Consider the following 72,089-nt stretch of genomic DNA (forward strand, 5'->3'; position numbering starts at 1 on the left):
CCGTGCAAAATCCCAGCATATCAACGATACGATTGATATACTATTTTTTCGGTATATTTACCTAGCCTTACCTATTGTTACACCCATGGAGTTTTAAAGATAATAATAGATAAATAAATTAGAAATTTCAAATTCACTAGAAAACTATTTAAATTTATAAACATGCTTTAAAAAATTTTGAAATACGTTTATGTTTTATTTTATTTATACAGATCTTAAATTTAGTCTTTGATCATGTTTGAGTTTAAACCTATATCTCAATTTTATCATAATTAAATGTTTTACATCCTATAAATATAACTAATTTTCATCATTATGTATTTGATCGATCATATGTTAATTTTATCGGCAATCACCCGATCTTTTAAGGGTTATAGTTGAACTTTTATAACATGATTAGCCCACACCCAATTGACCCGCAATCCGAGTGGGATTGGTCTAAAACCTGTTGGAGTAACCTGATTTACATCCCTATTATATATCTTCAAGCTCGTAACTAAAAGTGTGTATTATATTGTAATGGTACACCACTATTTTTTTACTCCCTTTATCTGTGAAATAACGTCTATCTGTGAAATAACGTCCTACAGTATTTTGCTATTTCGGGGTGTCTGTTTGTTTATGATTTAAAATCTCATTTACTTTTTTTCGTTCTACCGACCCCACCATTCACCTTATGCTATACACTTACATTCTATTATAATATCAAATATATAAAAGTGACATTCATATTTCACTAACTTATTTTCCTATGATTCTTCATAATTTCAATTAAATTCTTAAAATTTGTGTTGAGTCAAACTACTATAAATGTTTCTCACGGTGATTAGTACACACAAAATGTCAACTTGTATGCGTGCAAAGAGCAACTTTAAATTTTGATCCTCCCAACTAATTTAAAGATTACACCTATTATACAAAGTTAGAGAATGTGGAATATCTCAATTCCACGCAGCTAGCTTCCCTTATATAAGTGTTGGGGACGATCGGTTTTAGTAAATACATAAGTGAGAGAGAGAGAGAGAGATGGAGATAGAAAGTAGGGTAATATCAATAGAGACTATCACACCATCTTCTCCAACTCCAAAATCTCTTCAAAAACACCAACTTTCATTTTTTGATCAAATTATGCTTCCATCATTCAGTCACTTTGTCTACTTGTACTCATCGAATCCCAAATTTTCCAATTCCGAAAAATCAAAGCAACTAAAGAAATCCCTATCAGAGGTCCTCACCATATACTACCCCCTCGCCGGCCGCATCGTCGGAAATCTTTACGTGGACTGCAACGATGCTGGAATCCCCTTCTACGAGGCCGAAGCTGACTGTGACCTCTCCCAAATCATCACCACCCGAAACCCTACAAATTTGAAGAAGAAGTTTCTACCAGCTTTGACAACGGATGATCTTTGCCTGGGCATTCAAGCCACATATCTCCGCTGCGGCGGCCTCGCCGTGGGGATCAGCCTCACACACAAGGTCGCCGATGGGATATCTATTATCTTGTTCGTCAACACCTGGTCCGCCCTCGCGAGAGACAGAGACGGTGCGTCGCTGGTGAAGTTGGACACGGCCACCTATGCTCCGCCGCTGGACATTCTCCAGACCCCTTGTGCAAGACTATTGGACGAAGAGGTGACCGCCAGTAACTTGTTGTTCTCGGCGCCAGAGATCGCTGCTCTCCAGGAAAGGTACACCGCGGGTGGACTGGGCGGGCGTTGTCCGAGCCGGGTCGAGGCACTAACGGCTTTTATATGGACCTCCTACGTGTCGGCAGTCGGCATTAGGGGTCAAACCTGCATGGTGTATAATGCGGTAGACTTGAGGAGCCGGGCCGACCCGCCTCTCTCTGTACACCAGTTCGGTAACTTGGTTTCATCATCCAAGGTGGAGGCGGTGCCCGGGGACAGCGGCGTCCAGCTTATACGGAAGATGAGGGAAGCTTTGAAGGCGGTGGATGCCGGGTACGTGGCTGGGCTGAAGAAGAGGGAGATGCAGTTGGAAGTGCTGAGCACTGAAGCCAGTAGAGCCGCGGTGGATAGATTCTTCTTCTCAAGTCTATGCAGGTTTCCTTTTTACGAAGCGGACTTTAGGTGGGGAACACCCGACCGGGTCATCAGGTTTGGCATGCCCGTCAAAAAATCGGTCTATTTTATGGATACAAAGAGTGGGGGTGGAATTGAGGCACTCATAAAGATGACCAAACCAGATATGGACAAGCTTGAACCTCTTTTAATAATGTTAAAGACTGAGTTGTTGTAATCTTCAAATTTCATATACTCCTATATTGCATGTGGTGTGGGAAATCGCAATTGTATTGCACTTGTTTCTAATTTATTATATACTCATTTCATCTATATCAATAAATTTCTTATTTAGACTCGACGATTTTTATGAAAATATAAACGAAATTAGATACAAAAGTTAACTATTCAAATAGTAATGTAGATTTCTTAACTCATACACAAAATATCACATAGTTAAAATAAGAACCAAATTCAAATAAAAATAAAAATTTATGTATTCCTTTACCAAAAAATTATTTTAGTTAGTTACCAAAATTTTTGTACATTTCGTGAATTTGTAGGCAATCAAATTAATAGTACTACCTCCGTCCCTAAAAATTTGTCTCATTTTTCTATTTCCGTCCGTCCCCCGAAATTTGTTTCATTTCACTTTTACCATTTTTGGTAGTGGACCTTATATTCCCCTAACTCATTCCTACTCACATTTTATTATAAAACTAATATATAAAAGTAGGACCCACAATCCACTAGCTTTTTCAACTCACTTTCCATTACTTTTTTAAAACTCGTGCCGAATCAAAGTGGGACAAATTTTACTGGACGGAGGTAGTATTAAATAAAATAGATGGATCTCCTACAGTATAAGGTGATTTTTACCACATGAATCCTGTGGGTTGCATCGAGCTATATGAAACCCATGATTTTTACCAATTTAACCTTAGTTTTGAGTTTTGATATCTTCCATTCTATGTGTGCAAGTGTGTATATATAGGGGAGCATTAAACTACTTTCACCCCTTTAGATACTATTTCCTTTTAAATATCATTCATTGGATGAAAGCAGTGGAGGGTCCAGATTAAAAAATCGAATTTAATTCCGTCCTACATTATTGGTCTCTCTCTCTATATATATATATATAGGTTTGTGTTAAAATGACAACTTATCTTAAAATGACACCGTGACATCGCTTATACAGCAATATTATAAACGCTACACAGCAATATTACAAACACTACACAGCAATCTATAGATTGCTCTATAGTGTGTCGGATATTGCATGTTCAATAAAAATTGTTGTGTAAAGACCAGCACATTGCTGCCCGTCTTTTTCCTTAATTTTTTTTTTTGCCACGTGGCAGCTTATTATTCGTCCACATGTACAAATGATTGGCTAGAAATGGTGGTATGATGTTATTTTAAGGGGTGGTGGCACCCTAACATGCCCATATATATATATATATATATATATATATTATATATATATATATATATATGATCATATTCTAATGCTTATAGCACCCTAATCTAAAATCAAGACCAAATTTCCACCCTTAGATTTTAAAATGAGTGGATGGGATTAAATCTTACGAATCTCAATAAATAGTAAACAAAATATCAACAAAAGGGTAATATCGTCATTATGTTATCATATGATAATTTTCGTGAATGTTTTTTTATAACATATTGTATTACAAATATCAACAATATGATATAAGAATATCAACACTAGTACAAGAAAATATCAACACATATTTATTGAGATTTTTACATGGATTTATTGAGATTTTTTGATGTATTTGTTGATAAAAATCTGGTTATCAACATTTACGAAAACTAAAATAAAAAATATCAAATTTCATCATCCGAACGTCGTCGGAACATAATTGAGATCTCGTTGGAATCCTTATAAAATAATCTTTAATTTGATATATTTTTTGCAAAAAAATAATTTAAATCGAGAGAGTTACGTAAATTTAAAGTTTTAAGATGATTTTAATAAGATTGAATTTACATTAATACCCTCTAATTTTATTTATTAATTTTCTTAATTAAAAATATAATCCATGTGACATTATTTCAACCACTAGATCTTCTAATCTAATGACTAAGATTTAGTCATAGTTTGGGATTGCTAATTAGTTAGCAATTGATCACTCTCATATATATATATATATATATATATATATATATATATATATATATATATATATATAGGATTGTGATCAATTGAGATTTTTTATGCTAATTGAGAAATGAGATGAAAAACAACCACTCATTTTTATTAAATGAGTGGTCCAGATTTTTCCACATGGAAAATATCTTTAGATTAATTAATTATGAAAGGGCAGAATGGTAATATCATAGTAAATTTTATTCAATAAATATTTTTTTTTAATTTTTAATTTAAATTTTTTATTAATTTTTTTAAAAAAATTTAAATTAATTTTTATTTTTTTTAAATTTTTTTTTCGTTTTTTTTTTATTTTTTTTTATTTTTTAAAAATTTTATTTTTCAACTACATATACAATTCATGTCAACTACACACATATAATGTCAACTATGTGTACAATCCATGTCAACCACACACACAATTCATATCAACTACACACATATAATGTCAACTATGTGTACAATCCATGTCAACTACATATACAATTCATGTCAACTACATGTACAATTCATGTCAAATAGTATTTATTGCATAAAGTTGTTGACATTTGATGTGTAGTTGACATGAATTGTACATATAGTTGAAAAAAAAAATTTTAAAAATTTAAAAAAATTAAAAAATTAAAAAAAATTAAAAAAAATAAAAAAATTACAATTATCCCCTCTGTTGACATAAACTACATGCTGTTGACATTTCACAAATATTCTGGATGAGTGGCCCATATTGCATCTCATTTCTCAATTTAGTTAAATAATCTCAACCTAACAAGACCCTATATATATATATAGTCATATTAACCACAAATTCACCCTTAAATACCGAACTAGAGACCAAATTATGGCCACTCATTTTTCTTAATCTTATGGTTATGATTAATTTACAATTAATTTAATATTTTATTAAATAAAAATGTTTTTTTTATTATTTTATTAACTTAAATTTTTTAATTATTTTTAAAAAATATTTGATTTTTTTATTTTTTTTATTTATATATTTTATTTATTTTTTATTTTTTTTATTCGAAAAAATGTTGTTGGAGTAAATAATGAACTAAATGAATGTATGTTATGAACTTATTACTTCATTCAGTCGTGCTATTACTTCATTCCGTTAGTTTATTATTTCATTTATTCATGTTATTACTTCATCCTATTAGTTTATTATTTCATTCCGTTAGTTTATTTCTTCATTCAGTCATGCTATTACTTCATTCTATTAGTTTATTACTTCATAATGTGTTATGACATAATTATCTTTCAGTTGGGCTTAGGTCTATTACTTCATTCAGTCATGTTATAACTTCATTCCATTAGTTTATTACTTCATTCAGTCATGTTATTGTTATGAACTTATTACTTCATTCAGTCGTGCTATTACTTCATTCCGTTAGTTTATTACTTCATTTATTCATGCTATTACTTCATTCTGTTAGTTAATTACTCCATTCTCGTTAGTTTATTACTTCATCCAGTCATACTATTACTTCATTCCATTAGTTTATTACTTCATAATGTGTTATGACATAATTATCTTTCAGTTGGGTTTAGGGTTATTACTTCATTCCGTTAGTTTATCACTTCATTCAGTCATGTTATTATTTTATTCCGTTAGTTTATTACTTCATTCAGCCATGTTATTACTTCATTCTATTAGTTTAGTACTTCATTCCGTTAGTTTATTACTTCATTCAGTCATGCTATTACTTCATTCCGTTAGTACTTCATTTCATTAGTTTATTACTTCATAATGTGTTATGACATAATTATCTTTTAGTTGATGTAAATTCAATATATAATGAATGCGAAAAATTACTTCATAACATACATTCATTTAGTTCATTATGTAGTGAATATAGTTCATTATTTACTCCAGCAAGTTTTTATCGAATAAAAAAAGATTTTAAAAAAAAATTTAAGAAAAAATAAAAAACATTATAAAAAATTTAAAAAAATTAAAATCATTATTATTTAATAAAATATTAAATTAATTCTAAATTAATCATAACCATAAGATTAAGAAAAATGAGTGGCCTAAATTTGGTCTCTAGTTGTGTCTTTAAGAAGGGTTCGACATTGATCACAACTCTCTCTCTCTCTCTCTCTTTATATATATATATAAGGATGTGATCATATCATAACCAATATTTATGGTGATAACCTAATAACCCTCATTTTATGGACGAAAAATATCATTTTATGGAACAGAATATCATTTTATGGAATAAAAGTATCATTTTATGCATGCTGAAAAAATATCATTTTATCGTGTATAAATATCATTTTTAGTAAAAATGATACTTTTGACCCATAAAATGATAGGGTTATTAGGTTATCACATAAATATGAGTTATGATATGATCGCACCCCTATAGGGGTGCGTTAGGCTCCTTTGCACCCTAAGTGTCCTATTTCCTTCTTAATCTCAACCCTTGGATCTTTGAATTGGATGGTTGTGATCAATGCATTATTAGTCTATAATGTTGCATTATTAGCCGTTGTGCATTATTAGAATGAAAATGTGCATTATTAGTCTATAATGTTGCATTATTAGCCGTTGTGCATTATTAGAATGAAAATGTGCATTATTAAATGACACGTGACATTAATCTAACCGTCAGATGACAAAATCGTGGGGCTAGGATTAAGAAGGAAAAAGGACAAAAGATATGAAAAGGATTTGAATACATCCCTATATATATATATAAAACAAAGCATGACCTAAAATGATCTTAACATGACATTAAACCCAAATCTTATAATATGACCTAAAACGGTTTAATTATGACATTCCGTGTTTTTGGTTAATTATTGACCATTAGATCTTCTAATCCTAGGACTAAAATTTGGTCTGCATTTCTGGATTTAAATGCATACTTATTTTGATCATCTCCCTAGGGCATATATATATATATATATATATACAATGACGGATCCAGAAAATAAAACTCGTGGGATCGGATATAGTGAAGAGTATTGTTCTCGTGTTTCGACACCGATGAGGTTTTCTTTGTGGCTTCATTTTGTCGTTATATATCGCCCTCATTATCTCCACTGAATTAATCAAATTGTGCACCTCGGATTTCATCGTCGTCGTAAATTCTTTTTTTTTCAGATAAAATACATCATCCAAATATGTGGCCTATGCATTCAATACTCGCATCGAACACCATCTCTTTTTTTTGCTTCACTTGCAAAAGATTGAAATTGATGAAGTAAAATCATATAAATAAGAAGTCTTTTCCAAAAAAATTACTACTTCCGTCCCCTAAATTTTGATACAATTTACTTTTTCAGTCCGTCCCTGAAAATTTGATACACTTCACTTTTTACCATTTTTGGTAGTGGACCACATATTCCACTAACTCATTGCTACTCACATTTTATTATAAAACTAATACTTTAAAGTAGGACCCACATCCCACCAACTTTTTCTACTCACTTTCCATTTCTCAAAACCCGTGCCGGATCAAAGTGTGTCCAAATTTGGAGGACAGAGGTAGTACAAAACAAATAAATTTATTAACACTGAAAATTAAATTTAATTCTAAAATCATTTTATCCAGTCCTTCACATAACTAACTAAAGATTTATGAAATTATTACACTATTAATTTTTTAATATTTGAAATAATCTATTTTCCTATTTTCTATCAAAACAAGATATATCCATAGCTACGAATCCATTAGTATTTTTTTTTTAAATATGAATTACTACTACATTCGTAATGATTAATTTAATTTAATACTATTACTATTAAATGCCTTATTTTCTTCTTTTTCTTCTTCTCAACTCATCTTTTCACTTTCTGCAACTTATTTTTCGAATTTCTTCTCAGAAATGTTCAAGATGTTCCTCTCTCTCGATTTCTCGTCAAACTTATATAGACACCGAACACTGCATCTGCAATCATCTGGGGTTAACGGCAATTTCAAAGATCGGAACTAATGGAGTTTCTCGGCCCGCGTTGGCGGCGGTGGGGTCGGCCGACCCCCTCTAGATCCGTCATTGCCACCGAACATCCGAGGTCTGCGACGAGCCGACGACGAATGTGTTGGATTCACACAACACCTTTTGTAGATCAAGGCTCTCCATCACTGCCTCTTTTATTGCATCTTCCACAATAAGTGCCCCGTTTCTCTGTATATAGTTTTACAAACAAATTAATTAATTGAATCAAACTTATATAAAACACTTAGAAAATGGAATTGAAGTGAACCTGTCAATTATGCTATTGATTTCAGAAGCTCAACTTGTACGATTTGTATTCTTTTTATACAATTCAAATATTGATTAGTATTCAAAGTAGTTGTTGTTGACTAATTCCATTTTTTGACATTTTTTGGCGCATCTTGATTAACATAATTTATACAAGTTGACAATTCAACTAGATTTAATTCCACACCTACTCTGCTAACAAATTTGAAACTTACTATTAGTTTTATAATTTCATTTCACACCCTATAGTTTTGCTTACCGAACGGAAACTACTCCATATTTGAGTGGATAATATATGAAGATAGTAAGTACGTACTCCAGTTCATATGCTACTCCCATTTTAATTTCCTTCGTCTCGTAATATAAGAATATGAACATAGACGGATAGTAGTCTATTTTTGATTGAAAACATAGATATTAAAATGTGTATGAATGAATTTTTTTGCAAACAAATTATATATTACTGAATCAAAAAAGCAAAAACCATTGTTTGTTTCATCTTTCATTTCACAAAAAGCAAATGAAGGATGCAATAGGCCGCAAAAAACGTACACCTTAGGCCAGGGTGCATTGTTCGTGATCATATAATTTGTTATAGTATTAAATTACCAATTACATATTGTGAGTACAGTTTGTATCTTCTAGTATTGCGTCAGCATATGTAGCAATAAATTCAAAATGATGTTTGACCCGAACCTTGTGAGCATTGAGATGACGATCGAGATGAATTAAAAGATATATTCCCTCCATCCTACTTTAGAAGTTTCGGTTGAAATATTCCATTATTGGTAATACGCTTCATATTATACTAACTTTTTTCCACTCACATTTGATTATACGACTACTAATATATAAAAGTAGGAAACACATTCCACTATCTTTTTTTTTACCAACTTTCTTTTGCATTTCTTAAACCTTTGTTGTACTCAAATGAGACTCCTAAAGTGGGACAAATGGAGTAATAAATAATAATATAATGAATGAGAGATGATCAAAATAAGAATGCATTTAAATCTAGAAATGCAACCCAAATCTTGGTCCTATGATTAAATGATCTAATGGTCAGTAATTAACCAAAAACACAGAATGTCATAATTAAGCAGTTTTAGGTCATATTATAAGATTTGGGTATAATGTCATGTTTAGATCATTTTAGGTCATGCTTTGTTAGCATGACCTAAAAATAAACTAAGTATGACCTAAAAATGCCCTACGTATGATATTATTATGCGTTTCTGTATTTAAATCTAGTTTTCATATATCAAAACCCGACCTGAGAAACATTACTCCCAGTCCCACACTGCAGGCTGCAGGACTCGAATCTTGCTCATTGTGACCAATCTACCTCTCCAGAACCAATTGAGCTACACCCCTGCGGGCACTTTTACTAACATCTTAACTCTATAGTTAAGGGTGTTGGGCCTATTTTAGAAGCATAATTTGTGTATTTAATGTCCTAATCTTTTTGTGTATTTATTATGTTCTTATTATTTGTTAGTTTGGTGATTTTCGACTAGCTTGCTTAGTGTAGTTTTTGCATATTATTGTGGAGTTTGTTGTCTAATTCTTTTCTTGTTAGTTATCTCCATTTTATTGAATATTATTACACACCGCCCATCACACCCTGGGAATTTGTTTCGCCCGAATAATCTTACATACAAAGAGGAAATAAGAACCTTTGTTTGTATCGTTAGATATTGTCAATTGCAAAATCTCAACTCTGATCTCAATTAATATTAAATATATTCTCCAACATTATAATTTATCCAACTTCAAAAATTAATCACGCATTACACGTTCTCTTCACAATTCTTCTTAGTTAAAATTAATTCATGTTCAATACAATAGTCAATTTATACGTGCAACTTTAGACCAATAAATTCAATTGTTTTATTCACATAACCAGATTGTTAATCTACCCATATTGTCAAATATATCTCTCCAACTTCAAAAATTAATCACGCATCATCACATGTCTTGGTATATTACTATTCAATTCAATATAGTCAATTTATACGCGCGCAACTCTAACCTTAATGATTCCATTTTTTTAAAGTTAAAATAGGTAGATTGTTAATCTACTTACAGTGTTGGAATTATGGCTTTCATGTACGAATTGAGGAGAGGAAGAGAAAGAGTAATTAAGAAGAACAATAATGGAAACCGAAACTAAACAAATCTCCATAGAGACTATCACACCCTCTTCTCCCACTCCAAAATCTCTTCAAAAACACCAACTTTCATATCTTGATCAATGTATGGTTCCATCATCCATTCAGTTCGTCTACTTCTACTCATCAAATCCCCAAATTTCAAACTCCAATAACGCAAAGGAGCTAAAGAAATCCTTATCAGAGGTCCTCTCCATATACTACCCCTCGCCGGCCGCCTCGTCGGCAACCTCTACGTCTAATGCAACGACACCGGAATCCCCTTCTCCGAGGCGGAAGCAGACTGCAATCTCTCGCAAGCCACTACCAATCAAAACCCTAAATATTTCAAGAAATTTATATCTTTCAAAACGGATGACCTTTGCCTGGCCGTTCAAGCCACCCATCTCCGCTGCGGGGATCAACCTCGCACACAAGATCGCCGACGGTTTATCTTTTGTGTCAATCGTCAACACCTGGTCCGCCGTCGCCAGACACGGCAGCGTGGCGCTCCTGAAATTCGACACGGCCACCTACGCTCCGCCGCTGGACGTCCTCAACAACCTCCAGCCCCCAACAGGATTGAATGAGGAAAAGGTCGCCGCCAGAATCATCATGTTTTCGGTGTCAGAGATCACCGCTCTCCAGAAAAGGTACTTTGTAGTAGAAGCGTTTCATTTCGGCACGAGATTTAAGAAAAATTGTGTAAAGTGAGGTAAGTAAATGAATAATAAAGTAGAAAATGAAAAATGTAGAGAGATAAAAGAGAGAATAAAGTATAGAAAAGAAAAGTTTATTGCTTTTTGAAAAAAAAAAAGAAAATGACTTCAAAAGAGGAATATGTACTACTTTCTATCCTAAAATCCACCCAAATTTAAAGTCCAAATAAACTATTTTAAGTTTCATTAAATTTAGTATAGGGTTCTCGTCTAAAACCCAATTAATGATATAAGCAGTGGCCAATAAGATTTATATAGTGGTTTGGTTGTCTCTTTACTACCCTAAACCCTAAAACTTTCATATATGGGATATTGTTATATTTATTGTGTTTCATTTGCCAATAAGGTACACCGCAGGTGGGCTTCGTCCGAGTCGGTTCGAGGCACTAGCGGCTTCTGTATGGAGCATGTATACAGACATCAGATCCGACCCGGGTCAGAACTGCTTATGCTTTGTATGATGAAATGGAATGAGAGTGGAATCAAATGGAGGTTGGAATCAAATGTCAATTTCCTAGGATTTTCTTTGCATTTTCATCCATTCATTCATTCATTCCATCAAAACAAATTAATAGAATGGAAGTAGGAATCACATTCCATTCCATCATACCAAGAAGCCCCTTAGTGTATACTGCAGTAAATATGAGGAGCCGGGCCGACCCTCCTCTCTCCGAATATCAGTTTGGTAACTTTGTAGTAACTACGATGGTGAAGGCGGCGCTCGGGGACGGCGGAGACGAGCTTATGTGGAAGCTGCGGGACGCCTTGAAGGCTTTCGACAGCGCATATTTGGGGCGGCTGAAGAAGAGGGAGATGCAATTACTCTGGCTCAAGCCAGTCAAGCCGTGAAGGTTATATTCTCCTTCACGAATATGTGCAAGTTTCCTTTCTACGAAGCGGATTTTGGGTGGGGCACACCTGACCGGGTCATTAACATTGGGTCTCCTTTCAAAAACGTGGCTTATTTTATGGAAACAAAGAGTAGTGGTGGAATAGAGTTATTGATTCAGTTGTCCAAATCAGTCATGGACAAACTTGAAGCTAAGGAGGTAGTAGTAAATTGTAAAAGAATAAAATGATGAATGTTCTATCATGGGAATATCATAATTGTACTTGTTTGTACCAACTCTATGCAATTACTGGAAATAAATTGACAAAAAATATTTATCGAGCTTGGTTTACTATTTCAATCGCCTCTTAAATATATTTTTAAACATTAATTTAATTTGACATATTTATATTTTGTAATTGTTAGGATTTGTTTTGATTTATTCTATTTCTAGATACTCCCTCCGTTTCGCCATAGTTGAGGCGAAACTTTTCGGCACGGAGTTTTAGAAAGGTATATTGGATGTGTTAAATAAATAGATAAAAAGGTAAGAGGGAGAAAAAGGTAGAGAGAATAGAGTAAAAAGTGAATAAAGTAGAGAGAATAAAGTAAGTGGCAGGTGAGAAGTAAGACTGTCCCATAATAGTAGAACAGGCACGCCGCAACCTCTAAAAAGAAACTTATCCGCCTAGTCATCACAGTTATGTCTCAGCAACATAAAACTTGTCTAGCCACGCCTTACATTTTTTATAATTGTCGGTATATTTTAATTGTACAAGAACAAAATTAATTGTACAAAGAAAACATAATTCATAAAAAAAATTAAAGCCAAATATTCGTTGTATTATAAATTTTAGAAAATTACACAACCAGAATTACATAAAAACACCGGCAGCTCACTCGGTGTCATCTCCAGAATCCGCCGCATCAACTGCATCCCCAGCAGCCTCCGCCTCGTCGTCGGGGATGGCAACCCCAGCTGGACCTTCTACTGATTTATGAAAGCCTCGTACGTCCGCCTGATCCTCGGGTTGGTTTTGTTGGTCAAACGTCCACAGACCTCGATCAGCTGCTTCTGCCGCTGAAGCATCAAGTTTCCGGATAGCACCTCCGCCTTTGGCAAAGGCGCAGGGTCCAGAAGCAGAAGAACCACCGGCTATTGCATCTCGAATAGTGGATTGCTAGCCAGGTGGACTTCGACGGCGGGAAACTGTGGCAGGGGTTCCTCCTCAACTCTTTCGTTGAGGTCGATAGACTGTGAGCCACTACTGCTGTAGTTATGCTCCGAGTCTCGTCCGCTTCGGCGGAGCCTGACCTTCTTCCTCACAGACGGCTCTGAATTTCATTGAATCCCTAAGGATGAGATATTCCTCCCAGTAGGTTAATTTGGGATATTTCTCATTCTCTTTGTGCATCTCGTACGACAGAGCCTTTATGTCGGCCTCGCTGCGGCCGCTCTTGACCAGGCAAAAATTGTTCGCGTGGATACCCGAGAACCTGCTGCCGACAATTTAAATCCTCTTCCATTATTAGTGGAGCTGGTCCTCATTCCAGTCCACCGCACCTCGCCACTTGAACTCATCGTAGGCAGTGACGACACAGGCCTAGAAACCGCTCTCTGTCTTATCTGTTCCAACAGCTGGATCCACCGAGATTGAGTGTCACGCCTTTGCCACAACAATAAACTCCTCCACTGAGTAGTACGAAGACCCCAACCGGCTCCGGCCGCCTCTCCCACCGTCGCAGCCACCGCATCTCCTACCCGCTCTCTGGCTCGGCACTGACGTCTCTATGCGTCCATGTACCGGTGCCGATGACGGGGGCGGTACATAATTCTTCCACCGCATTGGACTGATACCCATCTGCTTGAATGACGACGGATCAAAAACAACAAGGGATTCGGGGGTGGGAAGAGGGAGTATTGGTATCGATCGACGGATTGTTCACCGCGCCCAATTTGGGCCAGTAGTCCCCAAATGCCGATTGGAGTCGACCCAAAGTCCTTTGGTTGGATGGAGGAACCCCACAATTGGGGTGGAGGGGGCACCCTGATGGAACCAGGGTGGGGTGGAGGGTGTTGGAGTTACCGCGGGGGAAGACACTGAAAACAAATACTCCCTACGTCCACAAAAAATAGGGCACTATGTGAATGGCACGGGTTTTAATGTAGAATTGGTAAAGTAAGAGAGAAAGAAAAAATGTAAGAGAGAAGTAGTGTTATTAGAATGTGAGGTCCATATTATTAGTAAGAGAGAAGGGAAAAAGTAAGAGAAAAGTTGTTGAAAACTTTCCTTTTTTGAATGTGTCCTATTTTTTTTATTGTGTATTCGATTCCAATTTCATGCAATTTAATCTAGATCACATCAAACATGTTATTTGATGTAGAGACACGATTGTTACCTTTTGATCCTTGAATGGATCGACGTTGCTAGTAGAATCCCTCGTCAATCTATGATTTCTCAGCCACGAATCTTCCATTCTATTCCCACCTTTTTTATTGTTCATCCGGGTGGGCGGATCTTGAAGAATCAATATAGAGAAATAAGACCTTGGGAGAACTACACAAAAATACGAGATTGATCTAATCTTATGTATCACGATATAACAAGAACAAAATCCAAAACAATAATCTCCCTATAACAAGGGCACAAAAACCGATGCAAGATGGAGATAGAGAAGGCCGGTGGTGGCTAGGGTTTGGTAAGGACTGTGTTGTGCAATTGTATTGAAGGGTTTCTCACCTCTCTCCACTATTTATAAGATGAATTTCTATCGAGCTAGAATGGGGATTCATGGAGTGGTTAGATGTTGAGCTAGCCCATTAGACAATAAACTTATTAAATCAGTTAACCCATGATTTAATAATTATCTAATGGAATATTATTTTATTCCACTGAAGAATAATATTGAGCTCTCATCTAAATCACCAAATTACGAAGAACTTGGGTTCCATTTTATTTTATAATATTTTCCGCGTTTAAGATTATTTTAATCCATTAATTTAATTCTTTGTTTGCTATGTGACTTGAATTAAATTAATTCTCCAAAGACTTTTTCTAGTTTGAAACTTTATTTATTATTAATGGAATAAAATTTCAACTGCGCAGATTTTTGAATAATAAATTCTTTTTTCAAACGCCTCTTGGGGATAAAATCATACTACCACAATGGACACACAAATTCTATGAAATAATATTATAATATTTTCATGTTATTCAATTACTACCACCCAAGATACCATGGTTGAGTTGCGAAAAACTCTCACATATTGATATTATTTGAAAAGACTAAGAAGTACTAAAATTTCTAAAGTATATTCTTTTTATAGATAGCAATAAATAATATATTTCGGGTTGCTCCTTTCAGTGTTCTACTACACTAGGGTTACTAATCTCTTCTTAGATAAGAGAGAATTATTACAAACACTACAACCATAACAATAGGTAGCCAAGGCCTATCTAGGCAGTGAACTTGTTTTTCTTCTTACTAGAACCGATAAAGTCCCCTACTGAGAACCCATCAGATTCCCTACTTTAACCTTCTTAGTAAAAGTTTTTAGACTTGTTTATTTACATTTCAATAAAAAAACCATTATATTATATTATCTACTCTCATAATTATGTAAACAAGTGGATGTTGCGTTATATCGTATACGTGCATGAGCTGACTGTACAAGGCCATGTATGCTTGATGCATTTTTTAGTATACAAACTCCAACAGAGGAAGGACGCCACATCTGGGGTGGATGGGCACTCTGATACCCCCAAGCCCCATATCCGGCGAATCCGCCCACATCGACGATAGTGTTGGTGGCGGTACTCGGGACTTGAGTCCCACTGCTTGGATACAGGCTCCTGTTGCTCGGGTAGTGCGATTCTCTGGTGCCGGGGGAATCAGTGAGGCCTTGCATTGTGCAAACTCTAGAGAGATGAAAATATTGTTGGGACTACCGCAGCGGAAGACACGGAAAACAAACAGGTCCTTAACGGATCTATTTAGGTGATTATGCATTCGACTCCAATTTAATGCAATAAACATAGATCTATAGATATAATACATCAAAAACACATAATCATGCATATTCGATGTAGATTCGATTGTTACCTCATAATCCATCATTGGATTGACGTTGCTAAAGAATACATTTCATATTAGATCCTTTCAGTGCTTTACCACACCGGTATTACTAATCTCGTTTTAGGTAAGAGAGAATTATCACAAACACCGCAACCGTACCAATAGGTAGTGAATACGTTTTTTTTCTTACTAGATCTGGCCAAGTCCCCTACTGGAAAACTCATGAGGAGATTCATCGAATTTCTCTACTTGACCTTCTTAGTAAAAAGCCTTAGACTTGTTTATCATATTTCAATAATAAACCATTATATTATATTATTTATTCTCATAAATAGGTAAACAAGTGGATGTGAGCGTTTCTCGTATACATGCATAAGCTGACTGTACAAAGGCATGTACGCTCGAAGCATCTTTTAATATACAAACCCCAACAAATATGGTTGTAAATTTAAAGCATCTTTTCAGGTCTGGACATAATGGGTTGCAAGTTAATCGGGTGCGGGCTAATCGGGTTTTAATTTTATTAGGCTAAAAATTTTCAACCCTAACCCTATAAATAGTAGAGTCATTTCATTTTCTATAGCCGTTTTGAAAAAAATATACTCTCTCTATCCCATTAAAAAGAAACGTTTTCCATTTTAGGTTGTCCTATTAAAAATGAAACGTTGCTTAAAATGGAAACAATATCATCTCTACTTTTTATTTCCCTTGCTTTATTTTCTTCTCATTAACTCACAAAACAACACCAAATAAATTCTGTGCCAAAAAGTAAATGTTTCATTTGTAATGGGACAGAGGGAGTAATAAATACTCCATTCGTCCCACAATATGAGTCACATTTGTTGTAGGCCCGGGTTTAGAGAATGTACAATATAGTGGGTTAGGAAAGTTACTGGAATATGAAGTCCATTTTTTTATATTAATTTTATAATAAAATGTGAGTGAAGTGAGCACGACCCATGCACATGTCTTAGGCGGGTTAGGCTGAGCCGGGTTTTATTAATTTTGCTACGCGCAGCCTAGCCCAAGCTCACTTGTCAAGTGGGTCTGGACCGGGCAGGGCTTTGTTTAAAATTTTTTATTTATGTATTTTAAAGAGATGCTAACAATATTATATTTAAATAATATATATAACTTGTATTATATCTCATTTACACTAAATTTAAACTTTGTGTTTAAGTTTATTTACTGACTTTGTATTAATATCATTTTTCATGCTCTTTATTCAATCTAAAAGTAAGTTCATAATTAAAGGCGAAACCAATATTGTTGCTTTTATTAGTAGATGAAGACATATAAGTTGATGTTGTATTTTTAAAACAAGAAGTATATGAAATAATTAATGAATTTAAAGAATTCTAGAATTTTTAATCAAATATTGAGGTTTGAATACATTATATTTTTAAAGATGAACTTCAAAATCATCTTTTTTACATTTTGGATATAAAAATATAAGAAAAATATTGGATGTAGTCAAGATTGATTGTTGCATATGAGTATAATTTAGTTTGAAACTTATGTAGTCAAGACTATTACTGTTTGATTCAATTCGGTGACATCCAACATATTGTAACGATATAAAAAAGATTAACATGTCATACATAAAATGACATACATAAATACATAAATATACAATTATTAGTGGTTATTTATATAATTATATTCTAAAAAATTAATTATATAAGGTGGGCCTGATGGGCCCGGGCCTGGACTGGTTTTTAGATGGTCCTAGTCCTAGGCGGGGCCTAGGTTTGCAAACCCAATTGGAGCCCATTTCAACCATTGAGCCGAGCCCAGACCCGCTTCGTTTCACTGGTGGACCGGGCCAGGGTCGATCTGAATTAAATTAATTCTCCGAAGAGTTGTCTAGTTTGAAACTTTATTTATTATTCGTGGAATAAATTTCAACTGCGCATATTTCTGAATAATAAATTCCTTTTTCAAACACCTCTTTGGGGATCACCCCTTAGGGATTAAATCATACCACACTGGGCACGCAAATTCTATGAAATAATATTTTAATACATTCATGTTATTCAATTACTACCACCCAAGATATCATGTTTGAGTTACGTATAAAGTCTCCCATATTGATAAGTCAAAGTGGCGTTTGATTAAATAAACAATATTGATATTAATTTCATAGACTAGAAAATACTAAACTTTCTGAAATATATTCTTAAAGTAGATAGCAATAAAGAATACATTTCGTATTAGATCCTTTCAATGCTTTACCACATCGTTGTTACTAATATCTTTTTAGGTAAAAGAGAATTATCACAAACACCGCAATCAAACCAATAGGTAGTCAAAACCTATTTAGGTTGTGAATACATTTTTCTTCTTACTACATCCGTTCAAGTCCCCTACTGGTGAACACATGGAAGCCATCGTATTCCCCTACTTTAACCTTCTTATTAAGAAGCCTTAGACTTGTTTATTAAATTTCAAAAATAAACCATTAAATTATATTATTTATTCTCATAATTAGGTAAACAAGTGAATGTGGCGTTTCTTGTATACGTGCATGAGCTGACTGTACAAAGGCATAACGCTCGAAGCATCTTTTAGTATACAAACCCCAACACGGCCAACACCGGGCCTAGGCCAAGCTGCCTGGCCTAGAATTAAGTAACCTTAACAACTTAAAACCTCGCCCAAGGCCCAAACTTAATTTAATTAACCCAAACTCAAATATATTAGGCAGCTCCAAAACCTTTAACTTAAATTTCTAGTCCGCACAATTATTCAATTTGGTCCAACACTTTGAATTTAATTTCCGCCCCAAACTTGATATTATTAGAGGCCCAAATCCTAAAAAAAATCCTAGAACCCTAGTCCAAAACAACAATCGGCGCTTCCCATTCTGTCTCGCATATCATTTTGTCGAATACGAAGATCATAACATCTTCAGGCTTGTAGGCTCCGTGATGTTGTGACACACACTACATGCACAAATATACACAAATTCACTTCATGCACACAAATCAAGTTTGATTTTTCCATATGACTTTTAATATATCAATATGATTTGACTTTAGATCCTAATTTATACATAGACAAAAGGCGAATTTTGACTGAAATATTTATAACTTATATGGGATGATTTTCAATATTTAAAAAATATGTCATAATATAAGAAATAACGTGTCTCTTATAATGTCTTGACCCCACCAATCAATGAAATTAATTATTCAGTTTTTTTTAACGTTTTATTCTTCATATTTATAGGTTTTGATTGTAGGAAGTTAATTCCTTTTATTTTAATTATAAGTGAAGGAAGTGAAAGGTTTTGAAAGAAATTAACTTCTAATTTCTACTATAAATATATAGCACTTGATAGTTTATAATCCACACGTTTCTATCTTTTTCTCATGCCATTCTTTGTTGAACTTTTTGCAGAGATTTGATCAAATTTTAGGTACTCTTGACTCTCAATCAACATTAGTTTAATATGAATTTCGTTTTTTACATCATAATTTATGAGTATATAATAATAATGTATGTTTATATTCTCAATTCTTCAAATTTAATTTTGTTACTTTAATATTATCTAAATCGTTTAGTTATTTTTTATTATTTATTTGCATGCCTATTTTTTAAATGTGTTGTTATTAAGTGTGTTGTGTATAACACAATAGTCATAAGTTTATCCGATTTGGTCTAATATTAATTTAAAACATATTTATTTACATTATACAACTAATTCTAATATGAGTATTATTTTTTATTATTATGTTATATTTATTCAAGCATTAAATTAATGTTGTAACCATTATAATTGGAATCTTTAAGTTGATTCATTTTTTCTTTTTAGAACTTAATCAAATGATGTTTCAAATTAATGACGGATCCAGGAATTGACACTCATGGAGTCGAATATATGACTACAAAATAATGAAATATAATATTTAATTAATTATTTAATAAAATATATTATAATTTAAATAGTTTATTTTCTATTTAGTACTATATTTATTTTTAAGTTGTATTAAAATATTCCTTTAAATAATCACTTTAATGTTTATTGATAAATTAGAAAAAAATAATAACGAGGTATTACGTTAAAATGATATTATCATCAATAAAAAATTATAAATATAATTGTATAGGTCATGTTCTAATGCTTATGGCACCCTAATCTAAAATCAAGACCAAATCTCCACCCTTAGATTTTAAAATGAGTGGATGAGATTAAATCTTACGAATCTCAATAAAGTAGACAAAATATCAACAAAAGGGTAATATCGTCATTATGTTATCATATGATAATTTTTGTGAATGTTTTTTTATATCAACATAGTGTATTACAAATATCAACAATATGACATAAGAATATCAACACTAGTACAAGAAAATATCAACACATATTTATTGAGATTTTTACATGGTTTTATTGAGATTTTTTGATGTATTTGTTGATAAAAATCTGGTTATCAACATTTACGAAAACTAAAAAAAAATATCAAATTTCATCATCCGAACGTCGTCGGAACATCTACAATTGAGATCTCGTTAGAATCCTTATAAAATTATCTTTAATTTGATATATTTTTTTGCAAAAAAATAATTTAAATCGAGAGAGTTACTTAAATTTAAAGTTTTAAGATGATTTTAATGAAAGGGAATTGACATTAATACCCTCTAATTTTATTTATTAATTTTCTTAATTAAAAATATAATACACGTGGCATTATTTCAACCACTAGATCTTCTAATCTAATGGCTAAGATTTAGTCTTAATTTGGGATTGCTAATTAGTTAGCAATTGATCACTCCACGTAATTGTATTATGTTAATCAATGAGTATTTCAATTGAATAAGTCTACCCATCACAATTTATGTAGTAAAAGATTCTATTTTTAATAGTAGGCCCAATATTTAGCCCATTTTATCAACTAATTACTCGTCTTTTTCCAGTAGATCTGAACACTGACTCTGCCCTCTCCAATCTCTCAACTATTCTTCCCACAACATTCTCTATCTTTCCTTTTATTTCCAGAAGGATGAAGGATTGTGGTTGAAATCCTTTGTTCGGAACTCCATGAATGGAGTTTCTGGCAGTGCTCGTCGGATGACGGTGAGGTCGGTCGACCCCACTCGACCCCACCTGGGTCCGTCATTGTTTCAAATGTCCCCATTCATGTATTGTTTACCATCTAAAATCAATGTTTTAAAATATTTTAATGTGTGCATCGCACATCGCACAGGTGTGATACTAGTAATATATAACATGAATGTCTCATTATGAGAGCATGACTTGAAGTTCAAATATATTCACTGACATATGACTCAAAATTTTTATGTTGCACGCACAATATATGACTTCTCCAATTAGCAGCAGAAGCGTACTTAGAAATCGCAAAGCACAGAGAATGGTTGTTGTGAAATGCAAAGCAAGGAGAATGAATTGTATTGCTTCATTAAAAGGAGATAACTAGTTCATCACTAATATTCATTGTATGCGAATTAATAAAAATCCATCAACACGTTTAACAACAAAAGGATTATTCATTTGAATTATTTCATCTTAATAACGAATATAGTTCATTATGTAAGAGAATTACTCCACACGGCAGATAACTTGTTAATATTTGTAAGGTGTATATCAGCCAAGATTACAAGTAATACAACAGAGAATACAAGATCTAGCTACTACACTACTAGATCTACAGCCATCATCTTCATGTGCTCTTCACCTAAAACACTTAACACACGAATCAAATGTGTTCACCTCTAAATGTACGAAGTAAACTATTAGAGAAACACCCAAGAAACAAACAGAAGATCAACTACAAGTTATAGGCTCAAGTTGCACTAGGTACAACTGCACAGGCCTATGAATTCGACTCTCAATTCCTTGGTCATCAATTAATTTGCCCCTCAATGGAGAAACCCTAGCAGATAACCAATCTACTCCACCGTATCCACATAAACCCTAGATCCAGCAACCACCTCGTTGCAGAGACAATCTAAGATTCAAGCCACGGCCAAACACTAGTTACCTAATCCTCCAGATCCACAAGAAACCTCTTCACACGGTCAAGTGCATCTGACCAGAAACCAGAGGTTTCTCCAACACTCCACTTCCTCACACACCAAGTGTATACACACGCAGAATAGAAGAGGAGAGACCAGACTCTCAAGCTCATAGCACAGAGTGAACACCGGAGAAGAAGGTAGCAAACCCTAGTTTTCAACACTCACAACCGAGAGAAAAAAAAAAAAAAAAAAAAAAAAAAAAGAGGTAGAGTCAAAAGTGAGGAGGAAGGGAGAAGGTTCTAGTATATAAAAGACTCAGCCCCAACTCACCACCACAATCTGCCACATGTAGGGCGTCACTGGAGTTTGGGCTCAAGCCCAAATGAAACATGGGTTGGTTACTGGTGGAGCAGATTGGGACTTATAAGGGCCATACTATTACAATATTGAACTAAATCATGTACTTCATTAAAAGGAGATAATTGGATCATCACTATCCTTCGTTTATTATTTTGTAAATATAGTGCATTACATAAGAGAATTACTCTCGACCGTCATGGCTTCGGTTCCATTTGTCTACATCTCAAAACGTGTAAATATGGATTAAAGCGTGCATATATTTAATTGCGCCTGAGCACAACAAAGATACCGGTGGAGCTTGTGTGAATTTGAGTGGATTGGAGCTTGTGGTGTTGTTGCATGGCCCTCTCAAAAACTTGTTCCACAATCTCATTTCCAAAGTGATTGGTCAGAGTCCCTTCCAATCCAGCTCTAAGGTGCATTACTGAAATCTTAGTTTCCCCCGCCACTGCACTTTCCACCTTTTCCATTTTCACAATTTCAAAACATTTATTTTTCTCAACCAATCTCCTTATTTCCTCCACTGAGTATCAATAGGAATGTTGAACGAATTCACTCCCTCTTGCTCTAATACTCCCTGCACACATCATATTCATACACTTACACTAATTAATGGACTATTACAAAATTGATACTCCCTCCATCTCCGATTAAGAGTCCATATTCTGCTAACATTTTCTAACCCTTCGTTTACATTTTTCTTAAAGCAAAAACAATATATACCTCTTTTACCATGTCGATGAGGATGGACTCGATAAAAGTAAGCATCGAAGCTACATGATGTTGCACGTCTCTGCTAGGCGCAGCGGCCATGTTAAACAGCATCAGCCCTCCGGCCGCAATCTCCCGAGCTCTGCATCTGAAGAACACCTCCATGTCTTCCTCGAACTGTGTTTCATAAGCTCTCACCACCGCATCGGGGGCCCCATTGTAATGGATTTTAGTAGCATTAGAGCCCTCGGGCATCTTGGACAGCCAGTTGAGCGCGGACGAGGAGTAGGCGATGTGGACCGAAGAGGAGGGGAACAGGCTGCCGTAGAAGGAGCCAAGGACGGCCGCCGCAAAGTAGTTCCTGTTCCTCCCATGCTCAGGAAGAGAGGCGAAGAGAGTGTTGAAATCGTTGCCAATTCTATCGATGAAAGTAACTTGGAATTCGAGGCTACTTTTGTTACACTTGCGTTGAACGGCTTCGATGATGGTGTCCATGGCGTAGAATGTGTTGGGCCCCACCGAGCATCCGAGATCGGCGACGATGAATGTGTTGGAATCACACAACACGTTTTGTAGATCAAGGCTCTCCATCACTGCCTCTTTCAATGCATTCTCCATAGCAGCTGCCCCATTTTTCTGTATATATGTAGTTTAAGAAACAAAATAGTAATTAAATTGAATCATAGTATAAAAAATCTAGAAATTGGAATTTAGGTGAACCTGCCAAGTGGAGTTTCTAGCGTAACTGTATGTGCCGCTGCCGCCATTCATAGGAGATATTGATTCACCCATTATCAATTATGCTATTGATTTCAGAAGCTCAATTTGTACGATTCAGATATCTTCGTATTCTTTTTATACAATTCAAATAGTGATTAATTATGTCAAATTGTCATTAAAAATATACTACTAGTATTCGAAGTAGTTGTTGTTGACTAATTCCTCTTTAATACTAACATTATCTTCTTATTAACAATTTTTGGCCGTCTTAATTAACGTAATGTGTATATTGATCTTGACAATTCAACTTTGTTTGATTCCTCACCTACTATCCCAACTAGAGTCTAATTATTCACAAAATGCAGTCTTCAAGACCGAACTTTGAAATCAAATTAGGGTACTTCATTTTCTTAATATTGTGGTTATGATTAATTTATAATTAATTTAATATTTTATTCAATAAATTTTTTTAATTTTTTAATTTTTTTTTGTTTTTTTAATTCAATAAAAACTTGTCGGAGTAAATAATGAACTATATTCACTAAATAATGAATTAAATGAACATATGTTATGAAGTAATTTTGACATGTTATTGAAATACATTAATGATACAAAAAATTTTAGTGTTAAACGTTAAGCGGTAGTAATGAATCATATTCAATAAATAATGAACCAAATGAACATTGGTAATGAAGTAAATATGACATTTTATTGAAATACAATATTAACTGTATTAAACGCCAAGCAGTAGTAATGAATTTATTACTTCATTCAGTCATGATATTACTTCATTCTATTAGTTTATTACTTCATTCAGTCATGTTATTACTTCATTCCATTAGTGTATTACTTCATAATGTGTTATGACATAATTATCTTTCAGAGTAAGTAAATTAGGTATGTAATGAATGCGAAAAATTACTTCATAACATACGTTCATTTAATTCATTATTTAGTGAATATAGTTCATTATTTACTCCAACAAGTTTTTATTAAATTAAAAAATATCAATATTTTTCTTAATTTTTAAAAAAATATTTATTAAATAAAATATTAAATTAATTATAAATTAATCCTAACCACAAGATTAAGAAAATGAAGGGCTCTAATTTAGTCTCTAATTCGGTCTTCTTAAGTCTTTAAGAAGGGTTCGACATTGACCACAAATAATTAAGGGATTGTTGGCACCTAATATCATGTAACTTTCAAAAAGTTGGGTTTTTTCCACGAACTTTGAAATTGGTAAATAATATCACGAACTTTACCCTGAGTTTGTTATTTTCCACCCATGAAAAAATTTCGGCTATATTAATAGATTGAAGAACAATTTTGGAGACTGTGCTTCAAGAAAAACTATCTTCAAAGAATGAAAAGTATTTATTTGCAAATAAATTACTACCTCCATTCACCAAAAATAGATATAATTGTGTTTAACACGTGTGTTAATATGTAGTAATTGGTAAAATAAGAGACAGGGGAAAAAATAAAAGAGAAATAATGTTAGTGAATTTGTGGAGTCCACAATATTAGTAGTATTTAAATGTTTAAAATTTTCCCATGGTTAAAAATTATTTTGATGGACGATCCAAAATAGTAAAAATGGTCTATTTTTATGTGGACAAAGATAATACTCCCTCCGTCTCGCTTTAGCAGTCCCATTGACTTTTCTGTCATCTTTTTGTAAAAATGATAAAAATAGTTAAAGTGGAGAAATGGTAAAAGTAAGAGAGACAATAATGTAGATAAGACTCTTCTCTATATTATTCTCTCTCTTAATTTACCATTACTCTTCTTTAACTGTTTTTTTTATCATTTTCACACAAAAAAGCAGAAAAGTCAATGGACTACTAAAGTAGGACAGAGGGAGTATTACTATTTCAAATAAGCAACAATCATCGTTAGTTTCATTTTTTATATTGTTTCATTTTTTATTTGAGAAAGAGGTAGTATTACTATTTTTAAAAAGCAAAACCATTGTTAGTTTCATTTTTTATATGACAAGATGCATTTACGAATGATGCAATAGGCTGCAAAATCACACGCTTCAGGGGTCATTGTTCGTGATCATAATCATATCACTTGTTATTAGTGTTTCAAAAATCGGGACAAGATTGGACGGTTCGATCGCAAACCGGTACGTAGTTTGGTCCGGTTTGTCCTTATAAATCATTGGCACGTTAGACCGCCATGAACCGGCGAAACCGGCTGGCCAGACCGGTCTGGCTGGGAACCAGAAACCGTTTTTTTTTTTTGGCTTTTTTGTTTTAAAAAATTTGTAAAATATGAGTTTGGTGGGGTCGAACTCGTGACCTCATTGTCAAGACACCAGGACCATTACCACTCCACCACATTTTTCTTAAACAAAATAACTTTTTTATCTACTCAAACTAATAATTCATGTTTAAATTTTTATTCAAATGAGTAGTTATTAATATGATAATATATTTATCATCTACTATTAAATTTTACTCTTTACTAATTTTAATTATTAGTATTTGTATAATATATTCTCTCCGTCCACGAATAGGAGTCTCGTTTTTCTATTTTAGCTCATCCACAAATAGGAGTTCCGGTTCACTTTACCATAAATGGTTATAGGGTCTCACATTCCACTATCTCATTCCACTCATATTTTATTTAAAACTAATACTCCCAACGTTCCATAAAAATATGTGCACTTTCCATTTTCTTCGTCCCACAAAAATATGTGCATTCTATCTTTGAAAGTTATATCAATTTAATAATGAAGGTTTCATTATCCATTATTACTATTTTAACTGTCATTCTCCTCCTCTCTTTTACTTTACCATTTTTGTTTTAATTACAGTGCCATATCCATTGCCCATATTTTTATAGGACGAAGGAGACATATACAAGTGGGACCATATTTAACTTTTTTTCCACTCACTTTTCTTAATATTTCTTAAAATTCATGCCGCCAAGAAATGAGACTCTTAATGGCGGACGGAGGAAGTACTTTTTTTTAATTAATATGAACTTATCTATTTTCATATCTAAAATATTAAAAAATTTATCCATACTAACTTATACTCCTTCTGTCCGATTAAAAATGAAACGTTTTCCTTTTTAGGTTGTCCCATTAGAAATGAAACGTTTCTTAAACTGGAAACAACTCTATCTCTACTTTTTCATCTATCTTACTTTACTCTCTCTTCATTAACTCACAAAACAACACTACATAAAATTTCGTGCCGATTCCCAAATATTTCATTTTAAGTGGGACGAAGGGAGTACTAATTTGTATATTTAACTAAATTTGTTATATATGTAGTTTATTTTATCATTCATTAAATTGGATATACCTTTTGTATATTACAGTATATAATTTGTAATAGTACAACGGTACGACCAGTGGTTTACCCGATCAGACTGGTTGAATCATGAACCAGTAGCTTTCCCGATTCCCTCACCATTCTAGTTTTAAAAACATTGCTTGTTATAATATGAAATTACCAATTATATGTTGACGTGCAGTTTGTATCTTCTAGTGTTGCGTCAAGCATATGTAGCAAAAACTTGAAAATTCTGTTCGACCCGAACCTTGTGAGCATTGAGATGATGATCGAGATTAATTACAAGATGTAGGAGGAAATCGCAAAAGTATTGTAATTTCATCTTCAGATAAGCATATGAGGATGTTGATGGACCATATTTTAAGCATTGTAAAGAACCAGATTTTAAGCATTGTAAAGAACCAGATTTTAACCATTGTAAAGAAGTGGATGATAGATTTTAAGCATTTTAGATTCAAATGAATTGTAATATAATTTTAGTTATTTTAAGGGCAAACTGCCTTAAAAATCATAAACTTTTTCCATTTTTCAGTTTCTCCTAGGAACTAAAAGATTGGCATATAATGTCATGAACTTTACATTCGGTCACCGTTTTCCCATGACGGGTTTTCCTGCCATGAAGCAATCTGAGATGTCTTTTTAAGCTGACGTGGTTGCTGAGTGTATAAGTTGATGTGGCTGCTGACGTTCAAACTGCCCTAAAAGTCACAAAATATTCTCATTTTTCGATTTTTTCCACGAACTAAAAATTATCTAGTTGGCGTGTCCTTTTAAGCTGACGTGGTTGTCGAGTGTGTACTGGCGTGTTAAAATTATGCTGACTCGTACTTTAACCCACAGAATCCCCAAATTTACCCTAATTCACTCCTAATTCTCTCCATTTTTTACCCTAAATACACACCCTCAATTTACCTTCACCTAACTCTCAAATCGGTGCGGACGAAGATGAGCATGGCTGCGGTAAGGGGCTTCTGCATGGAGGCGGAGGAGTCACTTTCCTGATTCTTAAACACCGCCACGTCGACTGACCGCAACTTCTTCCGGCTCTGCTTCCTACACAGGATAAATAATAGTTATAGCAGGAGAAACAACCCTAGAACATATCAAATTGCAATTCCCGCAATAGCTGCTAGAGAGCTTCTTCTTCCCTCCGCCGCCGCCACTCGCAGCTCCACCGGCGGTGTTAGCCAGATTTGGGAGCTAATCTGAGCTAAAGCGATTATTCTAAAAAAATTAATAAAATCGAAACCACACATTCAAAACAGAAAATTGACTGAATTCAAACAAATCGAAAAATCGCACATTCAACCGAAATTGACCAATATTCAATTGTTTAAAACGGGAAAAAATCAAAATTGGATTACAGCAGAAATCGCGGCAGGAGGAAGAAGAAATCGCGACGACAAAATGAGAAAAGTTCGTGGGAGAAACCTGAAAATGGGAAAAGTTTGTAACTTTTAGGGTTAATGAATTTTCGTCGTTTTCCACATTAGATTTCAGGCTTGCCACGTGTGCAAGATTTCGACTGGAAAACTCCAGGGTCGGGTCAAATGGGAAATTCCAGCAACCCGGTAAAGTTTATGACTTTATACGCCAATTTTTTTGTTCATGGGCAAACCGGAAAATGAAAAAAGTTCGTGACTTTTAAGGCAGTTTTCCCTTATTTCAATGGGAATTTAATTTTGTTTACTTTATTCTTGTATTTAATACTAACAATTTAGAAAAAAATACAATGATAATAAATAATAACAATATAATGAATAATATGAAAAAATATGCAAAATGTCAAGCGCTGATGTGTTTGGAACATAACATGGTCGATTTAAAACTTCCGAGCACCAAAATGTGCTCGGAAATTAATATTCAACTAGTATCACCCCCCGTGCTATGCACGGACTAATATATTTTAAAATATTGATTTGATAATTATAAATTAATTAATTAAATAAAATTAGAAACAATACCATTTTATGAAAACTATAAATAAAAAATCTACGTGAATAAGCCATTTTGAAATTAGCACATAAACGTTGATTAAAATGTTTTGGATATTTACAAAAATGCAAACACATGTGGAAAAGTGGGAAGCGGTTATTTAGGCAGTGAAGGAATATTTTGGTCGTGGAGAATCTAAATTCAATTAATATATATTTAATTTAATATAATTTTTTAAATTAAATGACAATCTTATAAATTTATCCAAAACTCCCCTTTTATATATTTTATAGATAACTCCAGGCACCCATTGGTGATCGCAGAGTTTGAGCATACACAAGTTCTCGCAACTCCGAGCACATAAAAAGTCCTTGGAATTGTGGAATAGATGTGAGCATAGATGGGTGCTCGGAAACCCCAAGCACTTATTGGTACTCGGAAATGTTCGTTTAAGTACTGACCACTTGATTCAAGCACGTGAAAGTGATTGGAAAGTCTAAGTGTTGTGCTTGGGAAAGTGCTTGGCAACATTGTGGGGAAGCATATACCAAGCACCATTTATGCTCGGAAAGTGCTCCGTATTTTTCGAGCACTTTAGCCTGCATGCATGTTACGAAGCATTTTGGTGCTAAGTAAATTTACTGTTTTTTAGTGTCTGCGTGACGAAATGACTAAAATTTTCGACAATATTATATGAATAAAAAAATTAATTGGTAGGTACTATATGCATCCGCCAATGAGTGAATAATTTTTAAGAATATGACTTTTAATATATACAACACTTAACATAAGTTTGCAAATACCAAAAACAAAACTTGAGTTTGAAATTTGGATTTTTATTAAGGGGTGAGATAGCCCACCCTCTTCCAATCTACGCAAGAGTTTACAGAGGAGATGCTTGCAACACGTCTCCCCTCAACCCGTCTCGCTAAGAAGAGATGAGGCCGGAAAAAATGGCTACTTTGCGTATGCTCTAAGAAAATGATAAGTAGCTCGTGATTTTGTTTTGTTATGTTTTTTGTTTATTTAGTAGCTCATGAAATTGCATGGATAAGTTAACATGATATTAATAAAATAAAATACAAGAGAGGAAAAAATTAGGAGAGATATAAGAAAGTAGAGCAGGTGATAGGAGTAAATTAAAAGTGATTAAATATTTCATTTTTTATCAAAAATTAAAATTTCTCTATTTTGTTGCGATGTTCCGAATAAAAAATACTTGGATGGAAAGAGTACTATAATTTATTAAATTCTTGATGGTCGGAGAATAACAGCCACATCATCAAGTATTCTGTTGCATATTGCGGAAACAGTCAAAATTAAGTAACTGCCGTTGAAAATAGGCATCAATTGTTACTCCATGTGAAGCAGCAGAGAAGATGATTCTATCAACGTTATAACTTACAATAAAGTAATGGCGTCCAATACAAACATCAATCATTCACTCAAGATGGCAACATTTCAATCACACATAAATCGACAACCAAACAACAAACTTTACATTACATGCTTAATAATATAATAATAAGTCCAACAAACCACAACACAACACAAAGCAGCAAAACATAGTTTGCATTTATTCAGGGAAATCTGCACAACAAACTCCACGTTTTCAGCTTCAATGCAGGATTCTGCTAAACAGGCACCATTGCAGGGTGGGAGCCTTTGATGGATTCGTCGGCGTCCTCATGAGCGTGGCCGCTGGAAACCGAATCCTCAGCCGGAGCCATTGCAACAACCTCACCCACGCAACAGCTGCTGATGGCTTCCAGTATGAGCTCCTTCACTTCCTCAAGCCTCTCCTCCGAGAGGGAAACCTCCGCGAGGAGCCTCCACGCATTCTCCTCAGTCGCTCCCTTGTAGCCCTCCTTCCTTTTCAGCACCATATGTCCACTAATCTCCCACACTGCAGGATTCACTTGAGTGTCGGGGAGCTCTGGGCTCTTGTTACAGACGTGCTCCGTAACGAGGATGGTTAACTAACTTCTCGGAGGGATAAGGTGATCGAACCTTCGACGTTCTCGAAAGATAGACCACGAATTGCTCGAACGTTCTCCGACATACAACAATTAGGAACGAAAGATAATCTTCTTGTTGCTCAAGACAAGTTTAGGAAAAGTATTTTATTGATTCATTGATTGATTAAAATGATAACAAGCTCTCCTATTTATAATACGAGTGAGGTATAAATTTGAAGCTAAAATAGTAAGAATATATAAGTAGTTATTGTCAAGTGTCAACTGTCAAGTTGCTTTTAGAGTGATCTATTCTTATTAGAATAATAAAAGTAATCTATTCTTATTAATGATTTTAAGGGTGGCAAAATGGGTAGTGGGTAATGGGTAATTTTCATTTCGACCCGCTATCTGCTGGGTATCGGGTACCCGCTACCCGATGATAACGAGAAATGGGGCGGGATCGGATAGTATGTTTTAGAGTTATGCGGGTAGCGGGTATACCCACCACCCGCGCGGGTATATCCGTTAGTCCCGGTAATACCTGTTATTATTAGTATTAGCCATTTACCATCTTTTAATACTCCATCTGTTCCATATTAATAGAGGCGTTTCAAATAGTTAAAGTGGAGAAAAAAAAGTAAATAGTTAAATAATAATAGTCATATACGCACTCATTTTGAAAAATAAAAAATAAATAGTTAGAATGAAAAAAAATAAAGTAAGACAAATGATAATGTAGACAAGAGTATTATATTACTCCCTCCGTCCCTGAAAATTTGTCATCTATTTCCTTTTTTGTCTGTCTCTAAAAATTTGTCATCTTTCATTTTTACCATTTTTTGTAGTGGTCCCTACGTTTCACTAACTCATTTACACTCACATTTTATTATAAAACTAATATATAAAAGTAGGACCCACATGCCACCAACTTTTTCAACTCACTTTCTATTACATTTCTTAAAACCCGTGCCGGGTCAAATGGTGACGAATTATTAGGGACGGAGGGAGTATTATTTTTCCAAAATTAGTAAAAAAAATTAAATGTCTTTATTAAGGCGTAAGAGTGGGAGTACTTTATGTAGTCTAAGAGTTCTTTTGAAACATTTTTATATTCCAACGAACATACTATTGAAAACTCACAGGAACTAGCTATAGAGAGTCCCCTCACTTTTATTCTTAATCTATTTAAAGTTTACCATCGATATTAATAAAGTAAATTAGGGAACATTGACGGTTATTATGGTTTTCAACTTTTATATTAGGATTTTGGGTCGGGTACGAGATACTCGACACGGGTATCGGGTAATCTCGATATCTCGAGGGGCGGGTATTGGGACAACAAATTTGGCTAAAATCGAGTACGGATACCCGACTTGTCGAGAGCCGGTACCCGTGAGTAACCCGTTTCGCCACCCCTAAACGATTTTTCACGCATTTAATTAACATAATTTGTAGATGTTGACTATTGAACTTTTATTGGAACCTAGTAATACACTTACTCTGCTAAATGATAAAGACATGCATTATGTTATAGTTCTAATAATAACTGAAACACAATAGGAAGATGGAAAAAATTGGAGTATCCGCAGGAGATGTGGTAAATATAAATGAGTGATATCGTCTGCCCTATCTCTACTTCTTCTCTCCTTTATTTCACATCGTGAGAATATGCTTCACAATCTTTTTGAAGATTTCCCTAAATACCCCAAAAATGATACTCCCTCTGTCCCTGAAAATTTATCACTTATTTCTATTATCGTCCGTCCCTAAAAATTCATCACCTTTCACTTTTTTTACCATTTTTGATAATGAACCTATATTCCACTAACTTATTCACATTCACATTTTATTATAAAACTAATATATAAATGTAGAATCCACATGCCACTAACTTTTTCAACCACTTTCCGTTACATTTCTCAAAACCCGCAGGATCAAATTGTGACAAATTATAAGGGACGGACGGAGTAACAATTAAATATCATAATTGATGCGTAATAATATCAATCGCGACTATGACAAAAATAAAAATAGTTAATGAGTTAGATGGAATAAATAAGGAACCCATTTATATATATTTAAATATCGATGTAATCAGTACATTTTTTGAGCTCTTGCATACCTTTTTAAAGAAAAAAAAAGTTTTATTTGCAACAAAATACTTAGGAAGTGATAGATTGAAGCGAGCATAATTTCATTAATTGCGCCTGAGCACAGCAAAGATACCGGTGGAGGTTGTGTTCATTAGAGCGGAATGGAGCTTGTGTTGGTGTTGGATGGCTCTCTCAAAAACTTGTTCCACAATCTCATTTCCAAAGTGATTGTTCAAAGACCCTTCCAGTGCCGCTCTAATGTGCATTACTGCATTCTTAGCATCCCCCTCCACTTCCAACCTCTCCATTTTCACAATCTCAAAGCATTTATTTTTCTCAACCAATCTCCTTATTTCCTCTATGCAAGGAAATATGATAGGAATGTTGAACAAATCCACTCGCTCTTGCGCTAATACTCCCTGCAGTGCACACAAATTCATATTCATGTAATGATAAAGTGATGGTAAATCAATTCTCACGACAAAATTGATTACCTCTTTGACCATGTCGATGAGGACGGGCTCAATAAAAGTAAGCGTGTGAGCCATACGATGTTGCACGTCTCTATTAGGAACAGCGGCCATGGTGATCAGTATCAGCCCTCCGGCCGCAATCTCCCGAGCTCTACATCTAAAATATATGTCCATGTCTTCCTCGAACTGCTCTTCGTAAGCTCTGGCCACCGCATCAGGGGCGCCACTGTAGTGGATCTTCGCGGCATTCCATGCAGGAGAGCCTTCCGCGGTCAACCCCACGGGCACCTTGGAGAGCCAGTTGAGTGAGGCTGAGGAGTAGGCGATGTGGACGGAAGAGGAAGGGAATAGGTTGCCGTAAAAGGAGCCAGCCACGGCCATCGCGAAGTAGTTCCTCCTCCCATGCTCAGGAAGAGAGGCGAATAGAGTGTTGAAATCATTGCCTATTCGATCGTTGAACGCAACTTGGAATTCGAGGCTAATTTTGTCACACTTGCGTTGCACGGCTTTGATGATGGTTTCCATGGCGTGGAATGAGTTGGGCCCCACCGAACACCCGAGGTCGGCGACGACGAATGTGTTGGATTTGGAATCACACAACACCTTTTGTAGATCAAGGTTCTCCATCACTGCCTCTTTCAATGCATCCTCTACAGCAGCTGCCCCACTTCTCTGTATGTAGTTTTAACAAACAAATTACTGTAATTCATAATCATACTATTACTATAAATCAACTAAATAATGGAATTCGACTGAACCTGCCAAGTGGAGTTTCTAGCGTAACTATGTGTGCCGCTACCGCCATTCATCGGAGATATAGATCCAGCCATTTCCAATTTCAGAAGCCCAACTTGTACGATTCATATATCTTTGTACTCTATTTATACAACTTAATTACTGTTTAATTAGGTCATATTTTTACAAGTTGGTTCTAATCTCCACTTACATGCCATTAAAAATATACTCAAAAGTAGTACGGAGTGTTTGCCAACTTCCTTTTTAAAACTATATCGTACGTTACTTACGCATTATACTACGCCCATAGTACTCTTGAATACAATAAATCTAAATATTAACAATTTATATTTTGGCGCATCTTGATAAGCATTATACTGTACATTTTAAGAAGTTGACAATTGAACGCGTTCCTTGGATCCCTCACCTAACTAATTAAAAACTGCAGGCATAAACAAAGACCTGCATTATGCATAACGCATAGTCAACCATTAACTGAAGACCCATATACTTTTACAATAAATCTAAATATTAAATATAAGTTGTTAGAGAATAATTAAGTAATACTCCCTCCGTCCTAGGGATGCCAATGTGGTCCGCAATCCGTGGGCCAGACAGAATTGTCCGCCAAATTTTTAGGGTTAGGTCTGAAAATTTCAAACTCGATAAAATTACAGCCCGATTGGCCTGCAACCCGTTAAAGCCAGACCCGAAAATTCAATGGGCTGAAACAGAAACCCGATAAAATTTATATCGTTCTATGTATTTGACTCTAATTCAACACTTCATTGGTTAACTTAGTAACTTTCAATTTATATATTAATATATAAATTATATATTAAATTTTTATTAGCATAATAATAGATAAATAAATTAGAAATTTCAAATTCACTAAAAAATATATTTAAATTTCTAAAAAATGATTTAAAATTTCTTGATGTTTATGTTTTATCATGTTTATGTTTGAGTTTTAGCATGTATCGTAAATTTATAATAATTTAATATTTTACATTTTACAAATATTACTAATTTTCATCATTATTTATTGGATTAATCGCATGTTAATTTTATCGGTAGCAACCCGATTAACCCGTTGGGTTAGCCCGGAACCCGAGCTTTTAGGGTTAGGGTTGAACATTTATAACCTGAAAAAATCACAACCCGATTAGCCCACACCCGATTGAACCGCAACCCGAATAGGGTTGGCCCGAAATCCGGTGGGCTGGCCCAATTGACATCCCTACTCTATCTCATAATAGATGTCACACTTTCAGTTTTAGTTTGTCCCACAAAAGATGTCTCATTTCCTCTTTTAGAAAAAGTTCTCTCTCACATCAATTATAAAATTATATTTCTCTCACCACTTAACACAAAATAACATCTCCTAAAATCTCGTGTCATCTCCCAAGTATGACATTGACATACTTAGATTTCACATGGTTTTAGAGGGCGGTTTTGTATGAATTTGATCATATTTTGTCTATTATTGAGCGTGCTTATATCTACTTCTCTATTATGTTGGTATGTTGACCATTTTGTTAAAAATGTGTAGAAAAAGGTATAAAATATGTAGATGTGCAACAACCTTGGTTTGAGACAATTTTTACTAGAGATTTTGAAGTCTAATGTAACATCTCAAAAAAATGACCCTAGATGAAAATTGATTTTTTTTTAGAAAATCAAGGAATCAGGATTTCTTTTCAAATAATTCGATATGAAAATTATTCGACAAATAGACGGAAAATTTCACAATATGAAGAGCAAACGTATTTGTAATACCCCAGAGTTAAATTAGAAATAGAATTGGGAAATCTAAGATTTAGTATATGTTTTTCTTGTGTGTATCTTTACGTGCATATGAATGTCAACATGTGGAAAAGAAGAAAGGTAATAGTTAAGTATAGGAGAAATAAAATAAAGGAAGATTTGTAATATCTCTAAGTTAATTTATTTTTTTTTAGTTAGAATTTAATAAATAGTGGGTCTTTTATTAGTCATATGTTAGAATTAGGAAAATAGAAAATTAGAAAAGGAGATAAAGAAAAAATGGAAAGTTGATGACTAAGTTGGAAAAAAAAACGTGTCACATGGAAAATTTAAGAGGAAGAAAAAGGATAAAGAAAAGAGAAAAGGTTTAGAGGTGGATTTGAAAAAAAAAAAAAAAAAAACCATCCTTTTCTCTATCTTTGGCTCTCTCTCACGCTAACTGCCCCCCTCTCTGTAAAAATTTGATAACTCCTCTACTCCCTCCGATCAGTCACCATGACAACTCCGGCCCCTCCACTATGATACGAGTAGCACACACCACCAATCACAGCTCTCAATTTCCCCTACTTTCTCTTAATTTTGGAGCTTAAGTTGCAAACCCACCTCCACTTAGCTTCCAAAATAGTTGAAATTAGAGGAGAACCAGGTTTCAGTGCAAGTAACAAAGGAGATGACAAGATCATGGAGTAAATGAATAAATACATGGAGTTTTATTGATGTGTACAGGTAGTGTATGTGTATTCATAATTTATTGACTTTAACTTGATATATATATTACCACGTGTGTTTAGGTGATCGGTATTCTATTTTGTGCGCTTGAATTTAAGGAAGTATTTGAAATATATGAGACTTCTCTAAGTCTATGTGATATTGTGGAATAGTTGAATAGTGATCAAAGTTTTTGTGGACTGTATAATTTAATGTGGATATGACAGGAACATGAACGGTATATTGAAAGGTAAGATGGTGAGATTGTTGGTTTCATAGATTGAAATTGTGAATATGCCTATGATATGCAAAGCAATTTAAATGCTTTTATGCGTTGAGTGGTGTGATAAAAGAAGTGAATATATGCGTTATGCCCTATTGCTTTAGTGAGTCACAGGGTATAGTGTGTTAGAAATTTGGGCTTCCACATGACTAATTTAATGTGTATGGCTATCTTTCAGTTACCCAATTAAAGTGATTCAATAAAGATTAAATTTGGGCTTAAAGTGTATTTATTTGTTATGGAAATAAGTGTAGATACCATAAAGTGATTTTCTATTTGATGAGGGACCGAATAGAAAATAAAGGGGTTTATATTTAATATAAATATAAGCTAGGGTTATGGTCCCCAAACGTCAGAAGAACATTCAATATCTCTGTATTCTCAGCAGACTATTGCGAAGAATGTCTCTGGTCGTTTGGAAGATCCATAGCCGCTGCAAAGCAATTCCGCCTTTCAATTCATTATTGATCAAGGTACGCTTCCGCTCTTCTGTTGTGCTCCTTCTCCGTCGTTCTCGGCTAATCATCATAGAGAGCTTTATATAATTGTTCATTTAATTATTTCAACATAGTGGGCATGCCATAGGACAGCAGTACTACACACATGTTTGATCATTCGTCTTATGGATAACCGAAGCGATGATCCACAAGATATGTTGACAGATGATATGTGCCCTATACGGGTAATATGTGACAGATGCCTTATGATAGGCCATATGGGAGAGGTACAACATATGATAGTACCTCATACAGATAGCATCTGATAGTACCTCATACAGATGTATATGACAAATGCCCACATCGGGCTATCTATAGTGTCTGTGTACCCGTGTCCATCACTAAGCATAACTTGGGGCTAAAATGTGTTATCTATTTGAGAAATGATAGTTGTGCTTTCACATTTATTAGATGATTATGATTGTTTCAAAGTATGTATATTGCCTTGACTGGTGAAAGAAAGTGACAGGGACAAGATTATGTGTTATATCGTGCTATATGTGCTAAAGAAATTATCAATATGTTATGAATGACTCGGGTTATATTCTCTATTGATTAATGAGAGAAAGTGATAAAGTGACAAGAGGATGATATGTTATATGATGATGAATCTGACAGGTAACATGTAACATGTTGTCGAGAGTATAGTTTGATTGTTAAGATCATTGTGGTTGACCAGTATCATATTATTATTTCAAAGTGCAACCTATTTGTTTATACAGTTATACTTGTTCAATCACTCCTATGATCCGACAGATTTATTTGGTGGAAAATATGATTTGGTTAACAGGTTGCTAGTATACTAACGTTGAGAGTACAGTTTTATTTATAGGATTATGTTTGATATATGATTTTATAGAATCAATAGTATATGGAATGATATTTTTGATTGATACCAGATTGGGAGATTGAGATTTAATATAAATAGATGTTGAACGACTTTCCAGGTAACAAAGCTATCACTTTGTGATAGTGTTGTCGATGGAAATCTTAGGGAATATATTTGGGAATGCGGTTACACTACGAGCTTAAGCTCACCTCCCTTTCTCTTCCCTTTTGCAAAGTATAGTGGCGAGAGATCTCGCTAGATGGGCAGGTGTGTGTGTCAAGTCACTGTCTTATTTGTCGAGGAAGTTAAAGTGGTGTGTACGTGGCATGTTTAGTTTTGGACATGTAGATATAGATCCAGCCATTTCCAATTTCAGAAGCCCAACTTGTACGATTCATATATCTTTGTACTCTATTTATACAACTTAATTACTGTTTAATTAGGTCATATTTTTACAAGTTGGTTCTAATCTCCACTTACATGCCATTAAAAATATACTCAAAGGTAGTATGGAGTGTTTGTCAACTTCCTTTTTAAAACTATATCGTACGTTACTTACACATTATACTACGCCCATAGTACTCTTAAATACAATAAATTTATATATTAACAATTTATATTTTGGCGCATCTTGATTAACATTATATTCCCTCCGTCCACGATTAATAGTCTCATTTCTAAATGGTGCGGGTTTTAAGAAATGTTAAGAAAAGTGGGTGGAAGAAAGTTAGTGGAATAGGGGTCCCACTTGTATATATTAGTTTTAAATGATATGTGAGAGGAATGAGTTAGTGGAATGTGGGGTCTCTTTATCATTTATGATAATTATGAACCGGGACTCTTATTCGTGGACGGACTAAAATGGAAAAACGGGACTCTTATTCGTGGACGGAGGGAGTACATTTTTAGAGGTTGACAATTGAACGCGTTCCTTGGATCCCTCACCTAACTAATTAAAAACTGCAGGCATAATCAAACATTAACTGAAGACCCATATACTTTTACAATAAATCTAAATATATTAAATATAAGTTGTTAGAGAATAATTAATTAATACTCCCTCCGTCCTAGGGATGTCATACTTAGATTTCACATGGTTTTAGAGGGCAGTTTTGTATGACTTTGATCATATTTTGTCTATTATTGAGCGTGCTTATATTTACTTCTCTATTATGTTGGTAGGTTGACCATTTTGTTAAAATGTGTAGAAAAATGTACAAAATATGTAGATGTGCAACAACCTTGGTTTGAGACAATTTTTACTAGATATTTTGTAGTCCAATCAGCCCTAATTCAAATCAATCTCTTCGTCTTTGAAAGAGCTTCACGTGAGTATCCAGCACGCCTCAATCGGAGTTCGGTAAAGAAATTATGGCCATTATAAGAATATTGACCGAATGAATTATTACTTTATCAATAATCCATTAAAACCCGTGTCAAACCCAAAGTTCATACTCTTTGAGGACAAAAAGAGTGTGACATATAGATATTATACTAAACAATTATAAACCATATGAAAAATATCTTTAGAACGATTTTGCATATAATTTTTTCATTTCCTAGATTCATCAGTTATTTTAAAATTATCTTACCCTTATTATATCCTTAAATTATGATAGTCAATGAAATGATATAAAATAAACATTATGAAGCCTGTTCCCTCTTCTATCTATGCCGTCCTCCATCTTCTCTTTATGTTCTCATACAATTGCCAACAAAAAATATTCACTATCAAATCATCTGGAAGTGCTTCTGTCGTTCTTCTATATTGGTTTCTTTTTCTTCCCTTCTTTTTCTATATTATTTCCTGGAATAAATATAAACACTTTCTATATTTTCAAAATAAAACAAAATATTGACATTTCGAATACAATTATAGAAAAAATAAAATAAAATGCATTAGTAAACAGTGTAACCCCAAATATGGAGTTTCTTTGTTTTAAAAGCCATCTTCTTGTGCCGGTGTTTTTCATTGTTGAACTTTTGAGTAAAAAAATTATTTTGCCAATGTGAATTTAGGAAGAGAAAATTAAAGAGAATGGTTAATTAGCATTTGTTGTAGAATAAAGAGTTCATTAATATGCTAATTAGGATTGACTGTAGAACCAAAACCGTTTAATTTCTTATATCGTTAATTCATTTTTATTTTATTTCATTATAATATTTAATATTCATAAATGCATTTTTTTCTAAAATTCTTCTTGTATAGGTAGATATATTATAATGTATTAATGGGTTGTATGAAAATTTGGATATTCTCATGATACTAAAAAAAAATCAGCTCGACTTGATGGTCGGCTCGCAAAAGGCGATGTCCCGGCTCAGCCTTACCCTAGCTCTCGGGCGTCCCTCTCAAGGTAGATGTCACACTTTCCTTTTTAGTTTGTCCCACAGTAGATGTCACATTTCTTCTTTTGGAAAAAGTTCCCTCTCACGTCAATTATAAAATTATATTTTCTCTCACCACTTAACACACAAAATAACATCTCCTAAAATCTCGTGCCATCTTCCAAGTGTGACATCTATAGTGTCCCATCACTTTTATTCTCAATCTATTTAAAGATTGCCATCGATATTATTAAAGTAAATTAGGGAACATTGACGGCTATAATGGTTTTCAAATTTTTTATTAGGATTTTGGATCGGGTAAGGGATACCCGACACGGGTATCGTGTAGTCTCGGTATGTCGCGGGGCGGATATTGGGACAACAAGTATGGCTAAAATCGGATACGGGTACCCGACTTGTCGGGTGCGGGTACCGACGGGTAACCAGTTTCGCCACCCCTAATTTCACTCTTATGAATGAGATAATTCTTCATTAGACATGAATCTTTGCCAAATAAACACCATGAATTTCAGGGAGAAAACAAAAAAAATGACCAGTAGGTAGCTCGTGAATTTAAAACTAATTAATATCCTTGTATCCATGTAAGAATATATATACGATAGAATATCATAATGGCCACATCATCATACAGAAAATTCCAGCCTAGAGTATGAAAATCAGATACATTGTGTAGCACTTTGCGGAAAAATAAAGCAACTGCCGTTGAAAATACACAATAAGTGTTAGTACTTCATATGAAGCAACAGAGCAGATAATGGCGTCAAATATAAACATCAATCATTCACTCAAGATAGCAACATTTCAATCACACACATAAATCCACAACCAATCCACAAACTTTACATTACATGCATAAGATAATAAGTCCAACACAACCAGCAAAACATAGTTTGCGTTTATTTAGGGAAATCTGCACATAAAACTCCACTTTTCATCAATGGATTCTGTTAAACAGGCACCATTGCAGGGTGGGAGCCTTTGATGGATTCATCGGCGTCCTCATGAGAAGGGCCGCTTGAAACCGACTCCTCAGCCGGAGCCATTCCAACAACCTCACCCACGCAGCAGCTGCTGATGGCTTCCAGTATGAGCTCCTTCACTTCCTCAAGCCTCTCCTCCGAGAGGGAAACCTCCGCGAGGAGCCTCCACGCGTTCTCCTCAGTCGCTCCCTCGTAGTCCTCCTTCCTTTTCAGCACCATATGTCCACTAATCTCCCACACTGCAGGATTCACTTGAGTGTCCAGGAGCTCCGGGCTCACTTCTCCAAGAGCCTGCTTCTCGGCGTAGCACTGTTTTTATACACATCGAGATGAATTAGTTAGTTAGTTAGAAACAATCATCATCTGCAATGAGATTGATAGCAGAGTCCTGACCTGAGGGAAGAGGAAAACGCGCTTTCCAGAGTCGGTTATGAGGACATTATAGGGAATGTTGTTCTCTTGCAAGCAGATGCAGGCGTCTGAGACGACATCAGAGAGATCTTTAAGGCTATCCCCACCTTCAAAGACAAGTCCCCTCACGGGATAGTTCAGTATGTACGAGATCTTCACTCCACCACTAGTAATGGTTATCTTCTTGGAAGGGGCCCTTTCAATTGGGAAGGGTGTTGCCAAGTAGTAGGCTTGGAAATGGAGGTGGTTGATGGTGGCAAACGCGCCCAAGCTGTTGTAGCCAACGCGGAAGTAGGGATTCCCGGCTTCCTCAGCCATGTGGAGAGCAAGGAGGAAGCTCTCGCGGTCAATCCTCTGAGGCAAGCACTCAAAGATTCGAGGGATCAGCAGCACATGTCCATATTCAATGGGGCTAACCTGTTTACACCACTCTCAACACAGTAAGTTACTACTAGCTAATCAAACACAATTTACACATACCAAACAACAAAACCGGGACAACGTACGTTGATGGCAACGACGCTTGGCGAATTATCAACATCAATGGGTGCATATGGGTTGAAATGGACATCATTGTCCTCACTGGCACCAAACTGAAACAGCACCTCCTCTTGGCCGACCTTAGTGAAGTTGAACTTGCTCTCGTCGAAGGGCTGCAGAACCTTATCAACACGAAACTCGGTGGGCCTCTTCTTGAGATGCCTCCCCTCATTCAGCTGTGCAATAAACCCATACTTCCCAGGAATCACCTACACACCATAATCACTCCAAATTAAACACAAGAGGCCACACACATGATTCCTTCTCATCTCCTAACTTCAAACACATGGATGACATCATAACTAGGCAGGAAATTCCACAACATGCCTAACATTTTGAGTCAAGAAGAAAAGACAAACCTTGGTTTCGCAAGCAGTGACATCATAGCGGAAGAGTCCTCTCTGCATACGCTCCTCCCACTAACATCATCACCAAACACCACAATTTTAGATAACAACACAATTACAGTTAAAAAAAAGAAAAAGTTACCCTTTGGAGTAAATTTAGAGTTTACCTCCCCAAGAACAAGGGAGTCCAAGAAGTCGATTCCAAGCTCGCTGTCGAGTGGAGTATGCTGAGATACAGCTTTACTCGCCTTCTTAAAAGCATATAACGGCAGCTTAGCCCCTAATTGAGCCCAGATCAAGGTCAAATAAAAACATGAAAAAAAAAAAAACAACTTTAAAAACACAATCTTGAATTTTTAAAATTACCAGGAAGGCAGCAACTCCTGAGGCAGTTCCGGCCACATCCGCCCTCCTCCGCCTCTTCCCTTTGGTAATTGGAAACAACGGTAGGGACCCTCTTAATTCTTAGCATCATATTTCTAATATCTTAGTTAAAAATACAATCTTTAATTTGTTGTTGCCACAGACAGAAGGCAGCTTGTGGATCCAAGAATAATAGCAGAAGAATAAGAATAGATATACAAGCAGTTTTAGTAGATGTAATACTATAATAATAGGGGGGTGAAGCTAGTGACCGCCGCCGGCGAGGAAGAGGAGGTCGGAGGGGCTGCCGCCTTCGGAGGGGAGAGCGCCGCGACCACCGTGGGGCGAAGGGTTAGTCTCAGTCACACAACCCTTGCGTCGGAGTGCCCGGGCATGGGTGACGCCGCGGTTTCCTCTTAGTAAAGCCGTGATTGTCGACAACGTGTTACCCCAGGGTTTTACCCCACTGCTAAACAAGCCTAATTGTTACTTGAAATCCAGGGCTGCTTCTCACAATTGGGAATTTTTTAAAGAGGAAGAGGTGATTTGGTAGAGAGAAAGGTGTGAATGGTTTTGAAATTGTAAAATCTGAAAATTGGATTGTTGAATTTGTAATAGAATCGGGGGTAGATACTGTTTTCCTGCAGGGAAGGGGACTGGTGTGAATGGATAACATGGTGACAGGTGGCGGCTTTTGATTGGCTTGTTGGCTATTGAAGGGAAGCTGCCTGGAAATTTCCTATCCACTGCCGGGATTGCATGCATCTCTCTTTTTTCCATTTTTGAGTACATGCTTAAAAGGCAATCAAGAATCTAACTCTTGTTTAATTATGGCATATTGATATGACATTGATTCATACGCAGAAGGAAATCGTGAGATACTAGTTAAGAGTAGTTAAAAGTGGTTAATAATCGTGAAAATGGAAAGCTTCGAAAAGTAGAGTAACACAATGTAGGTAGACCAATGTAACTGATACTAGGTCTGCCAATTTTTGATACGACATGTTAACATGACACGCACCCGCACGAAATTAATACGACACGAATACGCACGTTCAGGATTTGGGTCCTTATAGGGTCGACCCAATAAGAACACGAAGATAACGGGTTGGGTCGAGTCGTGTTTGGGTCGGGTTTGGGTTACACGTTAAGAAAAAAAAATTATTTTTATTAAGTTAAAAATTATTAAACTTTAATTTTTAGTTATTTTTGTTGATTAAAAATATTATACTTTAGTTTTAATTAATTAAAAAAATATTATACTTTAATTTTAATTAATTAAAAAATATTATACTTTCATTTTATTAATTAAAAAATACTAATTAATTAATTTTAAGAAAATATTATGCTTAGATTTTATTAAAAATTACTCCCTCTGTCCCACTTTAGGAGTCCTGGTTTACCATTTTTGGGTGTCCCACTTTAGGAGTCCCGGTTGGAATATTCCATAAATGGTATTAGGTCTCACATTCCACTAACCTTTTTCCACTCACATATTATTATATAACTAATATAAAAAGGTATGACTCACATTCTACTATTTTTTTTCACCAACTTTCCTTTACATTTCTTAATACCCGTGCCGAACTCAACCGAGACTCCTAAAGTAGGACGGATGGAGTAATATTTTTTAATTATTTAATTTTATTATATAGATTTAATATTACTGTAATTTAATTTTTATTATTTTGATTAAGAAAATAATTATTTTAATTTGATAATTTCTTTATTTTATCGTGTAATATCATGTTTAATTCGTATAATAACATCATGTTTTAGTCGTTATCGTGCCGTGTCAAGCTAACTTACTATCATTAACATAGAGTTGACTTTTTTTTGGGTACACGATAACACGCACGAACCCGACACGAATCCGTTAGGTCGGGACACGATAAGAACCGATGATTTCGGGTTGGGTTGGGTTGGGACACGATTGGATTGGGTCGATAATGGGTTGACACGATAACGACCCAACACGCACGATTTGGCAGCATCTACCTCTATTTCCCATTAATTGATATCAATTTTCTTATTTTTCGTCCTCAATTAATTGATACTTTTATCATTTTTCTTAATTGACTCATATTTCACTTACAATTTATTACTCTCTCTGTCCCAAAAAAGTTGAATCGTATTTCTTTCGTTCCAACAAAGTTGAGTCATTTTCTTTTTTAACAAAAGACAAAACATCTAATCATTCTTTTTTAATTCCATCATTTATTTTACTCTCTCTTATCTTTCCTACTTTTTTCATCTCTCCTATTTATTTAATATAAATTCTTAACCTTCGTGACCAAAAGTTTTGTCTCAACTTTTATGGGACGGAGGGAATACTATAAAATTATAATATTAAAATATGACCCACATTTGATTAACTTTTTCTATCAACTTTTCACTACATTTCTTAAATATCGTGTCAAGTCAACCGGTTCCAATTAATGAAGAATGGAGGGAGTATAAATTTAATTAATACTTATGGTAAATTGTTAAATAAATTATGAATCGTTGGTTAAATTTTTGGTTTGTTCAAAATTTTCAAAATGTGAATAATACATCTTAAAGTTTGGCATTTTAATAATGGGATATTGGCATCTAATATCACGAAACTTTCAAAAAAGGTTAGTTTTTTCCCATGAACTTTAAAATTGGCAAATAATATCACGAACTTTACCCCCGGTTTATTTTTTCCCACGAATGAAAAAATTCATATTATTTTAATAGATTGAAGAACAATTTTGGAGGGTGTGCTTCAAGAAAAATTATCTTCAAAGATTGAAAAACTTGAAGCTCTTAAAATTGTTGTCGAGAAATTACGAAAACAAATCCGTATCATAATATTATTTGTGTGAATATTTTCATTCGTGGGAAAAAACAAACTGGGGGTAAAGTACGTGATATTATTTGCCAAATTTAAAGTTCGTGGGAAAAAACTAACTTTTTGAAAGTTTCGTGATATTAGATGTCAATATCCCTTTAATAGTTATCTCATCAATTTTCAATTTCAGCAAATTACTCACGCTGACATGGTCGTCGTTTTAAGAGACATGGACAAAGTGTCATTTCAAACTTGTTTAGACGTTATTTTGTCCAACAACTTTTTATCCACGTGTTTTAAACTGGTTATCACATCAGCGTATAGTTCGCCGAAAAAGGAAATTATGAGATAATTACGAAAACCTCAAACTTTGTGATTTATTTTTTAGATTTTTAAAAATATGGGATGAGCTAGAATTTGACTATTTTTTGTGATTTATTTAAAAAAATTTCATTTATATTATCATATAAAAATAGTAAGTCTACAATTAGCAGTACTCTTTTGTACCATAAATTTTAAGAAAGGTGAAAAATATGAATTATAAAAGTTGAAATGATACTTATATGATGTCTATTGTTTATAGTATAAGTGATAGGAACTCCTATGAACAGCAAAATGACAAAAAAAATAACTTGCGAGACAGATTCAATCCCCCATCTCATGCATGAACATACATTGGAGTAACGAATTGGATTCTAAGATTTAGTATTGTATCATAATTGAAACTAAGTTCACGTCCATGCATATTCAATAAGTTCACGTGGATGCATAATATAAGAGAAAAAATAGAGAGAAATTGATAGAAAAATTATTATTGTCGATGCATATATAAGAGAAAAAATAGAGAGAAATTGATAGAAATATTATTATTTTAAAAAAGAATCCATCTAATTATAAAAATAATAGGAGTAGTAATTATTATGAGTATTATTTTGAAGCTAAGTTTTCTTTGAAAATGAACTTCACTAAACTAGTTTGATGTTCGGCCTAGATTTGGGTTACTATCCCCACACATAATTCGGTTCTAATAATTTCTAAAAGAGAAATTAAATAGAAACACATTCTGGAATATTCAAAATTCGTTGAATATTGCAATATTCGGATATAAGGAAAAGAAATTATTGTCGATACCAATAATGGAGACAAAGAAGGTTCTACAACTTTGGGCAAAATAAATAATATTATAAGGTACTTGATAGTAGTAATATAAACTATATAAGGTATTCACGCAAAAATTTGGAATTGTGTTTAGATACAAAGAATTGTAAAACTGTAAAATTATATGATGATTTTGTTTTCTCAATTTTTTGTAGATATTGATTTATCTATAAATAGAAAAAAATTGAAAAATATATATTTAGTGACTACTTATAATATGCACTCTTTGTTTGGTTTATGAGTCAATCGGGTTTCATAAAATTATAAGAAATCGTGTGCTAATTACAATTGACTTGAGCTGAGTTGTCACCTACCTAGAATTTTCATATAGAATTATTAACTCTGATGTGTATAATTTTCATAATCAAGAAAATAATTCCATAGATCGCGTTTTTTTGATTTTCTATTTTATTTTATGTTAATTGATCCTGGATTAATATTTTAATTTAGTTAATTTCACTAATCATCCTAACCGTTAGTTTTTAAAGGAGCCGTAAAATAAGGACCGGTCCGACGACGATTTCATTTGTTTAGGGGGGTGAGAATATGGGTATCCGTGGATATTTGACCCGAAAAAATCGGGTATCCAAACCCGAAAATCATCTAAATGTCTATCCAAAACCCGACCCGATATATTTCCGGATACTCCAATACCCGCCCCGGGTATCCATACCCGATGTATCGGGTACCCAAATACCCGACTCTTTATATTTATTAATAACTAATAAAAAAAATTTTATATATTAATATAAATATAGAAATATTTAAATTGACTAATATCTTTAACGTTGCATTTATTTTGTAGTATAAAACTATAAAAAAAGGGGTCACTTTTATTTTAAAGTATATGATGATTATATTATTTATGGGGATTGGTTATGCAATATGTAAGTAAAATAATACTAAAAGTTTTGCATTTAATTAAACTGTAGAAGCAACCAATAATATAATTCAAAAGTCAAAATACTTAACTAAAATATAAAAACCACATGAGTTGGTTATGCAATACGTAAAACTTGAGAGTTTGGAGAAGCACTTAGAGTAAAAGAGATTGACTTACTTATATAAGTTTAGAGAAAGTTAACCTAATAAGTTGTAATTAGTAAATAAATTCGCCTAGCTCTTGAAGCCTAAAAATGACTAAACCTAATTTAAAAAATGCTTTAAATAATAAATTGGATATTCGGGTAATATCCGATATCCATTCGGATTATCCGATACCCGATTTATCTTAAATTTCAATACTCAATCTCATACCCAATCCCATAAAATTGGATATTGGGTATCCAATACCCGTCGGATATCGGGTCAAGTACGGGTAAACCCAATACCCAATATCCGTATTCCCACCCCTAGTTTAGGACTCCATTTTCAAAAATTAAATGTTTTGGACCAACTTTATATTTCGGTCATATAAGTCTAGGACCAAAATAGCACTTTACTCTATATAAAAAAACGTTAGTGAAATTAAATTTTATAGTTTTGAAATTCACTCATTCCGCTTATTATAATTTAATTACTATGAATTTTTAATTTCTTGCAATTTAAAAAATCTAAATACACTAAGTGTCCTTTTGAATTTCACCCTAAACTATTTTCCAAACAATAGTACTCCTAGTACTATTTTTCGTGCTTAGTGTTTGTTTTTGACACGTAACTCCCGTAACACGTTACGTGTATGTGAATCCATTTTAACTGCTATTTTCGAATCATTTTCATTTTTGGATGTCCCACTCAAAATGTTACTACATTTTTAAAAATAAAAACATTATTGTATCTGCTTTTTTTTCTCTCTATTATTATATTCTCTTTATTTTAAGTAGGTTGGAATTGCTCGTCGAAGGAAAAATAATGAAATCACCAATTTCATGCATTTAGATTTTTAAAAAGTTAAATGTAAACTCTGTTTGTATATTTGCAGGCAACTAATCATAATTAAAATTACACATATGCATAGAGATTGGATTGTGACAAGAATTTCTCCAAAGGATCAAATCTATTTTTAATTAAAGAGTGATGTAAAAGTTTACATCCTACTTTCAAATTAAAGATTCCTTGTTTTTATTAGTATTTTTCTAAAATATAAGGATCGCAATCGCATCTGATTGAAATCTAAGCATAAACAATATGCAAGAAAACAATTCAACTATTGGAATTTATTATATTTACATGCAACTTGATATGGAATACTAATTGTTTTGATTTCCTAATAAAGATCCCGTTCACATACGTAGAATATACTCGCTATAAATAATTCGATTATATATACATGCAACTATAGATGACTAACTATTGTTTCATTTTCTAATAAGGATCCCTTTCACATGTACACTTTACTAATATTCGTACCAACGATGATGCAATCACTTTGCAAATTTCTGGTCAAATTAGGTGCCAATAAAAAAGTGGTGCAATCATTGTATGATTGTATAATTGATTTGAGCAACTTATGCACCTAATCCTAATTACATAAGCAAGATGCATCTCCCATCAGAAAATTAAATAAAATAAAATATAATATGCCAATATAGTAGGTGAAGAATTTTCCGAGGGGGTTGGAACTTAGACATCACGTGTGTTCGTTTAATTGGAATCTTCATAGTAAGATAATTTAGTTAACATTGTTTATTGAAACTTTATAAATTTTCTTGATGATGAGTTTATATTAATATATATCTCAGTTTTTAAAAGAAACGGATTTCTTATTTTCTAATAATTACCTTTAGATATTTTGATCATTTAATAAATGAGGGATATGGTCAAAGTTTCAAAAAGAGTTCAAATTTAAAAAGAAAGGAATTTCTTATTTTCTAATAATTACGTTAAGATATTTGTGAATATGGTCAATGTTTTACAAAGATGGGCTAGTAAACGAATCACGAAGCTATTGATTCATGGTTTAATCGATTGGATCCACATAAGTTTGACTACGGGTAAATGTGTTTTATAAAAATATTGAAATTCGGCAAAATTTCTAAATTAAAACCCAATTTTCAAATTGACATTTATTATATGTGCATGGATACCATTTTGAAAGGAAGTAAAAGAATGTTGCTGCACCAAGAGATTGTATTTCAGAAGCGAACTAACATGGAAACTGAAGGCAGATCTTTTATCTGAAAATTAATGTGATTAATACCAATTAGAAATATAACCAGAAAGTGAGGTTACTTATCAATTTTCATTTGCTTTTCCATTTTAAAAATTATAAAAATCATATGTACATTTTCTGAACTGACTAGGTAAAAGAGAAAAGAGGCATATCCTAAATCTTTCTGCAAAAGTTAGGTTGAACAAGCAAAGTAAGAAATACTAGTAGTAAAATAGAAACTCAAAAGCTCACAACCTATTTACCTTTCAACTGCTAAGCTCAACTTTGGATCAAGTAGCGGTTCGCGACTGAATAGGTCATATTCAATTTTTAAAACATTTCATAAAATCAATAATGAAAAATGGCCACTTTTATTTAAGAGAAATAAATAAAATGGTTACAAACTCAACAATAGTATATACCATAAATTAGCATGTTTTAGTACAAGGGTGATAGTTAAAGCAAGTGGGAAACCAAGCTAAGTAGGAAGAAGGAAGGAAGTAAGAAGTTTGAATTATAGAATTTGAGTGTTAATAACTGCTAGAACAATAGAATAAATTAGACATGGCCACGGTTCAAAAACCGCCGGTTCCGGTTCGTCGAATGCTTGAACCGTAACCGGCCCGGATACCGGTTATCCGATTCCGGTTTAACCGCCGGTTACCGCCGGTTTTTCAGCGTTACTAACCGCCGGTTTTTCAGCGGTTCCGGTTCTTATTTTTTTTTTTATTTAAATCTTATAGTTAAAACTTTTAAATTCTATAGTAAAATCCAAAGAGATTTTGAAAACGGTCGAAAACCGGCGGTTTTCTGACCGAACCGCCTTCTGACCGAAAACTGGCGGTTTCCGACACCTTTTCAGACCCTACGCTGCAACCCTACGCCTACGTCTGCAACCCTAGCCCTGAACCGTCGGGAATCAGCGGTTTTGTGTCAGAAACCGGCGGTTTTCCAACACAAACCGGCGGTTTTCCGACCGTTTTCAGCCCTACGCCTGCAACCCTAGAAACCTACCGGCAACGGCTACATTTTCCCGGTTAACCGACGGTTCCGGTTTCATATTTTTTGAACCGTAATCGGCCCGTTATAAACCCTAAACCGGATTTCGAACCGGAACCGTCGTCCGGTTCCGACCCGCCGGTTGGGAACCGGCGGTTAACCGCCAGTCCGGTTGGGTTTGGCCACCTCTAGTCAATAAATATCAAAAGTCATCTTATTGTTACATGTCAAAGTCTCTGTATAGAAAGAAATGTAAACTTAATACCAAGGCCCACTAGGAATTACCCTGGCCTAATCCATGTTAAAATATACAAGGGGAAATTCGATGAAAAATACTTGTGGAGAAAAAGATCAAAAGAGTACTCGATCAAAAAGACAAAAACAATAAAGTACTATTATATATTCAGATCTGATATATGAGTAATTATCTAAGAGTATTATATAAAAATTTGTGATTCCTAACTTGTAATCACATGTAATTGGGCCATCAATAGATTGCATCAAAATTTGAGCTCTTTAATCCTTTGTTCAATAATGGAACTTTGTTGGGGTGAGTCCACTAAAAGATGCATAAAAACGTCTCATATAATCTTTAGTTTTATAATAGAATATGAGCGTAATGAATTTGTAAAAAATTGAGATTCACCTAAAACAAAATAAAAAATATAAAATAAGTAGATTAATAGATAATATTTTATGAACAGTCAAAATGACAAATGTGAACAACATATAGTAAAGGGGGGAGTACTACCTCTTTGTATAGATCAGTACATCCTTCTTATGCACTCTAAAAGTTGAATGTTTTTGCTGGATTGATTTTGTGGTTCTATTGTGTTCAAATCTCAAATACTTGTCTTCATCTTATATAGGCAGTAATATATCTATAATTAATAGGATAATAAACAAACCAACCTATTTAAAAACCTTGATATAATTGATTGGATCTAACTATACACATTGTATTGGATACGTACGGTGTAATGTTCAATAAAAAAATAAAATTTGAAAAAGCAAAAGCATGGATAGCAACATGAACTATCAATCACCGCTAGCAAATAAACACTATATATAATGATCTGAGAAGAAAATAAGAACATAAGAGCATCCACAATATGGATGCTCGATCGCGCGCCCGATCGGCCGAGATCGGGCTCGGGCGCGGTCGGGCATCCATCTTAAAAAAAAAAATTTAAAAATTGATTTTTAATTATAAAAACCGATTTTTAATTCAAAAAAATCGATTTTTAAATTAAAAAATCATTTTTTAACTTGAAATAAAAACTATAATTTCACAACGATCCATACTAAAAGAAGGATCCGTGAATTAGTGAAAGAATATATTTATAGAATATAATCCTTCACACTAAATGAGCAAGTTTTGCATTACTTGAGTAAACCTTTTATAGATAGGTTTTCAACTCCAACTTTCATTGTGACTTCGATGTGGGACAAATGACAATTTTATAGATAGGTTTTCAACTCCAAATTTCTTTGTGATTTCGATGTGGGACAATTAGTTTTACACTTAAAAGAGAGTTTTTTGTTGCTTTATGTAAAAATTTGTTTGATTTCAATGTATAATCTATATTTAGCCAAATGGTAAATGTATATGGGAAAATTATAGAGAATGTGTGTTCAAGTCCCAAACTCAACATACTTTTTTTATTTTGACCTTTATTATACTTTACTCATTTTATTCGATTAATGCAAGTGTTTTATTTAAATTTATTGTGTTCTATAATATTGTATTTATATTTTGCTATTTTTTATTTAATTAAAATTAAATATATAATTTATAATTTTTTTTTAAATTAAGTAATGCATGATTTTCATTTAATTTAGTATTTAATTTTTCTATTATAATATGTGAAAATATAAAAAAATAACATTAAAATTGAAATGAAAAGTGGATAAGAGATAGGGCATCATCCACTAGGATAGCAACATTGAACTACCAATGACCGCTTGCAAATAAACACTATATATAATGATCTGAGAAGAAAATAAGAACATAACAAAAATTATGATGAGAAGGAAATGAAAACTTAATAATAGTGGTCCATGGAAGGGAACATGAACATGTTACTGCTATTGCTATCTGGACCTTTTCAGAGACCCATGTCCTTTCGATATATCAAAAAGGGTACTTTATTTTGGATATAATTGGGACTTGGCAAATTGGAACCTCCACATTCTTTGGTGCACATTTCTTCGGGCCCCGGCCCGGGCCCGGGCCAAGCTTATTTGGTATCCAAGACAAGATCCTTCGCATCAAAATGTACTGAACGAAAATAACACACTTGTCTTTTTTTTAGTACTTCTTTCATTCACAAATAAGTACTATATCTAAAATGTATTGAACAAATTTAAGCCATTAATTATAACATCTACATCCACGGAATCTTTTTACTAATTCATTCATCCACGGACTCTTTTTAAAAAAGTTTTAAGCCTATGTCCTCCCACTCTATTTCACTCTCAAAGTCATGAGCATATCTTATTTACAAAAAACAAAACTTTTTTTATTTGATGCACGAGACCCTTAAAGGTCTGTTTGAATTGAAGTTTAGAACACAACCATTTTGCAACAATGTTTTTCTTGGTTTCTCATGTTTATTTGTGGTGTTTCAATTGATGGTATGTTATCTATAATCTTTAAAACCACATGCTTAGTTTGTTATTAAAGCTACATTATAGTAGGAAATTCCAAACTATCATCTGTGTTAGCTTTTATTTTTGCAGTCACAACTGAATTTGACAATTTTACCATTTTATAATACAGAAACTACTTAATACTACTCCATCCGTCCACTATTTAAAGAGCCTTTATGACTTGGCACGAGTTTTAAAAAATTATTTGACTTTGTAAAGGGATAAAGTGAATGGAATGTGGAGTCCATTTAGGGAGTGTTCGATTTGCAAGATTGTATTATGGATTAAATATGTAGTGTGTTTGGTTCATGAGATTCAATCCCACAATTCATCCTAGATAGATAATCATGGGATAATTAGTCATAGCTAATCCCGATGACTAAAATAATCTCACAATTCAATCCTAGATTGTATCTTGGTATTATTTTATCTAGGAAACCGAACACCACCTTAAAGTATTAGTTTATATTGAAATGTGAGAGTAAAAAGTTGATGGAATCTGGAACGTTAGGTCCGCATACTAAAAGTGGAATAAAGTAAATGGTTCTATAAATTATGGATAGGACAGCCAAGATGGTAAAATGGTTCTTTAAATGGTTGACGGAGGGAGTATTACATAAATTTAGAAAATTACAATAATTTAAATCAAAATAATGAAATAATTCAAAACTATAAAAAATTCCTAATTTTTTCTCGACCCCCTGGATTATATATTCATAGATACGGTGGAATCGGACGGGTGCCCAAACTCGCATCGCATGCATAGGAAAGTTTAGGTCGGATGACTCAGTTTTTAGAAGGTTGATAGACATGCAGCATTGTGTAATTAGTCCAATAATGTTAGCTCATGTTCTTCAACAAATTATCAACGAATATCGGTCGAGGCTTACATTGTATGGATAATAGTAAGATCTAGTACTAGAGAACTATTTACTATTGGAGTTGAGAAAGAGCAATTCAAGCCTTGTACTGTTCGAATTGCTGTCCATCAGTTTTATTTCAAGGGTCATGTGGTGTTATGGAGTTGGATCCCCTTGCTGTGCCTCACTCATCACAATATTTTAATATTAATTTTTTTTTTAATTTTCTTTTATTAATACTCCTTCTGTCCCCTATTAGGAGTTACACTTCCGTTTCTGCACTCATTTTATAAAAATGATAATAGATAATTAAAGTGGAGAAATGGTAAAGTAAGAGAGATAATAATGTAGAGAAAAGTCTTATCTACATTATTCTCGCTCTTACTTTACTATTTCTCCACTTTAACTATTTATTATCATTTTTATAAAATGAGTGCCGAAACGGAAGTGTGACTCCTAATGAGGGACGAAGGGAGTAAAATATTTGTGTGTGGCAGCAGGGGCTGCTGTGGTTGAAGCACAGCAGGGGATCCAAGTCCGTGGTGTTATATTAAGCCTAAATTACATCTATTATTTCAAAAAATGATTTGAAGTTTTGGCTCCAACTCCGTGGTGTTACATTAAGCCTAAATTACATCTATTATTTCAAAAATAGTTTGAAGTTTTGTTTATTTTTTAAAACCTCAATCATTGTACACTCTTTAAATTTTTGAATGTGGCCTTAGATAAACTCAATGCCGAAATAAACCGAAATTTGATTTCAAGAATAACACCACATGTTTTATAAATAAAAAATCAATTTTTGTAAAGTAAAAAAAAATTATAAGAGACATGCAGTGGCCGCGAGTGCTGCAATAGAGATAGTACGTGTTGCTGAATTTGCAGTCTCCTCCCCAAAATGCCGGTTGCAGTAGAGCCGCGTCCGAGGCAATTAAATATATTATTAATAATCTTAGTAATATACTCCCCCCGTCCCACTTAAAATGAAACATTTGGGAATTGACACGGGATTTTATGTAGTGTTGTTTTGTGAGTTGATGAGGAGAGAGTAAAGTAAGAGAGATGAAAAAGTAGAGATAGAGTTGTTTCCATTTTAGGAAACGTTTCATTTTTAATGAGACAAACAAAAAAGGAAAACGTTTCATTTTTAATGGGACAGAGGGAGTATTATTTACCTACTAAAAATGCACCCACTAATATTTGTTAACTATATTTAAAAATATATGTCGAATTAAATTAATGTTTAAAAATATAAATAGGAGCCTATTAAAATACTTCCTCCGTCCCAAGATAAATGAGCACAAACTTTTCGGTACGAGATTTAAGAAAATGAGGTTTTGTTAGTAAAGTGGATAGTGAATAAAGTAAGAGAGTTAATAAAAAAGAGAGAAAAAGTAAGAGAGAGAAAGCCAAAAAAGAAAATGACTCATTTATCTTGATACGTTTCAGAAAGGAATGTGAATCGCTTATCTTGAAATGGAGGGAGTATTAAACAAGCCCGATAATTATTTGTTTCTTAATTTTTTTCCGTAATTGCACGAGCATAAAATTTATGTGTTAAGTGATCATTTTACGTAAATTCAGTAATTTAAAATTTGACCAATGCGTCACGTGATATTAAATTGTGGATAAGATGCGAATAATTTAATTTCGTGAATCGATTACATACATATGGGCCGTGAACGTGGGCCTATTATAGAGGCACATTCTTAGTAGTGTCGATTTTTAGCTTTACGAATACTGGGCCCAAATTAAAGCCCATTCTAGTTAATAATTACCAGGATAACCAACCTGAATCAGAAAATTTTAAGTAAGCCCTCTCATGGATTGGTCAACCTTTATATCAAGTCACGAAGCTGATTCTGTCTCCACTATTTCCTCAATTTTGTCCATAAAAATATGACCCCATGCAGCCATTTGGGCCACGTCAGTTTAAATCATCGGAAATATAAAAATCGCGTCGAGTTGAGAAATCAACATAATCTAAAAAATAATAATTTTACATCCACTTTAAAAATTTGCAAAAAAAGTTCAATTTCATAAAAAGGTTGATGATATTTCCTATCAATACCCATAAATATAATGAATATTTAGTTTGGGGATGATGTTTTATTCTCAGTGACGGACCCAGCACTGGCCAAGCCGGTTCCTGGACCACTAACTCCATCAGACATTACAGGTTTGGCGTCCACAGTAGATTTAATGATCGGCCCAATTTAAGATGAAAAATTAGTAATTATTTGGGCTGCTACTAGATACATGTGAAAATTACCCTATGAATAGGAGATGACATGTACTCATACTTAGAATTAATTGCGTACTATATATTTATTTTAATATGATCACAGTAAGTGTGATACATGACTTTGAAAGAAAGATATAATGTAAATGATAGGATCTACTTGACAAGCATAGAGTTGGTACAGTACAAACAAGTACAATTTGTATCGATAAAATATGCCACATTTTTTAAAGAAAACCTGCCATTTATGACCCGGTCAGGTTCGCCCCACCCAAAATCCGCTTCTTAAAAAGGAAACAAGCACACACTTGTGAAGGAGAATGTTAATGAAATTTGTGGTTTACTTTTCTATATTAGTTTTATAATAAAAAAGGAGAATATTAATGAAATACGTGATTTACTTTTTTATATTAGTTTTATAATAAAAAAGGAGAATGTTAATGAAATTTGTGGTTTACTTTTTTATATTAGTTTTATAATAAAAAAGGAGATTGTTAATGAAATACATGGTTTAATTTTTTATATTAGTTTTATAATAAAATGTGAGTGAAGTGAGTTAGTGGCATGTGAAACCTATTTATCATTTATAATAAAAGTGAAATGTGATTTTAATTGTGGAACAAACTGAAATGCTAAAATGTGACTCTTATTATTAGACGGGGGAGTATATGTCACTTCTTTTATCATGGTTCATATTTGACCTTATTTATAAAATCAAAATTCATTTTATACATACATATAAACTATATATCTACTTGCACATATAGTATGGAACATATCAAAACTCAAAACTAAGGTTAAATTGGTAAAAATCATGGGTTTCATATAGCCCGATGCAACCCACGGGATTCATGTGGTAAAAATCACCTTATAGTGTAGGAGATCCATCTATTTTATTTAATACTATTAATTTGATTGCATATAAATTCACGAAATGTACACAAATTTTGGTAACTAACTAAAATGATTTATTGGTCAAAAAATACATAAATGAATTTGGATCTTACTCAAATTTCGTTTATATTTTCATAAAACTCCTCCAGTTTAAATAAGAAATTTATTGATATGGATGAAATGAGTACATAAGTACAAAGAGTTGGTACAAACGTATAATTAAGTACAAACAAGTGAAATACTTCCCGCACCACATGCAATATACTCCTCCTGTTCCATTAGAAATGAAACGTTTTCCTTTTTTGTTTATTCCATTAAAAATGAAACGTTTTCTAAAATGAAAACATCTCTATCTCTACTTTTTCATCTCTCTTACTTTACTCTCTCTTCTTAACTCACAAAACAACACTATATAAAAACTTGTGTCGATACCCAAACACTGCATATTTAATAGGACGGAGAGAGTATATAATAGTAGTAGTTATGAAATTTTAACATTACAACTTACTCTTTATCATCAGAAGAGCTTCAAGTTTTTCCATATCTGCTTTGGTCAACTGAATTTTTGTCTCAATTCCACCCCCACTCTTTGTATCCATAAAATATACCACATTCTTGACAGGCATGCCAACGTTGATGACCCGGTCGGGTGTTCCCCACCCAAAGTCCGCTTCATACAAAGGAATCCTGCACACACTTGAGAAGAAGAATCTATCCACCGCGGCTCTACTTGTATTGCGCAGCACTTCCAACTGCATCTCCCTCTTCTTCAGCCCAGCCACGTACCCGGCATTGACCGCCATCGAAGCTTCCCTCATCTTCCGTATAAGCTGGACGCCGCTGTCCCCGGGCACCGCCTCCACCGTGGAAGGAACAATCAAGTTACCGAACTGGTGTACGGACAGAGGCGGGTGGGCCCGGCTCCTCAAGTTTATCGAATTGTACACTACGCAGGTGTAACCCTGGTCGGACCTAACGCCGACTGCCGACACGTAGGAGGTCCATATAAAAGCCGATAGTGCCTCGACCCGGCTCGGACGATGCCCTCCCGCCGCGGTGTACCTTTCCTGGAGAGCAGCGATCTCTGGGGCCGAGAACAAGAAGGTACTGGCGGTGACCTCTTCCTCCAATAGTTTTGCAGAAGGGGACTGGAGAATGTCCAGCGGCGGAGCATAGGTGGCCGTGTCCAACTTCACGAGCGGCGCCGGCGCACCACCGTCTCTCGCGAGGGCGGACCAGGTGTTGACGAACAAGACAAAAGATAACGCGTCGGAGATCTTGTGTGCGAGGCTGATCCCCACGGCGAGGCCGCCGCAGCGGAGATAGGTGGCTTGAACGGCCAGGCAAAGATCATCCGTTGTCAAAGGTAGAAACTTCTTCAAATTTGTACGGTTTTGGGTGGTTATGACTTGCCGGAGGTCGCAGTCGGCTTCGGCCTCCGAGAAGGGGATTCCGGCGTCGTTGCAGTCGACGTAGAGGTTTCCGACGATTCGGCCGGCGAGGGGGTAGTATATGGAGAGGGCCTCTGATAGGGATTTCTTTAGCTGCTTTGATTTTCGGGAATTGGAAAATTTGGGATTTGATGAGTACAAGTAGACAAAGTGACTGAATGAGGGAAGCGTAGTTTGATCAAAAAATGAAAGTTGGTGTTTTTGAAGAGATTTTGGAGTTGGAGAAGATGGTGTGATAGTCTCTATCGAGATTAGCCTACTTTCTATTTCCATCTCTCTCTCTCCCACTTATACGTACACTATGTATTTACTAAAACCGAGCTGCGTGAATTGTGATAAAAACTCAACTATATATACTAGTACTCTACAAATCCACATTTTATGACTTTGTATATGCAATCTTCAAATTAGTTGGGAGGATCAAAATTTGAAGTTGCTCTTTGCACGAATACAAGTTGTCATTTTGTATTGGATAGTCATATATACTATTCCCACCAACTATGTCTAATTTTGATTCGACACAAATTTTAAGAAATTGTTTAACTTTAGAAAGAATCATGAGAAAAAAAATTAGTGAAATATGGACATCACTTTTTTATATTGATTTTATAATAAAATGTGAGTGAAGTGAGTTAATATAAAATGGAACCTAGTTACCATTTATGATAAAAGATGGTATGATTCTTATCGTAGGATGGAATGAAAGGGAAAAATATGACTCTTATTGTGGTACAGAGGGAGTAATGTGTATATTTAAGTACCAAAATAAAGATTATTTTTTAGTTATTTATATTATAAAAATAATCAATGAAATGTCAATTAGGAGTCAAACAAACAAAACACTGAAAATTTTATCAGGTTTTCGGGCCAGCTATTCGGGTTAGTCCTATTCAGTTGCGGGCTGATCGGGTTACAATTTTATTGGGCTAGAAATTTCCAACCCTAACCCCCTAAATGTAGCTGGCTATTCGGGCCAGCCTACGAGTTGCAGGCTGCACTGACATCCCTATATATATGGCTTGTTTATTTGTCAGACAAAATTATTACTCCATCCATTCCAACTAAGTTAGTGTTATTTTATTTCATCATATACTTTTGTTAATATGCCTTGAATTTGTATAGGATTAGGTTTCCTAATTGGGATAAGATTATGTTTTCTAGGCTCAGTCTGTCTAATGTGTGCATATATATATGAGAGTAGAGCTCATAATTCTGCAATCTGTATCTGAAAACTGCAGTCATAATACAATTTGTTCTTCATTCTTTCCCGTGGACGTAGCCAACACAACATTGGTGAACCACGTAAATTCTGTGTCTATTTACGTTCTTTTGTTTCTCGATTCACAACTGCCCTATTTGTCATAACAACTTTACTCTTTCTTACTCATCCATCCCATTCAAGATGGCCACATTTTTGAGTGAGACGGGATTTTAGGAAGTGTTGTTGGGTGGAATAAAATAGAGAGGAAAAAAGTAGTTCAATATTTTAATGAGGAGAGATGAGAGCGGAGGTTATTTTCAAAATTAGAAAGTGACCATCTTGATTGGGACAAACAAAAAAAGAAAGGTGACCATCTTGAATGAGACGGGTGTACTTTGTACTCCCTCCGTTCCATAGTAATGGAGGCATTTCTTTCCGGCACATAGATTAAGAAAACTCGTGTTAAGTGAGTTAAGTAAAAGAAAATGGTAGAGAGATGAAGATAGAATAAAGTAAGAGAGAGCAAAGTAAATGGAAAGAAAAGTGTTGACTTTTACTAAAATGGGAAATGACTCTACTACTATGGAACATACCAAAATGGCAAAATAACTCTATTATTATGGAATGGAGGAAGTATTATTTTATTCTTCTCTTTATTATATTTTCATTTACCAATAATCACAATTTTTTAATCTTCGTACTCAAAAGTTATGCTCTAACTTAGTTGAGACAATGGAAGTATTATTTTTATTACTCCCTACGGCCTGCTTTAAATGTCTCACAATTAACTGGTACGGTTTTTGAAAAATTAATTGACTTTGTTAATAGAAAAAGTTAGAAGAATGTAGGTTATACTTTTGTATATAAATTTTATAATAAAATGTGAATGATAATAACTTAGTGAAATATAGAGTTCACTATAAAAAATGATAAAATTGAAATGAGACATTTATCTGTGTATTCAAATAAGAAAATATGAGACATTTAATGGAGAATTTACATCAAGATGCATAATTTTAATAACTAGTATATCAATATTTTCTTTTGGTGTTAATTGTTCCAGACAACCTGGATTTACACCATATAATTATAATCTCGCATCATCAGACGTTCTCGTCTTAATTGTAATATGTCAACTCTTCTTAATTAAAAATTAATGATGCATTGTCCAACTTAAAAAATAATCACGCACCTCACACGTTCGCTCCTCAACTTTTCTTAATTAAATTATTACTCTATCGTGGTATATTATTCAATACGAAACGTCAACTTATATGATTCCATTTTTTTATAATTAAAATAGCCAGATTGTTAATCTACTTATTCTCATCCTAATCTACATATCTCCCCTTTATAGATGTTGGGAATATGGTTTTTAATTTTTATGTATACTTGTTCACATATGCAAGATCCAATTAATTTTCTATTCACACAAATTAATTTGAAATTGAGAATTCAAATTAAGAGTAATGGTGATATATCAAGTTTGAAACTTACAAATATATACGCGATAACAATTTATTATACAAATAAAGATATATAATTAAATAGGTCGAAACTAAAATTGCAACACATGTCAATTACTTTCTTCGTAAGTGAGGTTATTTGTTGAAATAAACTAAATTCTCAACAAATAACCTCACACACAACCTAAATGAGATGTTCATAGTATTTGGCAACAATCAACTCACTCTTCTCTCCTACGTTATCCTTTTATCTCTCTTACTTTATCATCTCTCTTACTTTATTATCTCTTTCTCTTTTTAGTTTAGCCTCTCTCTTTCTCTTGCTTATTTTACTCTCTCTATTACTTTATTATTAATAATTTAATTCACTAAACACCACTACCTAAATTCTTGTGCCTAAATAGAAATATCTAGCTAAGGCCGGGACGGAAGAAGTACAATTTTTATTAAAATACATTTATAATTTTAGACCCATATAATGATTTATTTATTATTTTAAAAATATTTCATAATTTAATATAAACAAAATGGATGGTGACCTAATCCCTACACCTAAACCCAAAAGTACCAAACCTTAAAATATCGATCTTAATGTAACACCCCAAACTCGATTAATGACCCACCATGTTAGAGATGCCACAATTTTGATACCATAAAGATGAGAAAGTTTCGGCCAAGAAGCGACAGATGTTTGAAAAGGCGCATAGTGCCATTGTTATGTGTCTTGGAGATAAAGTGCCGATGGAGGTCACGAAGGAGACAACCGCTGCAGATGTTGGCTAAGTTAGAGGCCCTCGCCAATCGTCTCTACATGAAGCAACGCCTGTACTCGTATAGATTCAATGAATTGAAGCCGGTCGAAGAGCAACTTGATGAGTTCAATAAGGCAACCGACGATCTTGAAAACATTGAAGATGAAGACAAGGCGATACTACTTTTGAATGCACTTCCCAAATCCTTTGATCATCTAAAGGATGCCATCTTGTATGGAAGGGAGAAAGCTATCACTCTGGTAGAAGTTCACTGCGTTTTGAAGGCGAAAGGAGCTTCAGAAACGCACTAGTATGGGACATGATCTGAATACGGCTGATTGTACAGCTAATGTGGAGGTTGCTCGAATCATGAATGAGACAGAGAAGAAAATAGCAGATTCCTGGATCATGGATTTCGGGTGTTCTTTTCACATATGTTCTCACAAGGCATGGTTTGAAGGTCTCATTGAAGCTGATGGATTTGTATTATTGGGCAACAATCAGGTATGTGCTATTAAGGGAATTGGAAATATTTGTTTTAAAGTATATGATGGCTCTGTTGCATTGTTGACTTGAGTTAGATATATACCCACCATAAAGAGAAATCTAATATCTCTTGGTATGTCAGAGTTGGATGTTCCTTTGTGTTTAAATAAATGGGTGTATGAAAGTTATGATTGGCAATGCTACTGTTATAACAACCTCTAGAAGAAATAGACTATATTGTCTTGAAGCTCTAGTTATTGTTGGGAGCTCTTGTGTAACTGCCGATGATAGCTTGAATCTATGGTTTAAAAGATTGGGGCATGTTGGTGAGAAGGATTTAGAGAATTGATAAAGAAAGGGGTTTTCAACTGTAATGATCAGGAAACAACAATAAAGTTGTGTGAATCTTGTTTGCTAAGAAAGAGAAAGAAGTTACCATGTGGATCACGAAAACATAGCTCCAAAAGACCACTAGATTACTGCCATAGTGATCTTTGGGGCCATAGTCCATATAATTCTATAGGGGGTGGAAGATATTTTCTAAGTATAATAGATGATTTTAGCATGAACGTCTGGGTCTGGATACTAAGGAAAAATCATAAACTTTTGATAAGTTTAAAACATGGTGCAGAGCTATAAAAGTTGAAAGAGGGTATGGTTTAAAATGCCTAAGAACAGACAATGGGCTGGAGTTCTTATCAAATGACTTTGACGCTTTCTGCAAGATGAAAGGAATAAAGAGGCATATGACTGCACCAGGGAATCCACAGCAAAATGGGACAGCAGAGCGTAAGAATAGGACCTTGCTAGAAAGAGTAAGGTGCATGATGCTCATATCAGGGGTCCCTAAGAGGTTCTAGGCAGGTTCACTTTGTTTTCCCTACATTCTATGTTTATAGCTTATTCAATTATGTGTAACTAAACTCATAGGATTCTAGGGATGTGTTAGTAACGACTTTGGTTATACAATTCCGTTTTCTATTTAATATCCGTTTTGTTTTTACTTCGTTTCTTCCCTAAGTTGTTCTGTAATACTTCATGTTTGAGTGACACATTCGATGAAGATTTTACATAACTTGCTACATAATCGTGAGAGGAGGTTGACGAGTTAGATCCACTTAGTATGCACTACAATTAGCTTCCCTTAAAACGTCACTGTTAATTGAGAGTGAGGACTTTTCAAGGGTCTTAGGAGCTTTTAGGAGTTACGAATCTAGGATTTATAACCCTAGTGACATGGCCATAATTTATGTGACTCGTTCTATCGAAGTATAAACTGTGCTAGTGTATTGTAGTTGGAAGTTGTATAACCATAACTGTGAACGCACATCCCTGAAATTCTCTTATCTCTCATATTTTTACCTCTTTAATTTGTTGAAATTAGTTGTTTTATTGCTTTCAAATTTTTCTTGTTTTCAAAAATTTCAAAACTCTCGTTTCTCCAAATAGTGAAAGAAGCTTAGTAGAAGGTAGACAGTCTGTGATTCTATTCCCCGTGTTTGATATCTGGTACTGACTTTTAGCTATACTATATATACTCTGTATACTTGCAGGTTTATTTAGTGCTAATAAAAAGTGCATCAGCGACCCACATTAGTAGTCTCACTAATATAATACTTATGTTTGTCAATGATGAAAGTATTTATAAAGTCCAATATTATGCGCACCTTATGTTCATTATTTCTATTTTACTGTGGCTCTGTCATGTGTGACAAGTGAGAGAATCGAAAACTTTGTGTCCCACATGTTTCCCAAGTGGGAGAATGTAACTTTTATGTCTCACATGTGTGACATGTGATAGAATCTAAATAAAATTGGATTTTTAATATAATACATTAACTTGGTAAGACACATTTTTCCCTAATTAATTAGCTATCAGTTTAGTATATTGATTTAAATGGGACGTCCCCTAATTAGTAATCCCTCCGTCCCCCATTAGGTGTCACGACCGCACTTTCTAAGGATAGAAAGCCCGATTGACCGTGACTAGGGGAGGATGAAAGAAGCGGGGAAGAAAGGGGAAAACTGTGGCACACCTGAACTTGAACTGAAATAACTTGGAATATATATAAAATTCAGAGTGCATGGTACAAGAGAATGAAATCTCGACTTTTACATTGCAGCGGAAGAGTCAAGAGCAGATGACATCGTGTATGGAGACACGACGCATCCAAGTACTATTCTATCGAATGATCTTCATCGTCTATGCTCAACACCGCCCGCCGTCATCACTGCTCAACCTGCACATTTTTAAAACATATGCAGGACTGAGTACTTGGTGTACTCAGTGGACACGTGCCGAAATATATTTCACTAAAAACTGATTTTGTCAAACCACTCCTAAGTAAACTCGGGATTTTAAGTAAAAGATCCGAGAAAACTAAATCATTTTCCTTGTCATTATCAAAAGCGATCTGCTGTTCTATTTTCCTGGAACTTATGTCATATCTGAACTAACTCCTGGTGAAACGAAGTCACAACTCCTGGTGAAATAAATTCACAAACTCCTGGTGAAACAAATTCACAACTCCTGGTGAAACCAATTCACAACTCCTGGTGAAACCAATTCACAAACTCCTGGTGAAACTAATTCACAACTCCTGGTGAAACGAATTCACAAACTCCTGGTGAAACTAATTCACAAGTCCTGGTGAAACGAATTCACAAACTCCTGGTGAAACTAATTCACAAACTCCTGGTCTAGTAGGGACATCGCCCTTGCTAGACAATCAGATAGGCAAAGTTTAAAACAAGACATGGCTTGACATAACTTTCAAAAACTTCCTGGTGAAATGAATTCACAAACTCCTGGTGAAACTAATTCACAACTCCTGGTGAAACGAATTCACAAACTCCTGGTGAAACTAATTCACAACTCCTGGTGAAATAAATTCACAAACTCCTGGTCTAGTAGGGACATCGCCCTTGCTAGACAATCAGATAGGCAAAGTTCAAAACAAAACATGGCTTGACATAACTTTCAAAAACTTCCTTTCCTCATAAACATTTTCGACTAAACTCATTTCTATCGGTCAAAGCCGAACAAAATATCAACGAAGGCTGACAGTTCACAAGCACCCGTAAAGCAACACATAATGTCACATAAAATAAATAACATCACTTTCACTTGATGTAAATAGCACTCATCATAAAATATTGTTCATGAAACTGTAAACATAAACTGTACTTTTCATATCACCTTGGCACTCTTCATAAAAACCATACTTTAAACATAAAGGCAACAATCGTATCTTAAATAGAAAGCCCACCTCGTTCGCTTAAAACTCCTTAAATTGATTTTTCCTCACTCCGCCTTTACTCGCAGATATAGCCTTTTGAAAGCAAACAACGTACTAATAAGACTCAAGAAGTTCTCATACTTATAGGAATGCATGCCCCTAATTAATTCTCTTATCCTTCGTTCACTTCTAGGAAATTTTTAGAAACTCGCATATTAATTAAATCGGGAAATTTAATTAATAGCACTTCTTTATTAAACTTAATTATTTTCGTGGCTCGAGAACGTCGTCTCTCTTTCCTCCTATTTCCTTAGCGGCCGTCCGAGGCGTCGCGGGGCGACGCCGGTCGGCCCTTCGCATCTCGCAGTTAAATATCTTCCATCTTCGGAAACTTAGCAAATTATTCGGGAATTAATCAATTGAGCTCCAACTCAAGTCCTTAAATTAATCCCATCCAACAAATAACTTCTTAAGTCCAAAATTAAGAGTTCTCGGCCCAAACAGTAAATCCATTGGCCCACTAATTAAAAAGTAATTCCCCATCACTCCATTTAATTCATGCAGGCCCAAGCTAAAATAGCCCATCACAAAAATATACTCTCAAATAAATTCCTATGGGGCTTAGCCCAATTGATTTAAATTTCATCCAGCCACTTAATTTGCCTTAGGCCCAAAGCAGAGACCCATTTACTCATCTCCTCCATCGTGACTTCTCCCTTCTCACATTCCTATCTCTCAAATTTCCAGATTAGGGATTCTCGAATGAGACGAGAACAGCGGCGGTTCTCCCTCCTCCCTCGCGACCTCTCCGGCGGATCGCCATCTCCGGCTTCGCCAGAGTTTGTCCACTCCTCCGCTGAATCTCCTTCTTCCCTTTTCTTTCTCTCTATCTCTTAACTCCAAAACAAATCCATAAATTCAAAGTCAAAGGCGGCAGCTTTTCCCTCTCCGGCGAAATCGCCGCTTTTCGACGGGGATCTCGGGGTCCCGCCGACGCGTACGCCCTCCGTCACGCTTCTCTCTCTGTCACTCGGCGAGCTCACAGCACTGCCGCTGCCGACGTCACTCGCCGTCCGCCGCTCCTCTGCGTCGCCGGCTCTCCGTCGCTGCTGCCAGCGCTCTGCATCGGTTCTCGCCGTCGAGCCCTCCACGAGGCAGCGACCCCAGCCCTTTCTCGACCTTCCCTCGACGGCGCCGACACCAGCCGCCGCCTTACTCTGCTGCCCCGGCAGCGTCTCCGCTTCAGCCGGGCCTCCCGGAGCTCGTCGCTGCCCGTCCGTCGCTCACGCCTCCGTCGCCTCCCACTCGCGACGGCAGGCACGTCATCGCGGCTGCCGAAGTCCGCCACGCACGCTGCTCTCTTTCCTTTCGGCGTCCAGCGGCGCCGACCTCATCCCGGCTGCTCAACGAGCAGAGCCGCCGCTCTTCTCGGTTCTCCGGTGTTTCCGTCGCCGCTCGACCATCGCCGGCAGCTCTGCCGAGTACTCCTCACTCCAAAGCTAAGTCCCCAATCCCTTAGCCCCTTTTTAGTTTAGAATTACTAAAGCTTTGATCTTGGGCAGACTGTTATTGTTGATTCATCACTTGATATGGGGAGTCTATTTGCATTTGAGAGGGATTCGAGAAAGAATGTAGCTACTGGAATAGCTGTTATTGTTATGAGTTATGTTTCTAAGTTTCATTTAGAGCTGCTATGATTCTAAGTTCTTGGCTATCTATTGTGGTTGATCTACATGATGCGATGGAGATGGTTGTTGAGGTTGTTGGGATTACCTTAACGTAGTTGAATCCTCCTCGGTGGTGGTTGTCCTTGCCGTCACCACTCGCTGCCCCTCTCCCTCCTCCTTCGCTGCTCTCCCTATGGTGTTGTGTGGAATTGTGATGATGAAAGTGATGGTGGAGGAGGTGAGGGAGATGGCTCCTATATAGTGCTAAGCTATTGGAAGCTAGGTTTGAGACTTGGAGCCAAAGGCTCCTATTTTGGGCTTGCTAGCTCTCTCACTTTCGAGCTTGATGATTGTGAGATTCTTGCCGTTTTGGTGATGGTGGCTGATTACTCGGCCTTGATCGACGGGGAGATGAGAGTTTGTCTCATCTTCTACTTTTGGGCTTGTGTAGGAGCTCTTACTCCGGGACGGAGTGAATATCATTTTTATTATTGACCAGTATATATGTTTCCTATTGATGTGTTGCTATTAAGAAATTGAGATAATTATATATAATAATGTCTTGATTAGCATTAATTTAGTCAAGAATATATATATATATATATATATATATATATATATATATATATATATATAACATTACCCTCCTTATCATCCCCTAGTATAAAACATAGGACTAATATAATCCTTTGGATTTATTAATCTAATGGCTTTAATTAAATGTCAATCGGTACATTATGATACTAGTTTCGTACATCAAAGGGCAAAAGTGGATAAACAATTATATAATTCAGTTTTAAAATTGCAGCTCCATGATTTCAGCATAAATTATGATTCTGATTCTTAATATCAATTGACATCATTCTCTCTCCCCCATTTCATCTCTCACGTCTCCCTCAATTCTACTCTCCACCAAAACCCTAGCCGCCCTAAATTCGCGAAGAAAAACAGTTTTCTCCTCCATTTGGCGCCGTCAAGACGAAGTGAAATACACAGTAGGCCGTAGTCTCTGATATCTCGTCGGTTTATGATTTTTTTTTGTGACGACGAACGAACAATCGTCCAGAATTTTCTGCAGACAACGAAAGCAGGTAATTTTCACTCTAATCACTCACTCAATTTCTCGATTTTCAGTCTGCCGCTTGTTCCGTGAATCTTGATTTCGCTACTCATGATTGGGCTGCTGGTAGTTAGTGTTTTTCTGCAATTTTCGTTTTGATTTCGTAGATTTTTGGCGTTTTTTTTTTCTTTTGTTCAACATTGATTCGAAAATTGTTCATTATCACTTCATTCTGATGTTGTACATTATTTTCGGGTTGTATACATTATTCCCAAAAATTGGTACATTATTTCACTTTGATGTTACATCATTTGTGTTTTTTTTTTGTTATAAAATGACATGATATATTAGACGTTATATACATATTTTGTATACAAAAAATATGTACATTAGTGTGTAAAATTCTACATTACACATGTATACTTGTATATGATTTAGAAACATCATTTAGATAGTTTTATACATCAATTAAGCCTGATTTTATGCATCATGTTATGTTACATCATTTAGTTACATATGTACATCATGTTCCATTATATTATTTAGCCATAGATGTACATTAATTGATATTGCATTGTATGTGTTTCTGAATAGGTTCAACGAGTGCAAGAATCGATTACGAGGACGTCATGGCCAACGACATGCCCATTGTATTAGTGCAACGACTGACATTAAAGATTTTCAAAGATGTGCTACATTATTATTGTGTTGTCGTATGTCATGTACAAAAATTATATTTTAATGTATATGTCACCTACTGAGTAATGTAGATTAAAATTTGTTTGATGATGAGCAGAAGTTATATCCATTCCCCAAGGGTTAAGTAGTCTATGGGCTAGGGTGTCGTACCAACCAGTAGCACAACGTTCACTAAGGGCAAGGAGTTAGAGTCGTTCTCATAGGGTTCAATTATTTATTGTTTGGTGTAGTAGTAATTGTACATTAATGTGTAGGGTTCATACATTACAAGACGACATTAAAATACTTCTTACGTACATTATTATAACGTTTTCGTACATTATTATTCCGTTTACGTACATAAAAAACAAACAATAAAAACAGAAATTATAAACAAGCGTTGGTAATATTAGCCCAATGGGTTACTAAACCCTTGTGGAAATGATTTATTTCCCTACCCTTGGTGAATGTTTCCTTAGTGAGTCGGTACTACAACCTAGCCTAATGGATTGCTAAACCCCAATGGTATGGATTGAACGTGCTGCAAGACATTAAACTACTTCTTACGTACATTATTATAACGTTTTCGTATTATTACATCGTTTACGTAATAAAAACAAACAATAAAAACATAAATTATAGACAAGCGTTGGTTATATGCCCTAGCCCGATGGATTACTAAACCCTAGGGGAAATGATTTATTTCTATACCCTTGGTGAATGTTTCGTTAGTGAATCGGTAATACAACCTAGTCCAATGGATTGCTAAATCCCAATGGTATAGATTCAACGTGCTGCAAGACATTAAACTAGTTCGTACGTGCATTATTATACCGCTTTCGTACATTATTGAACCGGTTACGTACATCAGAAACAACAATAAAAACAGAAATTGTAAACAAGCATTGGTAATATGCCCTAGCCCAATGGATTACTAAATCCAATGTGAAAGGATTTATCTCCCTACCCTTGGTGAAGGTTTTTTTAGTGAGCCGATACTACAACCTAGCCCAATGGATTGTTAAACCCAAATGGTATGGATTCAACGTGCTGCAAAACATTGAACTACTTCTTACGTACATTATTATATCATTTTCGTACATTATTATACAATTACGTACATTATTATATGATATTCGACACAATCAAGCTAATGACGAAAATATGCTTAATTTAAACAATATTTGTGTATAAAGATGCAGCAAAATCAATAAGATAGTTAACTAAAATATTTAAAATTGAGAAAGGAAAACAAATCAATGCAAAATAACTACTAAATCACGATAGGCGTGAATTATGGAATGAGAATAACTACTCAAAATGTTAACTTACTTTACTACCCTTTTCGTTTTTTTTAATGTTTAAATTAATTCCATGTGGCACAAATAAATACCATTAGATGACAAGAATCAATGGATTAGATTAGTTTTAGTTTTTAACAGTTTTATGCACATTAATCTGAATACACCCCTATATATATATATATATATATATATATAAACAGTATTTCGGTTCAATTAATGGTTCGACCAGTGAATCAGTAACGATGTCGGTTCGCCGGCCGATCCAATTTTTAAAACATTGGATAGATGTATAATGAATAGGAGATGACATGTACTCATACTTAGAATTAATTGAGTACTCCACTATATATTTATTTTAATATGATCATCGTAAATGTGATACATGACTTTGAAATAAAGATATAATGTAAATGATAGGATCTACTTGACAAGCTGAGAATTGGAACAATACAAACAAGTACAATTATCAATTCACATGATAGTAAATTCATCTTTTTATTCCTAACAAGTTTGTCAATTATCTGATTTGGTC

At 34.6% G+C, this 72,089-nt stretch overlaps 6 protein-coding genes and 2 long non-coding RNA genes across 9 annotated transcripts; 3 read left to right on the top strand and 5 right to left on the bottom strand.

Annotated features, from left to right (window-relative positions):
• Window positions 1-1,128: 1,128 nt before the first annotated feature.
• On the top strand, window positions 1,129-2,262 carry LOC125218058 (stemmadenine O-acetyltransferase-like). The gene has a single exon (XM_048119655.1). The coding sequence runs from the start codon at window positions 1,129-1,131 to the stop codon at window positions 2,260-2,262; it is 1,134 nt and encodes a 377-aa protein (XP_047975612.1).
• Window positions 2,263-10,670: 8,408 nt separating this feature from the next.
• Window positions 10,671-12,130, top strand: LOC125218063 (vinorine synthase-like). Its single transcript, XM_048119660.1, has 3 exons — window positions 10,671-11,215; window positions 11,628-11,736; window positions 11,996-12,130. Exons 1-3 carry the CDS (start codon window positions 10,671-10,673, stop codon window positions 12,128-12,130), a joined length of 789 nt encoding a protein of 262 aa, XP_047975617.1.
• Window positions 12,131-23,219: 11,089 nt separating this feature from the next.
• Window positions 23,220-24,032, bottom strand: LOC125218084 (loganic acid O-methyltransferase-like). The gene is made up of 2 exons (XM_048119684.1): window positions 23,961-24,032; window positions 23,220-23,876 (listed from the first exon to the last, which is right to left on the bottom strand). The coding sequence occupies exons 1-2, from the start codon at window positions 24,030-24,032 to the stop codon at window positions 23,220-23,222; spliced, it is 729 nt and encodes a 242-aa protein (XP_047975641.1).
• Window positions 24,033-33,219: 9,187 nt separating this feature from the next.
• Window positions 33,220-34,577, bottom strand: LOC125217513 (loganic acid O-methyltransferase-like). Its single transcript, XM_048119030.1, has 3 exons — window positions 34,492-34,577; window positions 33,755-34,405; window positions 33,220-33,679 (listed from the first exon to the last, which is right to left on the bottom strand). The coding sequence occupies exons 1-3, from the start codon at window positions 34,561-34,563 to the stop codon at window positions 33,365-33,367; spliced, it is 1,038 nt and encodes a 345-aa protein (XP_047974987.1). The 5' UTR covers window positions 34,564-34,577; the 3' UTR covers window positions 33,220-33,364.
• Window positions 34,578-36,627: 2,050 nt separating this feature from the next.
• On the top strand, window positions 36,628-38,994 carry LOC125217514. Of its 2 annotated transcripts, XR_007175739.1 has the most exons (3): window positions 36,628-36,961; window positions 37,615-37,699; window positions 37,798-38,994. It is a non-coding gene; the product is annotated as an uncharacterized LOC125217514 (long non-coding RNA). The 2 variants fall into 2 exon arrangements; XR_007175738.1 differs by having other exon boundaries at window positions 37,615-38,994.
• Window positions 38,995-41,656: 2,662 nt separating this feature from the next.
• LOC125217512 (GDP-L-galactose phosphorylase 2-like) lies at window positions 41,657-44,139 on the bottom strand. The gene is made up of 6 exons (XM_048119029.1): window positions 43,546-44,139; window positions 43,347-43,459; window positions 43,192-43,251; window positions 42,799-43,041; window positions 42,275-42,709; window positions 41,657-42,190 (listed from the first exon to the last, which is right to left on the bottom strand). Exons 1-6 carry the CDS (start codon window positions 43,652-43,654, stop codon window positions 41,849-41,851), a joined length of 1,302 nt encoding a protein of 433 aa, XP_047974986.1. The 5' UTR covers window positions 43,655-44,139; the 3' UTR covers window positions 41,657-41,848.
• A 14,258-nt stretch (window positions 44,140-58,397) lies between these two features.
• Window positions 58,398-60,009, bottom strand: LOC125224371 (stemmadenine O-acetyltransferase-like). Its single transcript, XM_048127763.1, has one exon. The coding sequence runs from the start codon at window positions 59,975-59,977 to the stop codon at window positions 58,751-58,753; it is 1,227 nt and encodes a 408-aa protein (XP_047983720.1). The 5' UTR covers window positions 59,978-60,009; the 3' UTR covers window positions 58,398-58,750.
• A 5,695-nt stretch (window positions 60,010-65,704) lies between these two features.
• On the bottom strand, window positions 65,705-67,002 carry LOC125218594. The gene is made up of 2 exons (XR_007175981.1): window positions 66,879-67,002; window positions 65,705-65,849 (listed from the first exon to the last, which is right to left on the bottom strand). It is a non-coding gene; the product is annotated as an uncharacterized LOC125218594 (long non-coding RNA).
• Between the last annotated feature and the right edge of the window lie 5,087 nt (window positions 67,003-72,089).

The sequence above is a fragment of the Salvia hispanica genome, chromosome 4 (assembly GCF_023119035.1).
Source record: "Salvia hispanica cultivar TCC Black 2014 chromosome 4, UniMelb_Shisp_WGS_1.0, whole genome shotgun sequence".
NCBI classification, from domain to species: Eukaryota; Viridiplantae; Streptophyta; class Magnoliopsida; order Lamiales; family Lamiaceae; genus Salvia; species Salvia hispanica.

Excerpts from the sequence above, each read along its gene's own strand:
- LOC125224371 (XM_048127763.1), bottom strand. The coding sequence starts at position 59,977 with ATGGAAATAGAAAGTAGGCTAATCTCGATAGAGACTATCACACCATCT.
- LOC125218063 (XM_048119660.1), top strand. The coding sequence starts at position 10,671 with ATGGTTCCATCATCCATTCAGTTCGTCTACTTCTACTCATCAAATCCC. Across the intron at positions 11,216-11,627 it reads ATCACCGCTCTCCAGAAAAG|GTACACCGCAGGTGGGCTTC; the intron begins GTACTTTGTAGT and ends TTTGCCAATAAG. Across the intron at positions 11,737-11,995 it reads GTCAGAACTGCTTATGCTTT|GCGGCGCTCGGGGACGGCGG; the intron begins GTATGATGAAAT and ends ACGATGGTGAAG.
- LOC125217512 (XM_048119029.1), bottom strand. The coding sequence starts at position 43,654 with ATGATGCTAAGAATTAAGAGGGTCCCTACCGTTGTTTCCAATTACCAA. Across the intron at positions 43,252-43,346 it reads ACTCCCTTGTTCTTGGGGAG|TGGGAGGAGCGTATGCAGAG; the intron begins GTAAACTCTAAA and ends TGATGATGTTAG. Across the intron at positions 43,042-43,191 it reads TCACTGCTTGCGAAACCAAG|GTGATTCCTGGGAAGTATGG; the intron begins GTTTGTCTTTTC and ends TATGGTGTGTAG.
- LOC125218084 (XM_048119684.1), bottom strand. The coding sequence starts at position 24,032 with ATGGGTGAATCAATATCTCCTATGAATGGCGGCAGCGGCACATACAGT. Across the intron at positions 23,877-23,960 it reads CTAGAAACTCCACTTGGCAG|AAAAATGGGGCAGCTGCTAT; the intron begins GTTCACCTAAAT and ends ACATATATACAG.
- LOC125218058 (XM_048119655.1), top strand. The coding sequence starts at position 1,129 with ATGCTTCCATCATTCAGTCACTTTGTCTACTTGTACTCATCGAATCCC.
- LOC125217513 (XM_048119030.1), bottom strand. The coding sequence starts at position 34,563 with ATGGCTGGATCTATATCTCCGATGAATGGCGGTAGCGGCACACATAGT. Across the intron at positions 34,406-34,491 it reads CTAGAAACTCCACTTGGCAG|AGAAGTGGGGCAGCTGCTGT; the intron begins GTTCAGTCGAAT and ends AACTACATACAG. Across the intron at positions 33,680-33,754 it reads TCATCGACATGGTCAAAGAG|GGAGTATTAGCGCAAGAGCG; the intron begins GTAATCAATTTT and ends TGTGCACTGCAG.